The sequence below is a fragment of the Oratosquilla oratoria genome, chromosome 30 (assembly GCF_046742065.1).
Source record: "Oratosquilla oratoria isolate Oo_2021 chromosome 30, ASM4674206v1, whole genome shotgun sequence".
Lineage (NCBI taxonomy): Eukaryota > Metazoa > Arthropoda > Malacostraca > Stomatopoda > Squillidae > Oratosquilla > Oratosquilla oratoria.
The window spans coordinates 50268430-50340518 of NC_134806.1; the positions used below are offsets into that span (position 1 = coordinate 50268430).

General features: G+C 40.4%; 1 protein-coding gene and 1 pseudogene across 2 annotated transcripts; both read left to right on the top strand.

Annotated features, from left to right (window-relative positions):
• Window positions 1-5573: 5573 nt before the first annotated feature.
• On the top strand, window positions 5574-53663 carry scny (ubiquitin specific peptidase 36). 2 transcript variants are annotated; one of them, XM_076213013.1, is made up of 11 exons: window positions 5574-5590; window positions 13388-13560; window positions 13865-14188; window positions 17664-17853; window positions 26174-26350; window positions 26696-26927; window positions 30693-30924; window positions 32391-32689; window positions 38893-40697; window positions 45043-45158; window positions 49238-53663. In XM_076213013.1, exons 2-11 carry the CDS (start codon window positions 13417-13419, stop codon window positions 49478-49480), a joined length of 3762 nt encoding a protein of 1253 aa, XP_076069128.1. In that variant the 5' UTR covers window positions 5574-5590; window positions 13388-13416; the 3' UTR covers window positions 49481-53663. The 2 variants fall into 2 exon arrangements, with proteins under 2 accessions (XP_076069128.1, XP_076069127.1); XM_076213012.1 differs by lacking the exon at window positions 5574-5590 and adding an exon at window positions 5993-6252.
• A 365-nt stretch (window positions 53664-54028) lies between these two features.
• On the top strand, window positions 54029-54153 carry LOC143041370 (U4 spliceosomal RNA; annotated as a pseudogene).
• The last annotated feature ends 17936 nt before the right edge of the window (window positions 54154-72089 follow it).

The window sequence follows — 72089 nt, forward strand, 5'->3', positions numbered from 1 at the left end:
AGCTATTCGGCCTGTTCCGCACTCTGAAGAAGTACCTGTTCCAGTTTTCAAAGGCTTGCCTTCATTGGACGATAAAGACATTGGACATGATACAAGCCAGCAAGACAGTTGTGACAGTGAATTGTCAGAAAAGTGTTCACAATCGGAGGACTGTTCTTCAGACACTGAACCTTTCCCCGTCCCTAAGCCTCTTCCCCAGGCTGAACTGAATGATTTAGTGCGGGATTTAGGTCTTTCAAAGAAAGCAGCAGAGCTTTTGGCATCAAGATTACAAGGCAGAAATCTTGTTGATCACTCTGTTAAAGTATCATATTTCAGAAAGCGTGACCAGCTTTTTGTGACCAATCTTTTCAAAAGACAGACAGTTTGTTTACTGCCATGACATCCCAGGGCTTCTCAAAGAACTGGGTGTACCTTACTATAGTCCTGCTGAATGGAGACTCTTTTTAGACAGTTCAAAACGCAGTCTAAAGTGTGTTCTTTTACATAATGGCAATGTTTATGGAGCAGTACCTGTCGGTCACTCAGTGCATTTGCGGGAAGACTATGATGATATGAGAATGGTCATGGACTTATTAAAGTATCATGAGCACAATTGGATAATTTGTGTAGACTTAAAGATGGTCAACTTTCTTCTTGGACAACAGAAAGGTTTCACCAAGTTTCCATGTTTCCTCTGTATGTGGGACAGCCGAGCACGAGACAGACATTGGGTCCAGAAGGACTGGCCTATTCGTGACACCCTTGAAGCAGGCATGCCAAATATCATACAAGACCCAATTGTAAACAGAGATAAGATCATCTTTCCTCCTCTTCACATCAAATTAGGTTTGATGAAACAATTTGTCAAGGCACTGGAAACCGAAGGTGAATGTTTCCAACACATCATCACAGCTTTACCAGGGTTATCATTTGAGAAGATCAAAGCAGGCGTGTTTGATGGCCCACAGATTCGAACCCTAATTCGTGATGATCAGTTTGTTGCTAAGATGACCGCTTTAGAAAGGGCAGCATGGTTATCCTTTGTGGCAGTCGTTCAGAACTTCCTTGGAAACAATAAGGCGGAGAACTACAGTGAACTTGTGAACAGAATGCTCCTCGCTTTTCGTGATCTCGGGTGCAACATGAGCATCAAGCTTCATTTTTTGAACAGCCACCTTGATCAGTTCCCTGACAACCTGGGGGCTGTGAGTGACGAACAAGGAGAACGATTCCACCAAGACCTAAAGATCATGGAAGAACGCTACCAAGGGCGCTGGGACATAAGTATGATGGCTGACTACTGCTGGAGCATTAAACGAAATTGCCCAGATGAAATGTACAAACGCAAAAGTTACAAACGCAAATTCCTGCCTGAAAAAAATACACAAAGAAATTGATAAGCTTCCATCAGCTGTGGTGATGTTCTGAAGGATGCTAATCTAACTTTGGGATAGATGTTCTGTTAATGTTCTGTTTCTTTTGCCTTAATAAATGTACAGAAATGGCTTTCATACTGTTTTAAGATTCAAGTGAACAAAAGAATTGTGGCTGATATTGCAATTTCCTATAATAACGAAAATTTAAAAAATGAATAAAAATGTCAAATTGCATAAAATCTGTAGCTTGCAGACAAAACCCGACTTCAGATTTGAAATCAGCACACTCAAGTTGACTATAGAAAAGTCTTTTTTTAAATGCAACAAAATGAGTGTTCCCCAGTGTTATTATTGCTGTTATTTTACTATTGAAATTGTTGTTGTTCCTGTTATCATTATTGTTATATTAATTTAAATATTATTATTATTGTGACCATTATTGTTATTATCATTATTGTTATTATTATTATTATTATTATTATTATTATTATTATTATTGTCATTATTATTATTATTATTATTATTATTATTATTATTATTATTATTATTATTATTATTATTATTATTATTATTATTATTATTATTATTATTATTATTATTATTATTATTATCATTATTATTATTATTACTATTATTATTATTATTATTATTATTATTATTATTATTATTATTATTATTATTATTATTATTATTACTATTATTATTGTTATTATCATTAATATTATTATTATTATTATTATTATTATTATTATTATTATTATTATTATTATTATTATTATTATTATTATTATTATTATTATTATTATTATTATTATTATTATTATTATTATTATTATTATTATTATTATTATTATTATTATTAGTATTATTATTATTATTATCATTATTATTATTATTATTATTACTATTACTATTATTATTATTATCATCATTATTATTATTATCACCAAATGCTCTCTTTAATTTTTTATTTCAATTACGAAATATAAATTTATTCTCACCATAACCTACCTGTTGTTTATATCACTGATCACTTATGAACACCGCAAGGTGCGTATTCAATAAGATTCTTTTTAGTTAAAGTGTAAGGCGTCAGGATAAACAAAAAATGTCTAAATATTTTATAAAACAATGACATAAACGCTTGAATATTTTCGTAATCAATCCGTTATTTTCTACACGAAATAAGGTTATAGTATTTCTTATGAAATACAACACTGGTGCACACTTAAACGCACTATGACCGCATTAATTGTATAGAATCGAATAGTATGTTCATAGCATTTGTATTCATGTTCCTCGGTCAAGAGATGCTATTTTGTTTTAGTTGCTCTGAAACCAGAAAATTATAAAGTTTATAGTTCTTGTGACTTTTTCTTGGTTACCTTTTTGTTATATTTTATTTTTTATGTTTCCTAAATTATGTGATTATCTGTAAGTCAGTTATATAGATATCACATCATTGTTACAAGAATTTATAATGAACTGAATAAAAAAAAGAATAGCAATCATAATAAAAACCGTTAAAGTAGCTTTAAGGTTGACATGAATTCTTTTTTGTATGAAATTCCGCCCTGAACTGAATATCATTGATCAACATCAGCCGAAATATATTAAAGTAGTATAGCGTTGTTGAAAGCAAAATATTTTAAAATTTGTAACCGTAGCAAAGATTTTTCGCTACTTAGAAGCCTGAGAAGAATGAAATTGCATTTCGTTCTCAATTTATTAAATATGTTTAAGAAGTTAGAAGATGAAATAAGGAGTACACAAAATATAAAAGAAATAATCTAACGTTTTAGAGTTATTCCGTCCATTACTGACGCAGCTGTGATTGTGAATAAAGTACTGAAATGAATTTAATCAGCTCGACCACACTTATGAGGTGCTGTAGATATATTGGAAAACTATGAACATACTTTTGCATATATTGGGGATCGAAACCGGGAATTCCGCGTTTCGAGGCAGGAACGTTAGCCACTGCTACACGTAGACAATTTTTCTACAATTAGACGTAAGCCAAAGAAAAGGACTGGATATTTAAACAAGAGATGAAAAAGAAAAACGAAGTGGACAAGTTATGAAAGACAAGTCGAAGAGAAAGAGAAATATTGATCATACAGAGGAAACTGTTCGGAAAGGTAGTTAACAATTGATTTATTTGTTAATTTTTATTTTTGTTATTATTATTATTATTATTATTATTATTATTATTATTATTATTATTATTATTATTATTATTATTATTATTATTATTATCATTATTATTATTATTATTATTATTATTATCATCATCATCATCATTATTATTATCATCATTATTATTATCATCATTATCACCATCATCATTATTATTATTATTATCATTATTATCATTATTATTATTAATCATTATTATTATTATTATTATTATTATTATTATCATTATCATCATCATTATTATTATTATTATTATTATTATTATTATTATTATTATTATTATTATCATTATTATTATTATTATTATTATTATTATTATTATTATTATTATTGTTATTATATAGACATTATTAAACGTAAAGAAAGGTTGACGACGTTAGTAATGTAAATGTACCAGAAATGACAAAATAAGAAATATAATTCGTTTTCAAAATTGTGAAGTAGGTAAAATCACCTAGATGACATATCGCTAGTCTAGGTAACTTAATTTGCACTCTCTAGAAAGACGCAGAGTGCGTAGGTGATCTAATAGAGGTATTCAAATAGATCAAAGGCTTTAACAAGGGGGATGCAGGCAAGGTCATCATATTAAGACACCAGGTCAGGACTTGTAGTACTGGGTTTAAAATGGATAAATTTAGGTTTAAGAAGGAAATAGGCAAGAACTGGTTTACTAATTGGGTGGTTAACGAATGGAATAGACTTAGTAACAATCTAGTTAGCGCTGAAACTATCGGTTGTTTTAGAAACGGTTAGACAACTTTATGGATGGGGATGATAGGTTGTAGGGGACGTGGAACTGTATAGTGTAGGCCGTATGGTCTCTTGCAGCCTCATTCATTCTCATCATTTATGCTGGAGGAAAATAGTTTTCCTCCAGCATAAATAATTTTCCTCCAGCATATCAGATTCCTTCCCGAAAGCATCGGGCTGCAAATTTGCTCCAACTGTCGGAGGAAAAATAGCCCAGTGTGTTGTGTGTGTGTGTGTGTGTGTGTGTGTGTGTGTGTGTGTGTGTGTGTGTGTGTGTGTGTGTGTGTGTGTGTGTGTGTGTGTGTGTGTGTGTGTGTGTGTGAATATGTGTGTTATAACATTTTTCATTTTGTCATACCTTTGATCATTTTTGTAAATCAATAACGTTATGTGTGCCAATACTGAACCCTGAGGGACTCCACTAGTCACTGTTCTCCATCCATACTATTCCCAATGTGTTACGTCCTCTAACATGCTCTAATTCCCTAGTGTTGGCCGTAGTTCAATATTATCTTTGTTTATTTATCTATATATATATTCCATAGATAAAAATAGCGATTTGCCGCAACTGCTGTTTTCACTTACCACTGCGTGGTAGTGGGATTTTGAGTTTATTGATTTATTCATTAATTTATTCATTTGCGAAATGGTGTCGTGATAGCTTAAGTCCAGTCCTGCAGCACTCTACCTTCTTCTAATAAAACAATTTGTGAATATTGTCCATCGATTGTTTCACACACTATATGAATTTCCAGTTTTGCATTCCATCAGTGTTTGGAATGTTCCTTGTCTAAGGTTTCAAATGGGTTATTGATGGTTTGTATTTACCCGGTGGTAATTTGCATTTAATTTTATATATTTATTATGTTATCTACTTATTAATTTATTTCTTATTGCATGCTCTTACAGTTTGGAGCAGATAAGATTTTTTTCATAAATTTCGGATAACAAACGATAAAAAAAATCAATAGTCCTAGGTATTTTTGTTCTCAATTTGGCGATCAATTTCCCATTTCAGTGAGTCTTTTACTTTTGCCCCTTTCCAACGTCTGTATTTACCTAATTGATCCTAATTTGTTTACTTGTTACACTGCACAATGAAAGTGATCATTCCGTGTGTATTGTTATTAAATGTTATGCATTCAACTCTATGTGCATACCAAATGCCCTCTTACAATGGAACTGACTTGTTTGTGATTTACAGTCAATGAGCCATATTACTCGATCATATTTCAATATATGTTGACTGGACAATTCTTCATGCTATTTCACAAGTCGATGTATGTATTATGTAAATATGTATGTATTCATATATTTAATTTATCTAACTTTACCTCCAGTTGTCCTGATTGGCTTTGAATTAATTTCTGTTCTCCACCTAGATTGTTTCTTCTAATTTATTCTATAGATTAATCCATTGATACGGAAAAAATATTGTTGTGTGCCCATTAAATATTCTGTCTTCTCTAGTTTCTTGTCATGTCCTTTTTGTATTCTTCCGTCGCCTACTTATATATTTTTTTGTAATTTTTGTCCATATTTCCCATAGTTCTGACGACATCAGTCGTACTGTATATTTGTTCTATATTCCAGTATGAGCAATCCTATCTTGTCTTTCTTCAAACGAGTTAGCTAGGCTGTACATATATTTATACATGTGTGTATCAATGTCTATATAAGAACCGAATATAATTTATTTTACAATTTACTCAATAATTTTAAAATGCTGACATTTGTAAATACCGGCAGATGAGTTTTGTATAGACGCTTGAACCACAGTGTAATCAACACAAGATTTTAAGTTCAGGAATCTATTCCTATAACGTGTGTTTACAACCTCAGTTGTAGTTGTTTTTTTGTAAATACGGACAACACTCTGGATTATTTTTGCAAAGTGGATTACATTGTATACTTACAAACACCCCAAGCTTCTGTATAAATGGTAAGTATACCTTAGTTAACCGTATTTCAAGAGATATGTGTTGTTTTTGTGATAGCGCTTTGAAACTGGGCCGATAGAAGTAAGGTAAAATATAACCCATTTTATCATTTCTTCACAATATGTACAACTTCCATGCATAGTAGGGATTCGACAACAGTTTGATACGTATAGTCTACAAAGTACTATAAGTTTCCAGTTCGTATTTTGGAGTAAATTGTTGGACGTACGATACATGCTGGTATCATATGCTGGTTGTCATGCCGTTCACGTGAATTTAAATGCAAAGTTATTTGTACTCATAAACTCACAGGCGATATTCTAGAAGAGGTTCTTTCAAGCCTGACTTTAACTCCATTGTCTCCATCATGACAACTTTTTGTGTTGGGCTTTTCTGGCCTCGTTGCTGTCTGAAGTAGTACCTAGTTGTAGTACTAAGTATACAGAATACTAGCCATGCTTGTAGAGTCCAGTCTTTAATTCTCCAATGATATTTATGCACACAAGCACAGGAATACTAGAAGTCCCTTTCACAAACATGAGTTTCTGGTTCAGCTCTATTCCAGTATCACAGAAACATATTTTTCACTTATTTTTGCCTTTGAAAGACCTATTTTTCCTTGGAATACTTAGGTCAAGTTCGGACGTATTGGACAATGCAAATTTCGTGTTAATAGTCTGTACATGCATTATTCTGGAATTTTATCCCTTGTTTTTATTCTCATGTCATGCTAACACATACTTTATAGTTTATTTAATTCTTTGGTATTTGTTCAGTTTTGCACCTGGACACAATATAGCTATAGAAAATTAAGTATTAATTTTGTAAATTATAATACATAAACATAATATGCGATTTTCTTGGCAGAAATAAAAATAAGAAATACCTTGCTTCAAGCAAATATACTAACGAACGAAGTCGCTAGCATAGGATTGGTATGCCATCTTCTCTGTCAAGTGTTTGTTGTCTGCCCGGTCTAGTTGAAATGTCAGTTACAAGGTGTACGGCCTCGGTACTTCTGGCAGTACCTCGCGAGGTACATATTCTTGAAGGCATGCTATGTAACTGAAATCCATGCATTCCTTCAAGCTGCAAGAACCCTATATACCCCGCAATCTGAGAGAGTGATTGAACAGCCCGTCAACGTCTCTCACAACAACAATGATGATGAGGATAATCCGGATGACCTATAGATTGCAGGTACCGATTTATTAAGCAGAGGTTAGACGAATTTATTATCCTTTCAGTTCTTCAACGTCGGCATCTATCATAACAAATATGGCATACCATTCATCCGGCACGACTTCGTTACTTATGAAATCTGTTTTAGCAACTTGTTTGTTTTTTATTTCCATCAAGAAAATTACATATTACGTTGATACATTATAATTTACAAAATTAATGATTAATTTTCTATTGCTATATTGTGTCTATGTGCAAAACTAAACATTTATCAACTCTTTATTTTTATTATTTATTTATTTTATTTATTTATTTATTTATTTATTTATTTATTATTATTTTTTTTTTTCTATTTATTGGTTAGGTTATATACGGTTAGGAGTTGTTAGACAACAAGTTTCATGTTAAATATCTCATCGCATGATTCTGGAATTTTATCAGAAATTGTTGTGGAGAAAATCCTAGAGAAAACTTGTTTAAATTGGAAAACGACAATCGAGTTTTTTGTTTCCCAAATCAGTGTTCCTAGTTTTAAATTAATTTGTGTCAAACTTGGGCTTTATAACTTTCTACATTGTTATGGGTATTCATCTGTATGTAAAACTATAATTGTTCATATATATATATATATTTTTTAATATTTTGAAGTGCACACCTATGCAATATAGCAATAGAAAATTAAATATTGATTTGTAAATTATAATACATCAAAGTAATTTACATTTTTCTTTGTGTTAAAAGCTATACATAAATATGGCTGCTGCAACTGCTTGAGACGCTTTGGTTTGGTAGATGCGGAGGTCAAAGAAATTAAAGTATGATAAATTCGTCTATTCTAACCTAACCTAACCTGCATTTAGTCGTTCAGTACCTGTAATTCTAGAGGTCATGAGGGTCATCACCATCATCCTCAAGCTCTGAATTTATCAAAGCAAAGATGGCATCTCAAGGAATCAACACGACTTTGACTGTTTTGTGTGTCGCTTTCAGCAATGTTTTCTGTTATTGATTTCCACCAAGAAATACATTAATGTGTTATAATTTACAAAATTAGTATTTAATTTTCTAATGCTATATTGCATAGGTGTGCACTTGTGAAAAAAAATACCATCTTTTTTATTATAATTTTTATTTTATTTTATTTATTTATTTATTTATTTATTTAGTATTATTATTATTATTATTTTTTTTTTTTTTTTTTTTTTTAATTAGGTCCACTTGAATGAATTATAGTTTGGTATGTGTGTGTGGAAGCTCACTGTCTGAGCGAATTAGGGCATTGTCACTTGCAACGAAGGTGGTTGGGATGGTGGTTCGAATCCTGCCACCGGTAAAGTTGAACCAAGGGCATGGTCCATTAAATTCCATGCTACAAGGTCCTCCTAGCTTTCCAAGAAGGGGGGGGTTGTGACGTTAAACCATATCAATCAATGTGTTTACGTTTCATGTTGATAAGTTGATCACAATGGGAGTGTGGTCTGGTGATAAGCCTGTGTCATGTTAGTTGTTGTTGTCATTCCCTAGACCAGCGTTTCTCAACCTTTTTTCTTGCAAATCCTTTAAAATAAATTGCATGTCTCAAGGAACCCCTGCGCAAAAACAAACAAACACATATACCATATCTTTCTCATTTTTTTCATCGTAATAATAGGTTAGATAGGATGATGTCAATATTACATTATTACAGTAACCAAGAATATGTCGTGCGTCTTTAATTATATTACGTAAATGAAATTAAATAAAAAATCAAAAGTGCATTATGATTAGTTATCTCACTAGTTCTCGTGGAACCCTTAGGGTCCCAGGGAACCCTGGTTGAGAAACGCTGCCCTAGATCAATGATTCTCAACCCATTTTCTTACGTATTCCCTACTTACGGATTGCTGTTCCTTGCCTAACCAGAGACCACTTCATCGCTAAATTTAAACGTAGTGCATCCACTAACTACCGTTTGTTTCTGGTTTGTGGTCCCATTTAAGAAGCTGTACGGTTCCCCAAGGGATCATGGACCCTTTGTTGAGAACCACTGCCCTAGACTGTCTGTCCGAGCAGTTGCGTCTCCCTGAGGAACATCACGGCTGAAATATGGTTTTCCCACAAATCCCTCTTAGAGTGTATATATACAGGTAAACGTCGACTTACGATGGCATTAGGTTTCGATAGAGCCATCGTAAGACGATTTCATCGTAAGTCGATCCCCAATTTGTGTATCACTGTTCCGTGGTCACTGTACCTAGCCTACCTGTATATTAACCACCAGAGATACTGAATATAGCCTATTAAACATGTACAGTAGTTTATTTAATTATTTTTATCCTTTTTACCATATTCAAACACTATAATATGTATTTTCAGTACGGAACTTAAATCTCGCGGGCAGCAGCCAATGCCAGCCGTACGACGTGACGTAATAATACTCGCATCATAAAATATAGTCACCGCTTATATCGATCGTTCTCTCTTTCACCCGCGAATTTTTAAAACCACAGAGAATGGGATTCAAGGCACATTTGAGAGAATGTAAAAACACAGGGGCGACTACAATAAATATAATCAAGACGCCGATATGGCACCGTCGCGAATCCACTTGCTCCTCATGACGCCTACGTGTGCAGCACCGTATGGAAGGGGTTAAATTATCATGTCGTCGTCATCGTAAAGTCGAACAATCGTAAGTCGCGGCCATCGTAAGTCGACGTTTACCTGTATTGTGTTGTTACTGTGTGTGATTGTGTACAATGCAGTCTTCTATAATGCATTATATTGTATGAGGGAGAAGATTTGCATCGTGGACGTTATCTGTGATGCGGTCATCCGACCTCTTCCGATAGTTTACGAGGGCTGGATGGTGGCTGCACCAAGAAGATGGATATCATGGGGTCTGGCATGTTGTGTTGGTTGTAGGGTTGTGTACAGTGTTATATTTGGAAAAGAAAAGAAATTTACGTTGGTGTATGTGTATGATCTGGGTGTTGTTAGGACTATATCATATAAACTAGGAAATGTCTCTGACTTTTCTTTTGTGTTATTTATATATTCTGCTCCTCATGTTTATTATTGCCTTTACTCGTTTAGGAATAACCCCTTTGGGGCTACAGGTAGTCGGATTCCTAGTCATCCCCATCCTGTTTTTTTGTTTTGTTTTTTTTCCACCTCGTACAACTTGAGTGGGAACTTGGTGGCAGCATTCTTTTCCCCCCATCACAAGGTTAAATGAAAGAAGTAAATGAATGTTCAGAGAAATGATACAGGACAGTAACAAGGAGTGAGGGGAACAGCATAACGGAAGGACAGTCACAGTACAATAAAACCGCTGTGTCTTGCAGCACTGCTTCTGACCCAGGGCAGTGGACAAGATGCAAGGATGACCCATCATCCTTGAGGTGCCAAGATAAGAAGGAGGGTGGAGGGGAGTGGAGTGTGATAGGGATGGAATGGGTAGGAGTGGTTTCTATGCCTTTGTTTTCCGGCTACTTCCCTTGTTTTTTGGCTACCTCCCATGTAAGGGGGAAAGAGCCTTTGGTATATGTATGTATATTGTTATTATTTATTGTCCCTCCATATTTAAATGAATTAATTGCCCAGTTCATCAGTGAAAGATTAGTCACCCGCAATCACATTACCTTTGGCTTGTTTATCACTATCTATTGTACAGTATCAGCTTTGTAATCTATATTTGCCTTCTTCATTTAATCAATCAGTCTGTTGCAATAGGTCTGTCAGTCAGTCCATTGTTCTTGGTCTTCCTTGCATGAGACCCATGGCCTCCAGGGAACCGGCAAGAGCCTCCAAGTGGATCTATAAGTTGCTCGTGGAAGAAATGTCTTGTTGTTATCTAAAGATTGTCAGTTTGGAAGTTGCACATAGGAGAGTTTGATTCTGTGGCAATTTGAATACGTGTTGACACTTTTAATACTGGATGCTGTTCTGAACGCAAGCATGCCAGTGTGGTTCCTAATTCTCTTGCGACTGATTTTACCATGGAACTGATATCTGATGGTTGGAGAGATATCGAGTTTGCTTTCCTCGTCGTTACTTGGAATTGGTGAATTCCTCATAAAGAAAATCTCTTTTTGGAAGATGTATTTATTCAAGAATGGAACCCTACGATGATCATTTGATCTGATATGACATTGGCAATCCTTGTCTAAAGTAGATGTAATTACAGACGCTTCCTATGCATGAAGCCAGACTCGACGACCACAGCGTCCCTCTTCACCCCTTGACCCCTTTGACCGTACCAGCACATGGGTCAGATCAACGATTCTTGCATTCATAGAGTCTCCTGTAATTTCTCTAGCTGATGTACTTACGTCGATTAATACATAAGAACATAAGAATGGAGGAGACTGCAAGAGACCATAAGGCCTACACCAGGCAGTTCCATGTCCCTTACCTTCTGTCATCTCTGCACATAAAGTTATGTAATATCTTAAAACAACCATTAGTGTCTGCACTCGCTACACGATTACTAAGTCTATTCCATTCGTTAATCACTCTGTTGGTAAACCAGTTCTTGTCTATTTCCTTCTTAAACCTAAATTCGTCCAATTTAAACCCATTACTACAAATCCTGTCCTGCTGTCTTAATGTGATGATCTTGCTTGCATCACCTGTGTTAAAGCCCTTGGCCCATTTGAATACCTCTGTTAGATCACCCAGCACTCTACATCTTTCCAGGAAGAGTAAGTTAAGGTGTCTATTTTATTTTAATGTAATTGTTTGTAAAACCCAGTGGTCAGCCAAGAGAAGAGAAGATGAGAGGGAGGGAGGGAGGGAGGGGTGGATTGGGTGGGAATGGACTTATGCCTTTTGACTTTGGCTACCTCTCTCATAAAGGGGAAAGAGCCCTTGGTATATGTATGTAATTGTTTCTAGTGTACTATTGTGTATTCAAGTATATTTTTACCACTCTGAGAATGACTCGTTGTCTACCAGTACCTTCCGTATAAGGGGAAGAAGCCTATTGGTGTATAGGTACACAAATGTTTTGTTCTTTCAACATTCTTCTTCCTTCTTTTTCCTTTTTTCTCCTTCTTCCTCTTACTTCTTCCTCCATCCTTATTTCTTCTTTTTCTTCTTTGTCACCTTTGTCTTGTCTTTTGTCTTCTTCTTCCTCAATTTATCACTCTTTACCCGCTGTAAGTTGGCATCGCATACCTTTGTCATATAGTATAAATGCATTATAAATTGAGTTCTATCTATCTATATGCCAAGGGCAGTTTCCCCCTTACAAGGGAGATAGCCAAGTCAAAAATACGTACCCACTCTCATCCACTATCATCCACGCTTGTGATTGTACTGTGTCTTGCTGCATTCCCTATGACCCAGGGCAGTGAACAGGCAGGATACAGGATTGACCCAATATCCACAAGGAGCTAATGGATCAAGTTTGGATATTGTATGATAGAGTTTGATCGGTGGGAGAGAAATAAAGACTGTGCACAAATCGGTTTATGCTAAGATTGCGACCAACATGGTCTTCTTCAGAGAGTTGTCTACAAAAAGAACACCGTGTTAGTCGTAACTTTAGAGTACAGTAAACCCTTGATATACCAAATATAACAGACAAAAAAGTGTGACAGGACAAACCCTCGCTACAATAGTTTTTCGTCTGTTATAGTGAGGGATCCTAGGTTATAATGGATCTTCAGATTTAACGACAGACCCGTACCCATATTGTCCGTTATATCAAGGGTTTACTGTAATTTCTAATACCAGACAAATTTTGGGATATAACAGATCTGTCCACTATTTCCATCAGATATAACGGATCCTTGGTTATAACGGATCTTCGGATATAACAACAGACCCCAGTCCCCATATCATCTATTATATCGAGGGTTTACTTTTACTGTAAATCAATTCCTAGATTGTCATAGTTTTCCACCCACCATCCAAACTCTCGATTGTCTTTTCTTCAGTAAATATTGCATAACGTATTCATATACGCAGATTGGACTGAGGCCGTGCCTGCATGTGTGATGCCAGCATCATCTGAAGATGTGATTGGGGCAGTGCTGCAAGCCGCCTTCAAACACAAACCACCCAACTATTCCGCAGCCACTGCCCTCAAAGCAAAGTCGCAAGAAAGCCTTGAAGACCTTTTGGTTTCGTCTAGCAAGCAGGTTGGTGGGAGGCATAACAGTCATATCCATAAGTTGAGAAAATGTGTTATAATAATGATAATTATTAGTTTATTGAGTTTATAGCAGTGCAGTGACATATGGACAATATAAGGTTTGTGTTCATTTTGGGAATAGATGAACTTGATTAAATAATTTGCACTATGGATGCAATGGCGCTGTTTTTGTATCAGTTGGTCCTCAGCTTTCTGATGGTTACAAGTTCGTTGTTGTGCGTTGCGGCATTATATTTTTTGTTGTAATTATATTTGTAACAGTCTTGGTAATTATTTACGATTGGTTTCAGGTACTCCTCAATCATGTGGATTATGACAGTGTGGGTAATCAGCAATCCCATATGCTGAACTCCCTCAAAACAAAATATGTCCATCTGAGCGCCACAAGCCCAAGCACCAGTGGTGAGCTGGACGGGCGGAACAGCATGGCACACGGCCCGGCACTTCACAAATCGGCGAACTACCAGCAAGGGGGGCGCGAGGACCACTTGGAGGGACCGCGAGTGGTATTGTGGCCGCGGGAACGTGTGGTTCTGGGATGGAGAAAGACCTTCCCGCCAGGGGCCGGCATGAGCAACATGGGCAACACCTGTTACATGAACTCCTCCCTTCAGGTCACTAGGCTCCTCTTTTTAGTGTTTTTATTACCAATTGTTTTTTTTGCTACCTTCCTTATAAGGGGGAAAAAGCCTTTGGTATATGTACGTATGTATATATTACCGATTTGCTAAATGAGAGGTTAAGTAAATATGCATATGCACATTATTATTATTTTATGAATATATATATACAGGGATTTCTCGATTTATGCAAGGGATATGTTCCTGAAGGGATTGTGTAATGTAAAAATCACAAAGTGAATAGTTAAGTTTTACTATTGCTTACTTGATTTTTCACATCATGTTATTTGAAATAATCCATGTCATTTGAAAAAATTACTTTTTGTTATTCCAAAATCACAAATTGCAAACAAGCATAAATCAAGAGATCCCTGTGTATATATATATATATATATATATATATATATATATATATATATATATATATATATATATATACATATATATATATACATATATACATATACACATACATATGTACAACACTGAATGGGTCCCAGTGATTAGAGATACATTTTAACAACCACAGTGCACTTTGATTCTAAGCCATCAACATCGGAAGACCTGATGGAGGCTAAAATGTAGAAATTGAAATGTGTTAGCCGGGTTTGAGTGCTTGGCAGTACCACATTTCAATTTCTGCATGCTAGCCTCCATTGGGTCTCTCGATGTTGATGGCTTAGAATTAAAGTGCATTGTGGTTGTTAAAATGTATATATATATGTTTAGATATATGTGTGTGTGTGTGTTTGGCTACCTCCCTTGTAAGGGGGAAAAGGCCTTTGGTATATGTATGTATAGACAGGTATGGGAAGACGAGAGAAGGGAAACATATGACTTTGAAAGTGCCATTATTGGGATCATAACACTTCTCTCAACTGGTTTTGACTTGTCTCTCCCAAGAGTTGAGAAAGACAAAAATTGAAATGGGTCGAGTGTAAAAGCACTTTCAAAGTCTCGTGTTTTCCGTTTCTTGTCTTCCTACACTCGCTTCCATTAAAAAGTGCAAATCAAAAGCACTAGAACTCGGTCTCTAAACTGGGCCCATGATTTCTTTGCACTAGATTTGACTTCTTCTTCTTCACCATTTAATGTAAGACTCGGTCTAGGTCAGTCACCAGCTAATTTGTGAACGTCAAATGTGGCCACATAGGCACGTGACACATTTCCTTGAAGGAGACGTCCAGAGAATTCGCGGCTGGGCCAAGGTAGTAGAACCTGTTCAGAGTTGTGTTGGGATGGGAAGGGTGACTGTATGGGAACTTGCCCATAGAGACCATGAGGACAGGTGTCAGTGTAATTCACCATGGTCTTGGATCACATGTTGGACTCATGATTGAGAGTTATTTCCCTCCCAGAAGAGATATCAGAGCTTGTATATGACCAATCTATGGGTAATGCTGTAACCTTACATGCATGCACACACCCAAGTCCCCGCCCATGAGAGTTGGAGTAACGACCCGCAGTGCAGTGATACTGAAATTATTTCAGCCCTGGGTAGGATTTGAACCCAGACTGCCATAGTGGCGGCCTTGAACACTACCACCATGCCACCAGTTGTGTCTGAGTGAAGCAGCGCACTCTCCGATATATGTCCTCAATTGATGATTTCATGTAAGAAGAGTTGATATGTGGTAACTGCCCCCTTCCCTTCCCCTAATTAATCGGTGATTTAAAAACGGATATGGGCCCCTTGGGGTGTTTTATGTATTGTTAGTTTTGAAAAAGGAAATGATTTGGCATTTCTCATACGATCATCACTAGCAGGTACCCATCGGTCCCTCTTACAGTGAAATGTATCTATGCTCATTCCTCGTTTAATGCAGGTTCTCTTGACAAAATTTCAGTTACACAAAAAAAAATCTACCAAACCTTGATTAACGAATGAAAAATTCGAAGTCACACACTGTAAATTTACAAAAATTAGAATATTTACAACCAACAAATAAAATGAATTTGTGAATACAGTCGATAAAAGAACCAACTAAAAAGTTGTTCTGGTGTATGCACGGCAGCCATATGGTAGTTTGTTTATGTTTTACACAGCAACATAACATTGGAAATCGGTGGGAAAATAAAATTCATTTAATGCATTTTCGCTTGAACAATTTTCCAGGAATGTACCTCATTCATTAAACAAGGGATGAGTGTATCTATCTGCAGGATGCCCCAGAAAATTTTACTCTATGACATCACAAGTAAATAAATGTAATATTGGATGTACACAGTGAGAGCTAGACTGGATTAGGGGGAAAAGTCTAAACTTTTCTTTAATTTCAGTACATATTGTTTAAAATAGGGAAAAGAGGTGTGGAAGTCAGGTGGGAGGAGTAAACATGAGGGGCGACCAAGGATGAGATGGATGGTTGGGGTGAAAGGGGCATTGGGAAAGAGGGGAATGTTTGTTGAGGAAGGAAGGGAGAAGACAGAAGATGGTGAGTGGAGAATGGTTGTGTATGGATGATGCTGTCATGCATGAGAGGGAGTGGGTAGGGGATAGAGTGGTGAGGGAGTGGGTAGGGGATAGAGTGGTGAGGGAGTGTGTATGAATGATATTTTGACAGAACCCAAAGGGATTTCTCCCCATCTTCTCTTTTTCTGCATAAGGGGACAGAGAGAGGGGGGTGTTGCCAATTAAATGAAGCAGCCTTGCTGTGGACGTGCTGTGTCTTGCTACATTGCTTCTGACCCAGGGCAATGGGTGAGATGCAGGAATGACCTGTCATCCAGAAGGAACCAAGAAAAGGGGGAGGGAGGGAGAGGAGTATGTGGGGATGAAATGGGTGGGAGTGGATATATGCCTTTGACTTTGGCTACCTCCCTTCTAAGGGGAAAAAGCTGTTGGTATATGTATGTATGTATTCTTTAACTTAAAGTATTAATCCTGTACATACATATACCAAAGGCTTTTTCCCCCTTACAAGGGAGGCAGCCAAAAAACAATGGCATAAAATCCAGTTGTATCTGTAAAAAAAAAATGCATTTACTGTCTTTTAAAGTGTGCCTACATTTTATTGGGACACCTTGTATACCTAGGGGGTACTTCCCCCATATCCTCTTCACTCCGGGGCACATCGCACATCTGGCAGCATTAGCTGCCCGATGTGCAATGTTGCGTCATAATAATTGCATTATAAAAAATAAAGTCAGTGCTCAATCGTTCGTTCTCTTTCACCCGTGAATTTTGATAACCATAGACAATATGATGAAGCCAGTTTAGAGAGAATGGAGGTTACGTAGGTACGACTACAATAAATATAATCAAGATGCTGACGTCGACATCATCGCATACCCACTTGCTCTTCATGCCGCCTACGTAGGCGTCACCGTATGGAAGTGGATATAAAGGAGGTAGCCAAATCAAAGGCTCAGACCCGCTCCCATCTATTCCACCTCCCACCAAACACCCTTGTTTCCTTCTCATCCCTATTTTGAAATTAACTAAATATATATATATTTTTTTTTCCAGGCCCTTTTCCACATTCCCTCGTTACTAAATTGGATGCTTGAAGACTCGACGGCCCATATTTCCCGTTGCGAAAGTAACAACACCAACATGTCCTTCTGTACCATCTGTGCTCTCATGAAGACTCTACGATCATCTCTAGACCGCTCCAATACTGTCATACGTCCAGTGCTTATTCATAATAAGCTGAAAAGTAAGTTGTGTGATTTTCTTTTCTTTCATTTTATATATATATATATATATATATATATATATATATATCTCTTTTTTAATTAATTAATCTCTGATTAATTAAGTGAAGCATTCTTGCTGTAGATGTGCTGTGTCTTGCTGCATTGCTTCTGACCCCGGGCAGTGGGCAGGATACAGGGATGACCCATCATCCATAAGAAGCTAAGAGGAGAAGGGGGGAAAGGGTGGTGAATGGGAGTGGGTATGCCTTTTTATTTTGGCTGAGCAGGTTAGGGCGTCGTTACTTGTGGCCAAGGTTGAGGGGATGGTGGTTCAAACCCTGACACCGTTGACTTGGACCAAGGGCATTGTTCATTAAATTCCACACTACAAATTCCTCTGTGAGGGGCACCATCCTAGCCTTCTGATAGGGGGCAGTTTGTGACGTTAACTTCTTCACTCCGGGGCACATCACACATCTGGCAGCATTAGCTGCCCGACGTGCGATGTTGCGTCATAATAATTGCATTATAAAAAATAAAGTCAGTGCTCAATCGTTCGTTCACTTTCACCCGTGTATTTTGATAACCATAGAAAATTGATGAAGCCAGTTTAGAGAGAATGGAAATTATGTAGGTACGACTACAATAAATATAATCAAGATGGCGACGTCGGCATCATCGAGTACCCACTTGCTCCTCATGCCGCCTACGTAGGCATCACCATATGGAAGTGGTTAAACCATATCACCTTGTAAGAAGGAAAAAACTCTTAGTATATAGATAATGTGGGTGAAAGAGCAGACTGGAGTGAATGATATAGCGGAGACAGTAAAAGAGAGAAAATGGAACTGGGCAGGAACGACTGATGAGCAACAGAGCAAATGTGTTACCGAGTGTGGATGCCACAAGATGGGAAGTGTGCACAAGGGACCAGACAGAAGGTGGAGAGAAGTTTGCAGGAATGACATGGCAGAGGTTGGTGTAGGAGTGTGAGTCATGAAATGGTATGAAAGAGGCCTTTGTTCATCAATGGATTTAGGATGGCTGATTGATTGATTGATGTGGGTGTGTGGCTGACCTGGCTTGAGTTGAAACGACCCAGATGCAACTACCACGCAGCCTCCGGAAACATATTCATAATCGCATCACTCACTGCTCCATTAACACACTAAAAGACAACACAGTGCTACATGCCAGATCCCCTGATATCCATCCCTCTGAATCCTCTCACCCCAGAAAGGACAGAATCCACAGTCCTGGCCAGACTGTGGCACATCCACACCATCGAGCTCTTCTAAGCTACCGGAAGAGACTGGATGACCGCATTGTGGACAAATACCCAGGATGTAACACTTCACCCCATACTGTTCACCACATCATGGAAGACTGCATTATACAGAATCACGCACGCAAACAACACAACGTATACTCCATAAAGGACTTGTGGGAAAACCCCATTTCAGCCATGGCATTCCTTGGGGAGACGGGACTGCTCGGACAGACAGTCTAGAGAACAACAACAACAACAACAGCAACCAGCCCTGGCCACCGGCTCTACGCAGGTGGCACCGATCCCCAAGAGGAGCTACGTCTGCCTTGGGGAGTACCACAATCCTTTTTCTCAACATGTAATATTACATTTTTTCTGCACCGAGGGGTGATTTTCCGGCTATCACCCCTCTTCTACTTTTAGCTGGAGATGTAGAGAGCAATCCTGGGCCCACCACAAAATACACATGCCCAACATGCTCTAAACCCATTACTTCGAGCAGACAGACAAAGGGCTCAGTTCAGTGCAATATGTGCAAAAACTGGGCCCACCTCACTTGTACAACACTTACTGACACAAACCAATACACAAACACTTGGACATGTTCTACCTGCCCTCCAGTAACCCCACTCCCACCTCCCCAACCACAGCCAGCACCCTTACCCACTCCCAATTTCCCTTTGCCCTTATCCCCAATCAGTACTCCCTTTCCTTTATACCCAATCTCTCCTTTCCCCCCCTCTAACCCAGATCCTATACCTTCCCCATTAACACCCCAACCTCAACCCCAAACGGCAACATACAACACATACAGAACACACAACATCAACATATTACAACACAACGTTGACGGTATTAACACGAAAAAACATGAACTCGAACACTTTCTTAAACAACACAACATACACATTGCAATTACACAAGAAACAAAACTTAGACACTCACACAAAACACCATCATTTCATAATTACACCACCATCAGACAAGACAGGACTGACGGCAATGGCGGTGGACTCATCACCCTGATCCACCACTTCATCTGTTTTGTGGACACAAGTGCCACAACCAAAATTCTCCCTACCACAGATAACAATATAGAAATCCAATCCATTCGAATCTGCACAGGCAACAAATCAACACTGACAATAGTTAACATGTACATTCCCCCCCAATCATCCCCCACAGTTCCAAACACCTTCAGACCTCAATTTAGCCAACTAGCCTCAATCCCCAACCTGATCATGGGTGGTGACTTCAACGCCAAGTCGTCTGCCTGGTATGTCGACAACCCTGACACAGACAGAGGGCTTGATATACAGACTCAGTTTGACTCATTGACTATCATGAACAACACACATAATCATACACATATCCCACACCAAGCCCTCTACACTCCCTCCTCTCCTGATATCACCTTCTGCTCCCCCTGCCTAACCCCAACAACATCATGGAGAGTGGTCGGAACCCTTGGTTCTGACCACCTTCCAATCATCATCACCACCAAAACAAGATGCACCCCAGTTGGCCACAGACACACATACACCAATTACAAGAGAGCTAACTGGGAAGCTTTTACTGAAGAGACAGAACAACATTTTGAAACACTTAACAGTACACCAATCACAAACATAAACAATGCTGTGCACACTTTTAATACAATCATACAAAATGCAGACAAGAGATACATCCCTAGAGGCAACAGGAAATCACACAACCCCAACTTCACACCAGAAATCCAAGGCCTTATCAGACAAAGAGACGCACTTAAACACAATACCCCCACACCTATCCCTCAAAACATAGCAGACCAAATACAAACACTAAACACTGTGATTGCCAATAAAATACACGAACAAAAAACACAAAATTGGCAAAACTTTATCGATACACTTGATCACAAAACAAACACCAGCAAATTGTACAAAACACTATTATACTATCCAACAGTAACACAACACGCTCTCACGTAGCAATAATCACAACAACAGACAATCTACCCTCAAACAGACAACAAGCAAACACACTCATAAATCATTTTGCACAGACAAGCCATCTCACTTCTCACCCTGACGACCAACGCACTATTCAACGTAAGAAAGACTTTCCCACAGACTCAGACTATACACCCTTCATAGACAGTCAGACAAAACACGTAATACATAATCTCAAGCACTCATCCGCCTGTGGCCCTGATAACATAAGTAACATCCACCTAAAACACATTGGACCACAAGGTATACACGCACTCACAAACATTGCAAACTACAGCTATTCACACAACTCTATACCCGACATCTGGAAGCATGGTAAAATAATCACCATTCCAAAACCGAACAAAGACCCAACAATCCCAACATCGCATCACCCAATCACACTTCTCTGCACCCCCTCTAATGTCATTTAACCCCTAATACTTAAACTTGTCACACCACATATTCCCCTTGCTGACTCACAACACGGTTTTAGACCACTACACTCCACAAACACTCTTCTGATAAACCTCACACAAAGAATTTTAGATGGCATCAATTCAGATAGGCCCCACCACAGAACACTTCTTATAACATTAGACATTAGTAAAGCTTTTGATGCTATCCCCCGCCACAACCTAATAAATAAAATAAATAACACAGACATGCACAATAACACCAAAAGATGGCTGGCCAATTATCTGGCAGGTAGGAATGCTTACGTGTCATATAATGGCCAATCATTACATATCAGAAACGTTAAGAATGGAGTACCACAGGGCTCTGTTCTATCCCCCACGCTCTTTAATCTATACATGCATGACTTACCCACACCAGACACCTCAGAAATAGAAATCTCTTCCTACGCAGACAACATAACAAACACATGCACACATCGTAACACAGACAAAGCTGCAGAAATAATCCAGCCATACCTTGATACACTCAACACATGGTTCATCACACAGACTCAAAATAGCTCTAACCAAATCTACAGCAACACTTCTCACCAACTGGACAAAAGAACACAAATACATACCTCATCTCTACATCAACAACACTCTAATACCACACACAAACACACCGAAAATTCTTGGTGTAACATACGATACATCCATGTCTTTCAAACAACACATCACAAACATAAAAAACAAATGCACACCTAGACTTAACGCACTTAAGTCAATCACTGGAACAACATTTGGACAAAACAAAGAAACTAATACAACAATATACAAACAATGCATACGCTCAGTGATGAATTATGCGAGTCCTGCATGGGCTTCTAATCTCAGTGAGACACACCACAACACCCTTCAAATCATACAAAACAAAGCCCTAAAAGCAATTACAGACTGCACAAATACAACACCTACAGACCATTTACACCATGAAACAAAAGTCCTCAAAGTCAAGGACCACCTCGACATGAGAGGCACACAAACACTTGCTGCAGCCACCACAAACACATCACACCTGCTACACTACATAGCAGAACACCCACACACACCAAGAAACATTGAAACAACACCCAAAGACCTGTATCACACACAGATACTCTCTTCTCTTCCACAACCACCAAATACCAGCCTCCGGAAACATATTCATAATCATGTCACTCACCGCTCCATTAACACACTGCTGCTTGCCAGACCCCCTGATATCCACCCTTCTGAATCCTCTCTCCCATGAAAGGACAGAGTCCACCTGGCCAGACTGCTGTGCGGCCACCACCCAGCACTTCTTAGCTACCAGAAGAGGCTGGATGACCGCATTGTGAACAGCTGCCCAGGATGTAACACTTCACCCTATACCATACAACACATAATGGAAGACTGCATTATACACAATCATGCACACAAACAACACAACATACACTCTATAAAGGATTTGTGGGAAAACCCAGTTTTGGCTGTGGCAATCCTTGGGGAGACGGGACTGCTTGGACAGACAGTCTAGGGAACGACAACAACAACAACAACCACACAGGAGATACAGAACACCGTATGAGGAAAAACTAAAACTAAGTTGGAACTACGTGAATTTGAGGCTACGTATGATAAACTGGAGAGTAGGAGATGAGACTCAACAATCATTGCTCCTTCCCTGAGAGCAACTACGAAGATGGCCCCAACACTATCAAAACTCATATGAAGGAAGATTGTTAAAATTGGAGTTGCCAACTCTGGAACAAAGAAGTGAAAGAGGTGACTTGTTGACCATCTACAGAATTATGAGAGGCATGGAAGTCCTTGATAGAGATGACTTACTAAATTGGGATAAGAGAAACACAAGAGGACATGGAAGGAAGCTCAAAAAGGATACTTATAGAAGGGACCTGAAAATGAACAGCTTTCCCCACATTGTGGTGGATGTATGGGACATTAGACAAAACAACAGTGTGTGCAAAAACAGTACAAGAATTTAAGAGCAAATTAGATATGGAGAGATACAAAGACAGGATACCACAAGCATAGCTCCCCTTCCCGTAAGATACAACTAGGTAAACACACACACACACACACTACTAAAATAGAAGACAAAATTGAATAGAAGACACCAATTGCGAAGATTGACCACATACTGCTCGAATTAGAATTAAAGGAGGAAATATATTTAAAGAGGAATGAGAAACACAGAAAGGGAAGACTGATGTATAGTAAAACGGACTTTGAGAAACTAAGGAAATTTTTTCTTAAAGTGAACTGGGAAAAATTCTACAAGGAAGAAATGCAAGTGGAAGAAAAATGGATGATTCTTATGAAAATCTACAAAGGAGTGGATAAATATGTCCCAAAGCAAAAACAGGAAAAGATATATACTAAATGCTGGTTTAATAGAAGGTGCAGCAAAGCAAAAGACAAAGATAAAGCTTGGAAAAGATAGAAAAAAAAGACAAAAATCCTAGAAAGTGGCAAATATTAATCAAAGGAACAAATATGTAAAAATATGGAGGGAAGAAAAAAGAAACTCTGAAAAAGACATAATAGAAGAATGTAAGGATCAGTCAAAACTGTTCTAAGGATATGTAAATGGTAAACTAAAAAATAAACAGGAAATAGTGAAACTATGCCAAGGAAATACAGAATACACAGAAGATACAGAGATGAAGGGAGAGAAGAAAAAAAAAACACCATAAGGGAAGTAACACAGAAAGAAATAATAAAATAATGAACCTGGATGTCAGGAAATTGCACAGCCTAGATGGAATAGCAAACTGAGTATCAAAAGAATGTAAAGAAGAACTAATAGACAAAATATATAACATAAGCTGATCACGCGAAGGAAAAATACCAGAGGACTGGGAAAATGCTGATATCATATCAATTTATAAAGGAGGAAATAAGGAAGACCCAACAAGTTATGGACTTGTTTCCCTTACAAGCATGGTAGCTAAAATTAGTGAAAAAGTTATAAAAAGTAGATGGATAAAACATCTGGAGGAGAACAAGATCCTAAATCCGAGACAATTTGGATTTAGACAGGGAAGATCATGTACCACAAATTTGATCTGTTTTTACTCAAGACTACTAGACATAATACAAGAAAGGGATGGATGGGCTGATTGTGCATTCCTAGATCTACAAAAAGCTTTTGATAAAGTCCCTCACAAAAAACTATTAAGAAAACTGGAAACCATAGAGATACAAGGTAAACTACTGAAATGGATGGAGGACTCTTTGCATGAAAGAAAAATGAGACTGGTGCTCAGGGATAAGAGTTTTACATGAGAAGAGGTAATTAGTGGAGTTCCACAATGATCAGTATTGGATCCAATAATGTTTGCTATCGATGTGAATGACATGGACAAAGGTGTGGAATGTTACATGAACTTCTTTGCAGATGATGCAAAATTGTTAAAGAAAGTGAGTACTGAAATGGACTGTGACTCACTACAGAGAGATCTGAACATGGAATGGGAATGGAGTAATAAGTGGGAAGTGGACTTCAACATCAAGAAATGAAGCATAATGGAATTTGGAAAAAAACAAAAGAAAAAAAAAACAGGATATCAGGACAATATAAAATTGGTGAAAAGGAAGTAGTGAAAGTGGGATCTGAAAAAGACCTGGGGGTGATCATCACAAAAGATATGTCCCCTGGCAAACATATAAACAAATTTGTAGGCAAAACCTATAAGTTGCGAAGATCAATAAAAGTGGCTTTTATTTACTTGGATGAAGGAATGGTAAGGAAAATTCTAGTCACTCTGATAAGGCCTAATTGGAGTAGGCAGCAGCACTATGGTCACCCAGTACTAAAAAGAATACAAGGAAATTTGAGAGAATCCGGAGAGCAACTACAAAGATGGCCCCAACACTTTGAAAAAATGAAGAGAAAGTGGTGACATGATTACAGTATTCAGGTCATTAAAGGGGATAGATTATTCTGATAGAGGAGATCTCCTGACTAAGAGATCATAGGAGTAAATTAAGAAAGATCACATGTCGAAAGGATGTGAAGAAATGTGGTTTTCCATAATAGATGCATAAATATGTGGAATAGCCTATAAGGTGATACAGCCCAAGCTCAAACGATGCATGAGTTCAAATTTAAATATGACAATTGGAAATAAAAAATTTAGATTAAGTTGGCACTGTACATAAATTTGAGTCTAGGTATGTTAGAAAATTAGAGAATAGGAGATGGGACCCAGCAAGCGTTGCTCTTTTACTATAATTAGGTAAAGACACAGACAACAACACAGTATCTCTTCTTTGAGTGGTTTATGGCCATGACCGGAGGCTGTGGGTCATCCGCAAGAGAGACCTGGGGCAACAGATTGATTGATTATGCACTTTGACTTAACCTTCATATAAGGGGAAAGATGTTGTAGTGATGGTATGTAGTAATTCGGTTTAACATCGCAAACTAACCCCCCCCCCCCTTATCAGGAGTCAAGGACAGTGCCCCTTACAGAGGACTTTGTATTATGGAAATTAATAATCCATGTCCTTGGTTCAACTTGCCCGTGGCAGGGTTGAACTGCTGTCGCCTAGGGCATCCATTGCAAGTAGCAACATTCTAGCCCATTCGGCAATGTAGTAATAGTGAAAGTTCTTCTTACGAATCGCTCATCACCAAATGTTTATCTTTCAGTGATTGGAAAAACTTTGATGTACGGAAGACAAGAAGACGCCCACGAGTTTATAAAACTTCTTCTGGATCACATGGAGAAGTCGTACCTCAATTTCAAACGTGCCACGAAGCTGGATCATAGGTCGAAGGAAACCACGCCCCTGAACCAGATATTTGGTGGATATCTACGGCAACAGGGTGGGTTTTATTTTAACCGCTTGTGACTTTCTGTGATGATGTATAGCTACAGTAAGTGTTCAATACATATGTATGTGTATATATGATATGACATATAATAATGTAGTGTTAATCATCATGTATGTATATACATATAATTTTTTTCTTCCTTTCTCTCTCTCTCTCTCTCTCTCTCTCTTTCTCCTCTTTTCTGTCCTCTTTCTTCCTTTTTTGTCATAATTATTATCTTGACTGATCACCTTTCCTTTTATTTGATATTACGTTTTCCACTATCCAACCAATTGCATACACATTTGATGCCTGTGTATATATGTACGTATTTCATCACATTCTTTTTATGCACAGTGATTTGCCCGAGCTGCCGCCACGTGTCAACAACTTTTTCACATTTCCAAGACTTGGTTCTGGACATTCGCACAACCAACAGTGTTGATGAAGCCTTAAACCTGTACTTCCGCAAGGAAACTCTGGACGCAGACAATGCGTACAAGTGTGAAAAGTGTCACAAGCGGGTGTCAGCAACCAAACGCCATCTCATTGAACGGGCTCCTCACGTGTTGCTGATTCAGCTCAAAAGGTAATGCTTAAAGTATTCATAGTTTAACCAATTCAGTACGACTCAAATTCTCGCTCACAGCATTGGCTGCCATATGTACAATGCATCACACTACTTGCATTATAAAATATAAAGTCACTGCTGTATTACTCGTTCTCTTTTACTCTGAGAAATGATAAACAGAAAACATGATCAAACCAGTTCACAGAATTGGGGGGAGGGTAACCCATGTACAACAAAAATATATATACAGTGAGTCCTCCTTATATGGTAATTCTTTATCCGGTAAATTCACAGTTACGGTATTTGGTAATTACTACCCTCGATTCTATTTACGGTAAGAAAAATTCACAGATACAGTATCCGCTCGTGTTTTGAAGAGGAAAGAGCAGGGAGAAGGTACGTCTGCCATATCCTATTATTACATGTTATAATGGGTTCAGTATGCAGTAATTTCAATTTGTGGTAAAGTTTTCAGGAACGCACATGTACCGTATAACGAGGACTTATTGTATATAAAATCAAGATGCCAACACTGGTGTTCTTGTGTACCCACTCACGCCACATAATGCCTATGTGGGCGTCATCATACCAAAGTGGTTAAGGGAATTACATACAAGTTTCGTGTTCAGTAAAAGTTTAGTTTAGTGGTGAGTGGAGAATGGTTGTGTATGGATGACATTTTGATGTAGCTGCCATTACATACATACATATACCAAGGCTTTTACCCCCTTCCAAGGGAGGTAGCCAAAAAGGGAAAGGCATAAAAACACTCCCACCCATTTCATCCCTAAATACACTCCACACCCCTCCCACCCTTCCTCTCATCTGAGCACCTCCTGGATGACGGGTCATCCCTGCACCCTGCCCACCGCCCTGGGTCAGAAGCAGTGTCGCAAGACACAGTACATCCACAGCAAGGCCGCTTCATTTAATTGGCGACCCCCCCTCTCCGTCCCCCCCTGCATATAAGGCGAGGACGGGGAGAAATCCCTTCGGGCTGCGTCAAAATTTACTCACACATACTACTCCACCCCCCCGCCCATTCCACCTCATGCAGTCACAACATCATCCATATACAACCACTCTCCACTCACCTCTGTCTTCCGTCCTCTCCCTTCCTTCCTCAACAGACATTCCCCTTTTCCCCAAAGCCCCCTTCACCCCATCCATCCACCTCATCCTAGGATGTCCCCTCATGTTCACTCCCTCCACATCTGCTTTCCATACCTCTTTTACTAGTCTTTCTTCACTCATTCTTTCCATGTGTCCAAACCATCCTAATATTCTTTCATCAACCCTACCTCCCAAATCCTTTTTCACCCCTGTTCTCCTCCTCACCTCCTCATTTCTCACTCTATCCAGCCTAGTAACCCCCACCATACTTCTCAGACACCTCATCTCAAACACATTCAAACTCCTTCTCTCTTCTTCTCTTATGTTCCATGTTTCTGCCCCATACAGTGCTGTTGGCACAATCACTCCTTCATACAGTCTCCTCTTCGCATCCATTCCCAAATGTCTATTCCTCATTACACTCTTTAAACCACCAAGGCATTTACTCGCTTCTCTCAATCTACATTCTACCTCCACCTTCACTCCACCTTTTCCTGCTACACTTGCACCCAAGTATCTAAAACTATCCACTTCCTCCAGTTGCTCTCCCTTAATGTTCACTTCCAGTCTACTGCCACTTTCACCCCTTGTACATCTCATCACCTTACTTTTACCCACATTTATCTTTAGCTTTCTTCTATCACATACTCTCCCAAACTCTGCCACCAGCTTCCTCAATCCCTCCTCTGACCCTGCCACAAGCGCAGTGTCGTCCGCAAACAACAGCTGGCTCACCTCCCACTTTTCTCCATTTTCTTTAACCATCTCCAATCCCTGACTCACTACCCTAGCATTCACCTCTCGCACCACCCCATCCATGTATAAGTTGAACATTACTGTTGTTATATTTGTTCTCTTTCACCCTGAATAGATATAACGTCCAAGAAAACATGACCAAGCCTGTGCTCAGAATGCGGAGGTCACTCGTTACATCTGATGATGATGATATGGTTTAACGTCACACACTCCCCCCCCCCTATCAGGAGGCTAGGACAGTGCCCCTCACAGAGGGCTTTGTAGCATGGAATTTAATGAACCATGCCCTTGGTTCAACTTCGCTGGTGGCAGGATTCGAACTGCCCTCACCTCGAACTTCACCGCAAGTAGCGACGCCCTAACCCGCTCAGCCAGCGAGCTTCCTTATTACATCTACAAAATACATATAATCAGGAAACCGATGCTAGCATACCTATTTATCCTGCTCGCAGCTCATGACGCATAGTACGTAGTCATCATTGTATTCAAGAGGTTAAGTGTACAAAGAGGAAGTGCTTTTGAGTTGGCTACCTCCCTTATAAGGGGGGAAAAAGCTCTTGGTGTGTAGATAGACAAAGAGGAAGTTGCAAAATGATTTTTAGATGTGTTTTCGAGAAATGTGATTGGTACTTTGCCTTGCTACATTGCTTCTGACCCAAGCGATGGGCAGGAGACAGGGATGACCCTCCATCCACGAGGAGCTAAGATGAGAAGGTAACGAGAGTTGTGGATGGGAATGGGAGCATGCCTTGATGGGCTACCTCCCACACAAGAACGATTTGTGACAAGTGGAGAGAGCTCTCAGGGTAGAACTGAGCACTGAGGTGATTGCTTGACGTATTCTGTAAACCCCCCACCCCCATCAGGAGGCTTTGACAGTGTCTCCTACAGACAGAGGACTTTATAGCATGAAATTTAATTATCCATGCCTTTGGTCCAACTCGCTGGTGACAGGGTTCAAAGCTACATCACCTCGACTTCTGCCGCAAGTAGTTTCGGCACGCATGAAGAATGACGCAGCCAAAGATTCTCCCCGTCTTCTCCATTTCTGCATGAGGGGATGAAAAGGGGGGTCACCGATACAATGAAGTGTCTTGTGACACTGCCTCTGACCCAGGACAGTGGGCGAGATGCAGGGATGACCTGTCATCCAGTAGGATGGAGGGAGTGGGGTGGATGGGCGTGGAGTATGTGGGGATGGAATGGGTGGGAGTGGATTTTATGCCTTTATTTTATGGCTACCTCCCTTGTAAGGGAGAAAAAGCCTTTGGTATATGTATGTATAAAGAATGAATGAGGAACTACTGGAAAAGAGAATTTTGAAAGCAGAATTGGATAGTATGAGCTTAAAAAGAAGACTGAGAATGAGATAGATTGATGGAATGACTGAAGGAGACTATGGACACACATGGAATGTTTAACAATCTGTGATATGTATTTTGTTGGCATAAACCCCTTGAATGTGATGATGCCTTCGTAGGTATCACGAGGCGTGAGTGAGTGTACAAGAATGCCAGTGTCGGCCTCCCAATTATATTTTTAGTTATAGCCGAGTGACCCGTATTCTGTGAACAGATTTTATCACATTTTCTGTGGTTATAAATATTCTGGGTGAAAGAGAATGAGTAGAACATCTGTAACATTATATTTTATAATGCGCGTATTGTGATGCATCATCATTATACGCCAGGCAGTGAATGTCCATGTGAATATTTGACTCGTATTGAAGAGGTTACTATCTGGAGTGGACGACGGGAGACAGGGATGATCCGTCATCCACACGAGGAACTAGGACAAAAGGGAAGTAAATCTGCGATGGATGGGAGAAGGAGCAAGTGCATGGCTACCTCCCGTATAAGGAGCCATTTGTATATAGATAAATAGACAATTACTTGACGGCTATTTTTCTTTCAGATTTACATTCTCGGGTGGTAAAATAGGGAAGCATATAAATATTCAGCGGACAATTGACATCACGCGGTTCGTTAATGGAGCGAACAAAGAGCCCCAGGGACCAGAAGGTGGACCGTACCAGTATAAACTGGTCTCGATGGTAATTCATCTTGGGGGCTCACAGCACGGAGGACATTACACGGCTGTGGCGGAAGCATCCAACGGAACCATGTTTGAATTTGACGACTCATCAGTAAGTAGTTTATTTTATTATTTATTAGTTTATTATTATTATTTATTAGTTTATGTATGTATTTATTAGTATGTATGTATATATATTTCTTTTTTTCTTTCATTAGTCTAAAGTTACTGTATAGTCAGCACCATCAGAATTGGTTTGCATAATTTTATATGATTGTTACGTCATATGTGTGCACAAAACAAGAATAGATATCATGTTGGGTACTCTCTAACTTTTAGCATTTGGTGTGGCCTCCTTGAATATTCTTCAAGCCAGACCTGAGGGGACAGGCAACATAGAGGGTAAGGTTTTGGAGGGCAGTAACAAGTTTCGGCACACTTGATGTGTCATGCTCCCTCAACTGGGCTTCCATCAAAAACTTTTTTTAAGATCAAGGCTCTTCTCTTGCCAATCGTTCAATTCCCACAAAATCCAGCCGACCAATGAAGAATTTTGCTCTGTGAGCAAATGCCCCGTTCTGCTGGTATACTTCACTTTGACAGATGTGGAAGCCGTCCTCAAGGTGGTCAGCCAAGAGCTTCAGGTGCCTCTCCATGTTGACCATAACATTCCTTGGCAAGACCACCAGCTTTCCAACACTGTGGTACCCAAAAGCGTCCCTGACCATGACCGAGTCAGTGTTTGGCAGTCCCGTTGCCGTACATGCAGGAAGGGGGATCTTGAACACTGTGTATCCTTATCATCCCTTTTCGATTGCTTCTGACGGTAAAACTGGCCTCGTCAGACCAAAACGCTTTCTTCAGCTTGTCCTGATCCCAGGGAAGGTATTTCAGGCAAATGTGAAATCGATTCTTTTTTTTTGCCGAGCTGTAATAATCGGTTTACTTCGAGGAATGGGGTAATTACACCCAAGGTTGTTGTGGAGGCAAAGCTGCACAGTCCTCGGAGACATATTGGCCAGTAGTTGAGGGTTCATGTGTTTTAATTCTTTGCCGAAAATATGAAGTTTCCTCTCAACTAGGTGCTGTAGCTGGGTGTAGTCTTACGGTGGAATGCCGGTGGTGCTTAAGATTTCTTTGTTCGACTTGCTTCCCTTTACCAGGGCAGCAATACTTGCCTGTCGGTCCTTCTTCAAGCCCTTTCCAAAGCCCATTCCTCAATGATGAACACAATAGTGTATACAGATAAGGGAGAAAAAGATGTGTGATTGGCGGAGAAGAGCAAAAGACATTCACCGCCACAAAGGCCAGCGGTAACTGATCTACTCAAGGCTGCGTGACGTCATCAGTCGCTAGCTTGTACCCGCCTCTGGTTTACCAATTTTCCGCTCATATTCCAACCACTGATTTAAGGCGTGGTCTCTTCCTCGCCATCGGAATTGGCGCATTATGCCTCGTGACAATTCTGACGGCTCTGACTGTGCAGGTGAATAAAGATTGTGTATAGGATAGTTTCCTGTGATACCTAGTTTGATTACTTGTATGAGGTATTGATTAACAGTTTTCTTTTTTCTACAGGTCCGCCCCATCTCGCTAAATAGTGCTTTGATGCGTAATCCCTACATCCTCTTTTACGAAATGATACGCAAGCCCAAAGGTGCCCAGTCTGTCAAACAGGTCATAAGACAAAGTTCGGAGAAAACTCTGATCCGACAGAATTCCGACGGAGCAACAAAGCCGTTCCCCACAAGCTATAGTGCTTCTTCAATGGCTAACGGCTACGGCAAGGTGTCGAGCGAAAACACAACCGAAGCTACGAACAGAATGGCATTCCAGAATAATCCTACACGATCACCACTACCTTCACAGAAAGAAAGGTAGGCTCGGTATAAACTCGGTAGAACTGAGTCTTCAGGAGGTCATTGATAGAATTAATTGATTGATCTTTGATAGAAATATAATGGTTGGGAACAATAATTCTTAAACTTTTTTGTTTAGCAGATCACTTTTATTCAAACTAATCATGCGGTGGATGTTTAGTTTCGAGTCGGTTTACCTCCTGTCTCTTGAGTCTGAAAGAGTTTATTGGCTATGATATACTAAGATTGTTAATAAATGAGAGAACAAGGAGGGAGGGTTGCTACGTACAGTAAATCCTCGATATAAAGGATCATATGGGGACGGGTCTGTTGTTATGTCTGAAGATCCATTATATCTGACAGAAATAATGGACAGATCCGTCATATCCCGATGTTTGTCCGATATTAGAAATTATTAGGATAAGAAATTACAGTAAACTCTTGATATAACAGACAATATGGGGATGGGTCTGTCGTTATATCCGAAGATCAGTTATAACCGAGGACCCTTCGCTATAACGGATGAAAATCTGTTATAGTGAGGGTTTTTTTCGGGTCAGATTTTGTGTCCATTATACCCGATATCCAGTATATGGAGATCCGTTATATTGAGGGTTTACTGTAAATAAAACCGTCCTGTTGTGGATGTATTGTGACTCTTCATCCACAAGGCATTAAGATGAGAGGGAAAGGATCACATGAAGAATTGTCACCCCAGACTTCAATAGGGTGACAATTCTTCATGTGGGCTATCCTAGGGTGACAATTCTTCATGTGGGCCATCCTGGGTTTACAATTCTTCCGTTGTAGAAGTTGATGACAATAAGCATAACCCTCATTCAACCTAACTTAACCTAATCTTTATTCCACTTAATATTCGGGGAAGGATGTTTTTTGGGCTTTTATGGATCTGGAAAAGGCTTATGTCAGGGGGTTCAAATTTATATGTATGTACTCGGTATTATTGAGAATTGGGCGTGAGAGAAAAGAAACGCCAAGGTAACACAACACGTGTTTTTATTGAATAACACAAAGCACAACTATCCTATCAAACACATACAATGAAATATCACCTGTGTGATATCTAATACGGCCTATTCACTATATACAAAAAATATAAAACAAAATGAGTACTACACCACTCCTCGGCTCTGCAGGCGCGAGGATGAATTCTCCTCGAGCGTCGATTCCTCCAGACGAGTCCCGTGTGTCCTTGGAGGGGCGCACGTCTCCTCCTTGGTCTCCTGCTCCGACGATCTCCTTCTCGTGATCTCCTTCAGGCGGTGCCCTCCCTCTGTAGAACTGGGAGGGGAGGGGGGGGGTGTCCGCCCTTAACGGCGAGCGGCCGTAAAGTGTGTTCTCTTCATCTCCATGTCCTTCCCTCTTATACATCCGGGAGGGTGAGGGAGAGTGGATGTTGGCGATCTGCGCATGCGCGTAGTGGCAGTAGTGACCCTGTATAGTTGGGTCAGTTGGCAGGCCTGGAGGCTAAGCATGACCTCACGACACATTCCGGCCTGGGTCAGGTGCGCTCGCTGACCAGCTCCAATCTTCGTCTCGGGCCGAATCACGTGGTCAGCGGGGGACGAAACGTCCGCGCCGACAGCCCTCCAAGTTTCATCACGTGACCCACGTGACAGCTTACGACAGGGTAGACAGAAAGGCACTGTGGGAGGTTATGCAGATATATGGGATAGGAGGAAAGCTTCTAGGAGCTGTCAAGAGTTTTTATGAGAGTAGTAGGGCTTGTGTCAGGATTAGAAATGGAGAGAGTGAGTGGTTCGAGGTAAAGGTGGGACTTCGTCAAGGATGCGTTATGTCGCCCTGGCTGTTCAACTTATACATGGATGGGGTAGTGCGAGAGGTAAATGCAAGGGTAGTGGGTTAGGGATTGGAGATGGTTAAAGAAAATGGAGAAAAGTGGGAGGTGAGCCAGCTGTTGTTTGATGACGACACTGTACTTGTGGCAGGATCGGAGGAGGGACTGAGGAAGTTGGTGACATAGTTTGGGAGAGTATGTGATAGAAGAAAGCTAAAGATAAATGTGGGTAAAGGTAAGGTGATGAGATGTACAAGGGATGAAAGTGGCAGTAGACTGGAAGTGAGCATTAAGGGAGAGCGACTGGAGGAAGTGGATAGTTTTAGATACTTGGGTGCAAATGTGGCAGGAAAAGGTGGAGGTAGAATGTAGATTGAGAGAAGCGAGTAAATGCCTTGGTGGATTAAAGAGTGTAATGAGGAATAGACATATGGGAATGGATGCTAAGAGGAGACTGTATGAAGGACTGATTGTGCCATCAGCACTGTATGGGGCAGAAACATGGAACATAAGAGAGGAAGAGAGATGGAGTTTGAATGTGTTTGAGATGAAGTGTCTGAGAAGTATGATGGGGGTTACTAGGCTAGATAGAGTGAGAAATGAGGAGGTGAGGAGGAGAACGGGGGTGGAAAGGGCGTTGGAAGATAGGGTTGATGAAAGAATATTAGGATGGTTTGGACACATGGAAAAAATGAGTGAAGGAAGACTAGTAAAAGAGGTATGGAAGGCAGATGTGGAGGGAGTGAAGATGAGGGGACGTCCTAGGATGAGGTGGATGGATGGGGTGAAGGAGGCTTTGGGGAAGAGGGGAATGTCTGTTGAGGAAGGACGGGAGAGGACAGAAGACAGAGGTGAATGAAGAATGGTTGTATATGGATGATGTTGTGATGCATGAGGTGGAATGGGAGGGGGGAGGTAGTATGTGTGAGCAAAATTTGACGCAGCCCGAAGGGATCTCTCCCCGTCTTCTCCTTTTATGCATGGGGGGACGGAGAGGGGGGGGTCGCCGATTTAATGAAGCGGCCTTGCTGTAGATGTGCTGTGTCTTGTGACACTGCTTCTGACCCAGGGCAGTGGACAAGGTGCAGGGATGACCTGTCATCCAGGAGGTGCTAAGATAAGAGGGAGGGTGGAGAGGTGTGGAGTATTTCAGGGATGGAATGGGTAGGAATGATTTTATTGCCTTTTCCTTTTTGGCTACCTCCCTTGTAAGGGGGAAAAAGCCTTGGTATATGTATGTATGTAATATTCGGTGTACTGGGGTGACAATTCTTCAGGTGGGATCATCTCATGGGGTGATGATTCTTCATGTGGGGGTTCTGGGCTGACAATTCTTCATGTGACCCGAGGGGAAACGATGCAAATGGTCTGGATAGGAGTGGGTGTTTGCCTTGACTGACTATGTCCCTTATAAGGGAATAGATGCCCTTAGTGTATAGATAGATGATGGTTTCGAGCAACGGTTCTTAGGGTCATACTTTCGAAACTTTTCGCCACCCCTGGCGAATGCTGTCTACCACAAAAAAGTAGAGCTTCATCTGGTTTTCTAGGTAACCTTAGGTGTCTTAATAGGTGATCTATAAAATCTAGTTTCCATAAGTATAGCTACCGAAGTTATTTTCTAATAGAAGTTATTTCATAATAGTAGAGAGCCCTCGCCAAGACTGGCAAAAGGTTTTAAAAGTACATACATACATATACCAAGGCTTTTTCCCCCTTACAAGGGAGGTAGCCAAAAAGGAAAAGGCATAAAATTATTCCCACCTATTTCATCCCTGAATACACTCCACACCCCTCCACCCTCCCTCTTATCTTAGCACCTCCTAGATGACGGGTCATCCCTGCACCTTGTCCACTGCCCTGGGTCAGAAGCAGTGTCAAGACACAGCACATCCACAGCAAGGCCGCTTCATTAAATCGGCGACCCCCCCTCTCCGTCCCCCCATGCATAAAAGGAGAAGATGGGGAGAAATCCCTTCGGGCTGCGTCAAATTTTGCTGTCACATACTACCTCACCCCCCATCCCCCCTCCCATTCTACCTCATGCGTCACAACATGATCCATATACAACCATTCTCCATTCACCCGTCTTCTGTCCTCTCCCGTCCTTCCTTAACAGACATTCCCCTCTTCCCCAAAGCCTCCTTCACCCCATCCATCCACCTCATCCTAGGACATCCCCTCATGTTCACTCCCTCCACATCTGCCTTCCATACCTCTTTTACTAGTCTTTCTTCACTCATTCTTTCCATGTGTCCAAACCATCCTAATATTCTTTCATCAACCCTATCTCCCAACTCCCTTTCCACCCCCGTTCTCCTCCTCACCTCCTCATTTCTCACTCTATCTAGCCTAGTAACCCCCATCATACTTCTCAGACACCTCATCTCAAACACATTCAAACACCTCTCTTCCTCTCTTATGTTCCATGTTTCTGCCCCATACAGTGCTGTTGGCACAATCACTCCTTCATACAGTCTCCTCTTAGCATCCATTCCCAAATGTCTATTCCTCATTACACTCTTTAATCCACCAAGGCATTTACTCGCTTCTCTCAATCTACATTCTACCTCCACCTTCACTCCACCTTTTCCTGCCACATTTGCACCCAAGTATCTAAAACTATCCACTTCCTCCAGTCGCTCTCCCTTAATGCTCACTTCCAGTCCACTGCCACTTTCACCCCTTGTACATCTCATCACCTTACTTTTCCCCACATTTACCTTTAGCTTTCTTCTATCACATACTCTCCCAAACTCTGTCACCAACTTCCTCAGTCCCTCCTCCAATCCTGCCACAAGCGCAGTGTCGTCAGCAAACAACAGCTGGCTCACCTCCCACTCTTCTCCATTTTCTTTAACCATCTCCAATCCCTGACCCACTACCCTTGCATTTACCTCTCGCACTACCCCATCCATGTATAATTTGGACAGCAAGAGCGACATAACACATCCTTGAAGAAGTCCCACCTTTACCTCGAACCACTCACTCTCTCCATTTCTAATCCTGACACAAGCCCTACTACTCTCATAAAAACTCTTGACAGCTCCTAGAAGCTTTCCTCCTATTCCATATATCTGCATAACCTCCCACAATGCCTTTCTGTCTACCCTGTCGTAAGCCTTTTCCAGATCCATAAAAACCCAAAAAACATCCTTCCCCTTTCCAATAGCTTTCTCACATATTTGTCTTACCACAAAGATCTGATCTACACAACCTCTACCCATCCTAAATCCACACTGTTCCTCACCAGTTACTCCCTCTGTTCCTCTCCTAATCTTCTCAATCAAGATCCTCCCATAAGCCTTCCCAACTACACTTAACAAGCTAATCCCTCTGAAACTACTACACTCACACTTGTCCCCTTTTACCTTGTAAAGTGGAACTATACAGGCACTCCTCCAGTCCTCCAGCACTCTACCCTCTCTCCAGCAAACATTAAATAACCTCACCAGCCAGTCCACCATCACTGTACCTCCTTTTTTTAGACATTCTGCATGGCATCCATCCAGACCAGGTGCCTTACCTGCTTTCATCATCTTAACAACGGTACGGTCCTTAAACTTTCTCGTGCAGCGAACCCATTCCGTTAAAAATATTCTTGTAATGGACCCTTAATTATGAGTTGATTTCCCTCCCATCTCTCAAGTTTGAAAGGTGTTTGTAGGCTGTACATACATATACCGAGGGCTTTTTGCCCCTTACAAAGGAGGTAGCCAAAGTCAAAAGGCATAATTCCATTCCCATACATTTCATCCCCACCTATTCCACTCCCATTCACCACCCCTCCCTCCCTCCTTCCCTGTCTCCCACTTTTCTTGGCTCCTGTAGGCTATGATATACTAAAATTGTGAACGAATAAGAGAACAAGGAGGGAGGCTTGATGTGTAAATGAAACAGCCGTGCTGTAGATGTGCTGTGTCTTGCTGCATTGTCTCTGACCCAGGCAATGGGCAGGAGACAGGGATGGTCCTTCATCCACAAGGAGCTAAAAAGTTGAAGGGTGGGTGCACAAGTCATGGCCAGCTACCTCCCATAAAAAGGGGATAGAGGCACGTATTTACCTAGTCGTATCTTACAGGAAGGGGAGCTATGCTCATGGTGTTCCATCTCTGTCTCTCACCATGTCTAATTTACTTTTAAATTCTTGTATTGTTTTTGCACACACTATTGTTTCATCTAGTATGTTCCATACATCCACTACTCTTTGGGGAAAGCTGTTCTTTTTCAGGTCTCTTCTCTAACTGTCCTTTTTTGAGCTTCCTTCCATGTCCTCTTGTGTTTCTCTATCAATGACTTCCATACCTCTCATGATTCTGTAGACATCAACAAGTCACCTCTTTCTCTTTTTTGTTCCAGAGTCAGTAATTCTAGGTTTGACTACGTATCTTTATTCTTTCAGGGACAGAATAGCGTTTGGCTTGAAGACTAACTCAGGAAACAAGATTGGCGAACCCTCAAAACCAAACAAAATAATCCTTCACAACCCGGGTACGTCATTGCTGGCGACCAAATCATCGTCTTCTCAAACCACAGTGAACAACTCACGGCCCACATCCTCGGCATCCAGCCGAACTCCAAGTTTGGTGCCGTACCTAGATGACTCCGACAACTCCGACGACGAGAAACCGGGGCAGATGGTCAACGGAACTAAAGAGAACGACGACTCAAAGATTAAAAGAGACAGTGGTGCATATGAAAGTGTGAAAAGTAGAGAATGTGAAAATGTCAAGTATAAATGTGATAGCGGACATGTTAAAGATGGGGTCGGGAAAATGAACGGGGAAGTGGTTAGAGAAGACAGTTTAGCTTCTAGTGAAAACAGGGCCATCGGTAGTTTGAACGGTACCAGATGTAAAATCAGTAGTGGTTCAAATACTTGGAACGGTTATAGAAAAGATGTACATATTGTGTCGTCGGGAATGAGTTGTAGTAGCCATAGCGGTAGCGTCAAATTCAATGAAACTGCCGGCGGGAAGAGCAGCGGTGTTGTACATAATATTAAGAGCTCAGGAATTGGTGCCAACTCGTCTCAGCATTCGAGCCAACAGCAGCATAGTAAACAGCACGGGAACTGGGTTGTCACAGAGGCCGCTGGCCATTCAGCCAGTGAAACGAGCAGTCAAGGGTCGTTATCTAATAGCACTTTTGTCATCACTGAGCGGACAGGCGGAACGCCTCCAAAGCCCAAAGACAAGCCCGAAGTGCACGGTTGGGCCGTTACCCCGTCTCTTAAAAAGCGTCCCGAACTAGAAAAGTCTATGTCACACGACTCGGTATTGCCAAAGTTTGGTCAGGGGTTGGATGACGACGATACTGCGAGTGTCAAGAGTAAAGCGAGTGTGGACAGCACCAAATCGGACAAGTCCACAAAATCCGTCAAAAAGTCCATATTTTCCCTCTTTACGTGTGTCGGTAGCTCGCGAAATCCAGATAGTCCAGAGGAGGAGAAAAGTATATTTTATTCGTGTGATAAAAGTAAGCAAAAGAACGACGGGGGAAGTAGTACAGATATTAGTGATTTGTGTAAGAAAATCTCAGATAACGGTGAAAGTGAGAAAAAGAGAAGTGATAAGAATGAGAGTAAACACAAGAATGGTCAGCACCCTGACTCAGACCAAGCAAAGAGTAAGCGTTTTCGCGAGCAAGAGGAGAGCGAACCGAGTAGCCCCTCAAAGAAGTGCCGACCCGAGGATCGGGCAAAAAATGGACACAACTCTGACGCCGACAAGTCAAAAAATGGACACGACATGGAGAAGTCAAAAAACGGGTATGCTGAAAGAGGTGAAAAGAAGAGGAAGGAGGAGAATATTAACAAAGAGAAGGAAAAGAAAACGGCAGAGACAAATCACGAAACCAGTTCCTCTCATAACGATAACGCGACCTCCTCGGCTTCCGCTACTTCTTCCTCTTCTACCTCTTCTGACTCTGAGTCTAGTGACTCTGACTCGGAAGAAGGAGAGACTGTGTGCTGGGTCGAGAGGACCAAGGAAGGGATTGGGAAAGCAAAAATTGATCCGAAAGTTAGTGTGGTGCCCTGGAATGCATCAGTGCGAGACTTGTCCGATAGATTTAATTGGGGTGAGCACAAGTATTCAAAGTTTGATGTCAATAGAAAGAAAGAACGAGGAATGTGGGATGGATCGAGGAACACGCAGACTGTCGATGATCTACGAAGAGCTGGCAACTTTGCTTATGGAACAAAAGGTAAGTGCTTACATGATTTTTGCCGCTCTATAGTAATACGTTACAGTGAGACGTCATTATTTTTGTGGATATTCTTTTTATATTTAAACAGAATTACATTGGAAGTGAACCATAAGTTACCATTCTCATTTAATTTTTGCTCTACTATAAGTTCTAGTGAGACATCAGTATGGTTGTGAATACAGGTAAACGTCGACTTACGATGGCATTAGGTTTCGATAAATCCATCGTAAGACGATTTCATCGTAAGTCGATCCCCAATTTGTGTATCACTCTGTTCCGTGGTCACTGTACCTAGCCTACCTGTATATTAACCACCAGAGATACTGAATATAGCCTATTAAACATGTACAGTAGTTTATTTAATTATTTTTATCCTTTTTACCATATTCAAACACTATAATATGTATTTTCAGTACGGAACTTAAATCTCGCGGGCAGCAGCCAATGCCAGCCGTACGACGTGTCGTAATAATACTCGCATCATAAAATATAGTCACCGCTTATATCGATCGTTCTCTCTTTCACCCACGAATTTTGAAAACCACAGAGAATGGGATTCAGGGCACATTTGAGAGAATGTAAAAACACAGGGGCGACTACAATAAATATAATCATGACGCCGATATGGCAGCGTCGCGAATCCACTTGCTCCTCATGACGCCTACGTGTGCGGCACCGTATGGAAGGGGTTAAATATATCATATCGTCGTCGTCGTCATCGTAAAGTCGAACAATCGTAAGTCGCGGCCATCGTAAGTCGACGTTTACCTGTATATATTTTATATTTAAACAAAGTTATACTGCTTGAGGATCATAAGATCCTCTGTAATAACTTGTCTTACTCTCACTTTCTGCTCCGTAATAAGTCAAGACATCATTATGCTTGTGAATGTTTATTTTGTATTTTAACAAAGTTACACCACCAGAGGATCATAACTCCTCTATACAGTAATTGCATACCCTGCTCTCATATAATTGCCATTTTGTCATATGTTACAGTGAGACATCAACATGCTTGTGAATATTTTTATATTTTGATAAAATTACACTGCTAGAGAATCGTAACTTCCTCTATAATTGCATGCCCTGGTCTAGCTTATTTGCCATTTTGTCATATGTTACAGTGAGTTGTCAAAATGCTTGTGAATGTTTATTTTATATTTTGATAAAGTTACACTCCTAGAGAATCATAAGATCCTCTTGCTCTCCCTTATTGTGTGTTATTACATAATGTTCAGACATGTCATGCAATATATATATATATATATATATATATATATATATATATATATATATATATATTTTTTTTTCATTCTCATTCCCTAGACTGTCTGACTAAGCAGTCCCATTCATTTATGTTCAGAGTCTTGGCTCTACTCTTACAGGAACTACTTATTAATCTCTTCAGTACAAGTCAAATTCTCGCGCACAGCATTGGATGCCTGATGTACAACGATTCGATGATGCATCACAATACTCGCATTATGAAATATAAAGTCACTGCTGATTTACTTGTTCTTTTTCACTCAGAGTAATAATAAACAAAGAAAACATGATCAAGCCAGTTCGCAGAATACTGGGATCGCTGAGCTACGACTACAAAATAAATGTAATCAAAACGTCGATGTCGGCATCCTTGGATACCCACTCGCGCCTCATGCCGCCTACCTTAGTCATCACTGTATGAAAGAGGTTTAACATATACTATTGTTCGTTTCTCTTGGGACCAATGACGAGCACACAGACATCAGAGAGAATCGTCTCGCTGGTGCCCATCCTCAAATCCAGTTACCACCTTTACCTCAATTTGGAGGTGCAGCCCTGAGGGGCTGGTACTTGATCATTTTGCATGATGACAAGTGTTTTATGCAGCAGAAGGAGACACTCTTTATGATTACAGGAAATCCCCAATATACGAATGGGATATGTACCTTTAACTTCTTCAGTATGAGTCAAATATTTGTGCTCACGTTAGGTTGCATGATGTATGACAATACATCACAATACAGACGCTCCTCTACTTACGTTCATTCATTTTACGTTTGAACTGACTGTAAAAAAAAAATTGTAAAAAAAAAAGAAAAAAAATTGAGTGAATTTTTTAGTTTAGCGCGCTCTCCGTAGTACGAGACGTTCAAACAATACTTACGCATGATGCTCGTCCATTGTTTACATGGCACAAACGACAGACTGAATGTGCCTTACCTCCTCCTCCTCCTTCTCCTCCACCATCTCACTTTATGTTGCTTGAATTTAATTTATTTGAAATTAATGTTATTGTTTTACAATGTTATGTTTATAATTAATGAATTAGGGGTGTTTTATAAGATACAGTAATAGAATTTATGGATGTATAGTACAGTATGAACGGTCATACATTACTGGAACGTACAGTAAGAACTTACGTTCATTTTCACGTTACGTTCGGCCGTTCGGAACGTAACTAAAACGTAAGTTGAGGAGCACCTGTACACGTATTATAAAATTTAGAGTTACGGCTGTTATACTTGTTCTCTTTCACCCTGAATAAATATAACCGTAGAAAATGCGATCAAGCCTGTTCACAAAACATGGGTGTCACTCAGCTATGACTATAAAATAAATATAATCAGAACACCGATGCCAGCATCCTCATCTTGTTGTTGTTCTCTAGACTGTCTATCCGAGCAGTCCCAGCATCCTCATGTACTTATCCACAGCCCATGATGCCTACATAGGCATCACTGTATTCGAGGAATTCTTTCGTATATCAAAGCGAGACTGGTACTGCAGTCACTCGTGCACTTGACTTGGCGCTTTGCAGTGTTTTCATAATTTTATATACGTCTTTTCATACTGTTGAAGTACAGGGATTTCTCAATTTATGCAGGGATGTCCTGTCATCCAGGAGGTGGCAAGATAAGAGGGAGGATGGAGGGGAGTGGAGTGTATTTAGGGATGAAATGGGTGGGAATGGTTTTTATGACTTTTTCTTTTTGGCTACCTCCCTTGTAAGGGGGGAAAAGCCTTGGTATATGTATGTATGCAAGGGATACGTTCCTGAAGGGATCACATAAACTGAACACGATTACTGAACTAAATTGTACAGTACACACCAACTCTGGAATATTGCATTCAGCGGATATTAATTTGAAGGATACGATTTGTGGGATATCAAACTTATAAAGTCAAGTTTTACTATTGCTTACCATTGCCTTGCAACTTGATTTTTTTGACATCGTGTTATTCTAAATAATCTGTGTAATATGGAAAAAATGACTAGTTTTTTTTACCTCATGTTATTCCAAAATGGCATATTCTAAATGCGCATAAATCGAGAAATCCCTGCATATGCCTTTTATAAAGAATAAAGTGTTGTCACTTTTTTCCTTTTTGTACATTCAGATCTTCATATATCAGCATTTCACATATAGGGGATTCCTTGTGTTAGTAGCTCATTCGCATCATGCTCATCACTGCATGTACCTCGTGATTTCTTACGATGAAATTCTAAAAAAAAAAAAAAAAAAAAAAAAATTATTCAGGTTAGGGCATTGTTACTTGCGGCGAAGGTCGAGGTGAGGGCGGTTCGAATCCTGCCACCAGCGAAGTTGAACCAAGGGCATGGTTCATTAAATTCAACGCTACAAAGCCCTCTGTGAGGGGCACCATCCTAGCCTCCCAATAGGGTGGGAGTGTGACATTAAACCATATCATCATCAGTTAGATACTTCACAAATAGAAGACCAGAGGTCTCCAGAGTGAATGTATAAATGGGTTCTGGTAGTAGGGCTTTGTACATACACAAGAACCTCTGTTCTTGAACAAGCCAAACAAATTGGTTCTTGACCAAAAACTTTGAGAATTTTTTGCTCCAGTAGCTGATCAAAATATTTGTTCTTGACCAACCCTAACAGAGAAAAATAGAAAACAGGACAAAATTCAAAGTTTTGTGGACAATAGTCATGCAGACAAAAATGTATCCAGCAGATCAGTAAACTTGTTTTGGTCCTCGACCAAATCGGTTCTGGTCGAGAACCGGGTTCTTCTTTATGTTTGGATCTTATGTGGCTTGCATAATGCCTCGTTCAGACAACACACACTCAAGCACTTCCCAACTGCATGCACACATTATGTTTATACCACTGTTTATGATATAGTGTCGCAGGCTGCAAGAAATTTACCAAAATAAAGAAATATATACTCATTCTCGTTCTTCTTTGTTGTCTCTTTTTTCTTCTAATTATTTTTCTTTACCTTCTTCCTCTTCTTCACCTTCATCTTCACCTTCATCTTCATGTTCTTAAGAGGAGTGACATGGCGCATCTTGGAATTGTATGTAAAATTTGTATTTTATTTTCAGTGCACACCTGGGGAGGAAACAGAAGTTTAATGGACAAAGAATTTGACAGAGATCGCAAGGAGGCAAAGAAAAGGAACATTGATGACCTCTACAATGAGTCTATTGATGCTGGACGGGTAAGATTTGGTTCAACTAACAACCCAGACCTCAGGGGTCATTCCTCCCAGACCCTCTTATACCTTGACCTCTCGTAGGATGAACACACGGAGCAGAATCCCTAATACAGATGTGCTGTGTCTTCTTGCATTGCTTCTGACCTAGGCAGTGGGCAAAAGATACGGGAAACCCTTCATCTATGACAGTGGTTTTTAACCTTTTTCAGTATCCATACCCCTTGATATCTCAGAAATTTTTCCTATACCCACATCCAATACAAATACAATGCAAACATAGGAAAAGGATTAGTGATGTAAACCTTGCTTTGCTTTCTCATTGTAAATATACAGTACCATTGCACTGGGTATCATATCTCATACTACCCCCAGGGTCAAGGTATTGTACCCCTTTGGAGTACAGGTACCCTAGGTTAAGAACCACTGATCTACGAGTAGCTAAGAGGAGAGGGAAACAAACGGGAGTGGGATGGGTGGGGGTGGGTGCATTCCTTGGGTGGCTACCTCCCTTATAAGAAGGAAGAGGCCTTAGTGTGTGTGTGTATGTGTGTGTGTGTATATATGTATATATATATATATATGTATATGTATGTATATATATATATATATATATGTATATATATATATATATATATATATATATATATATATATATCAAATAATTCCAACAGTTGTCCCCAGACTTGAACCAAGACTTGTGTGAAGGCAAAGCCGACACTCTATCGACTGAGCTACTGAGACTATAAGATTCTCTAACCTCGTGGTTAATCTTGGAGAATCTTATAGTTTCAGTAGCTCAGTCAGTAGAGCATCGACTTTGCCTTCATGCAAGTCTCGGTTTGAGTCCAGGGAAAACTGTCAGAATTATTATATTGACATCACCATCATTGGCGATTGTATTCATATATATATATATATATATATTACAATCTGTATGAAGGGGTGATTGTGACAACAGCACTGTATGGGGCAGAAACATGGAACATAAGAGAAGAAGAGAGAAGGAGTTTGAATGTGTTTGAGATGAGGTGTCTGAGAAGTATGATGGGGGTTACTAGGCTAGATAGAGTGAGAAATGAGGAGAACAGGGGTGGAAAAGGAGCTGGGAGATAGGATTGATGAAAGAATATTAGGATGGTTTGGACACATGGAAAGAATGAGTGAAGAAAGACTAGTAAAAGAGGTATGGAAGGCAGATGTGGAGGGAGTGAACATGAGGGGACGTCCTAGGATGAGGTGGATGGATGGGGTGAAGGGGGCTTTGGGGAAGAAGGGAATGTCTGTTGAGGAAGGACGGGAGAGGACAGAAGACAGGGGTGAATGGAGAATGGTTGTATATGGATGATGATGTGATTGCATGAGGTGGAATGGGCAGGGGGATGGGGGGTGAGGTAGTATGTGTGAGCAAAATTTGACGCAGCCCGAAGGGATTTCTCCCCGTCCTCTCCTTTATGCAATGGGGGGACGGAGAGGGGGGGTCGCCGATTTAATGAAGCGGCCTTGCTGTGGATGTGCTGTGTCTTGCGACACTGCTTCTGACCCAGGGCAGTGGACAAGGTGCAGGGATGACCCGTCATCCAGGAGGTGGTCAGATAAGAGGGAGGGTGGAGGGGTGTGGAGTGTATTCAGGGATGGAATGGGTGGAAATGATTTTATGCCTTTCCCTTTTTGGCTACCTCCCTTGTAAGGGGGAAAAAGCCTTGGTATATGTATGTATATATATATATATATACCCATCTGGAGTATTGGCTGCATATTATTGTGGCAAAGTAGCATGCAGCTGATACTTTAGGGTCTATATGGGGCCCCTTTATGGACCAGAGCCACACATAATTTTGTCTGTGGTAGAGGAAGTCTCTGTTCGTAGAGAAATGATGACACTTTTATCATACTGTGACTGTCCCTCCATTATGCTGTCCCCCACCCCCACCCCACCCCTTGTTACTATCCTGTACCAATTCTCTGAATATTCATACCCTATGGTGGGCAAAAAGAATGCTGCCACCAAGTCTCCCCACTTGAGTCGTACAAGGTGACAAAAAACAGGACAGGGATAGGACTAGGAATCCTGCTGCCTGTTGCCCCAAAGGGGACATTCCCAAGAAAAGTAAAGGCATAAGAGGGTCTAGGAGTTTTCCAACCAGTACCCTAAGGTTAGGGTCTTTTAATGTGCGTGGATGTGGTACAGATGAAAGTAAAATGGAAGAGATAGGCAGTATGTTTGTGAGAAGAGAGATGGATGTGTTGGCATTGAGTGAAACTAAGGTGAAAGGGAGGGGTGAGTGTGAGTTTGGGAGGTTCTCAGGAGTGAAGAGAGGATGAGGTTTCTTCAAGGTTAATGTGGATGAAGATTAAGCTGGTAAGGGAGATGTGGGTTTTTGTAAGTGCATATGGGCCTAGTAGTGAGAAGAGTGTAGAAGAAAGGGAAGCTTTTTGGATGGATTTAAATGAGTACATAGAGGGATTATGGAGAAATGTCATTGTAGTTGTATTGGGAGACCTTAATGCTAGGATAGGAAATGAATCAATAGACGGAGTGATTGGGAAGTATGCAGTTCCAGGAAAAAATTGTAGTGATGTGTCTAGAGAGTTGATGATAGTAAATACAGTGTTTAGGAAAAAAGTCAAGCATAAGTACACATAGGAGAGGGTGGTGGATGGAAGGATGGTAGATAGAGCATTAATGGACTATATAGTGGTAACCAGGAGTATAGTAGGAAGAGTTAAGGATGTACATGTTCTAAGGGGAGAGAGTGGGAGAATATCAGATCATTTTTTGGTGGAAGTTAAGTTGAGAGTGGAGGATAGATGGAGAAAGAGGAAAAGGACAAAAGGTAGGGAGGTGCTTAGGGTGAACTGCATAAATGAGAAAGCAAAGGAGAAGGAATATAGGAAGAAGCTGAGAGAAGAGTGGGAGAGAGTAGAACTAGGAGTGGAGGAGGAATGGGGATGGTTCAAGGAGGGAGTCATAAGGTGTGCAGAACAAGGAGGGCAGGAGGAAATAGAAGGAAGGTTAGTGAGTGGTGGGATGAGGAAGCAAAGAAGGTTGTAGAAGAGAAGTGAGCTTTCACAGATTGGTTACAAAATAGGATGAGGGAATCATATGAGAGGTAGAAAAGAGAAGGGAAGTAAAGCATAAGATAAAGGAGGCAAAGAGGAGAGCAGATATGAAATGGGGTAAAAGTATGACAAAATTTTGAGAGTAATAAAAAGATGTTTTGGAAAGAAATTAAGAGAGGAAGAGAAGGCGAATCAAGTAGAGAAGAAAAGGTAAAAGGTGCAGATGGAGAGATGATAATGGAAGAGAAGGCAGTGAGAAGAAGGTGGGGAGAGTATTTTAGGGAGTTGCTAAATGTGAGGGGTTGACCTAGGTTGACCTAGGATGAGATGGATGGATGGGGTAAAAAGGGCATTGGAAAAGAGGGGAATGTCTGTTGAAGGACAGGAGAGGACAGAAGATAGGGGTGAATGGAAAAGGGTTGGGGATGGATGATGCATGAGGGGGGTGAGGGAGTATGTGTGAGAAATAAATTGATGCAGCCCGAATGGATTTCTCCCTGTCTTCTCCTTTTCTGCATGAGAGGACGGAGAGAGGGGGTCGCCAAATTAATGAAGCAGCCTTTTTGTGGATGTGCTGTGTCTTGCTGCATTGTTCCTGACCCAGGGCAGTGGGCAAGATGCAGGGATGACCCGTCATCCAGGAGGACCCAAGATGAGATGGACGGAAGTGGAGTGAGTGGGAGTGGAACTATGCCTTTTGACTTTGACTACCTCCCTTGTAAGGGGGGAAAGATCTTGGTATATGTATGTATTTGCCTAGTTTTTACCTAGTCACATCTTACAGGAAGGGGAGCTATGCTCGTGGTGTCCCTTCTCTGTATCTCGCCATATCTAATTTGCTCTTAAATCCTTGTATTGTTTTTGCACACACTGTTGTTTTGTCTAGTATATTCCATACATACACCACCCTACAGGGAAAGTTTTTTGTAAGGAGGAAGAAGCTTTGTGATAGATACGATTAGCAATTAGAAATTACATCATTTTGCCATTGTGTAGATGTTAAGTTGTTTTGTTCATTCCAGAAAAAGAAAAAACCCAAGAAATACCGAATTGACGAACGTGACCGGAAGGACAGAGAGACGTCACGATTCTTCCAGAAAGTGCAAGATATGCGAAACTCCAACTCGGATCACAATCGATCCTGGGACGGAAAACAGCAGCAACAACCGTACCATTACGACCGATCTAGACATCACAAAATGAAAAAACACAAACGTAAGCATCACAAAAAACACAAGAACAAAAACAAGCATCACAAAAACTAGAGTATGGTTGTTCTGATAGATGTGACGATAATGAAGATATTTAATACAAAGGAGAAAGAATGTAGAATCTTGCATAGATGTGGGTCATACTGTGTTGATAAATTGTTATCTTTTGCGAATCGTACAGACCTCTAGAGAACAAGTCGTGTTGTGTCAAAAAATGCCTTGGGTGCTTGATGTAGGATTTCATAACAATGTACAAAGCTACATGATATGTGATGGTCGTTCCCTATCGACAGCTGTGAGACATTGGTATCAATGGTCGTGCAAGAATTTGCGCGGTCGTTGGGTGTGAAAGTGCCGAGGACCTCAGGAGGTTCTCCGGTAAACCAATGTTGTGTTGTTATTGTTGGACGTACTGAACTGTGAAAGGATACGTTGATTTTGAATGTTTTTCGTGCTGACCAGTGCCGTTGACACTCCCGATCCCACGGACACGATTCCAATAGAAATTGCTCCGGATATCAGTTGAATGATATCGAATTATATATGTTCTGTGAACATGACGGAATTTGCTGAATAGATATCTACACTGCCGACGCCATAGACAGCTGCCTTTCCTGTGTACATATGTCCTTACGGCACTGCCACTCTGCAGCTGCCGAGCGAGCCTCCTCCTGTTTCGGGACTCCAATGCCAGCCGCCAGCACGAACCTGGCACTGTTATGTCTTTCCCTCATACCAACCGTATTGGTCAACAATAGCTTTTGCATCTCTGGTGTTGGATCATATTAGTATAAAAAGGAAAAAAAATTGAGTGACGAATGAAGTATCGATGCTGTTTTATTGTTACTCTCATGCGTGAATGTATTTTTCTCTTTTCTTCTCCTTTTTTTAAAGATATTTTGTTAGTATTAAACTTGCTTAACTCGGGATATATACGTTTCACTGTAAGATATCTCTCACCTTTATACTTTTTTTTATCTCTCTTCTCACTCTCTCTCTCTCTCTCTCCCACTTTTGATTTCATTCGACACATTTACCCAGTCATCCCGAAAACCACAGATCATCTGCAAAAGAGACCAGGGGCAACAGATTGATTAATATATTCCTAATGCAATATATCTCCAATTCATTGGTGTGCAGATATATGGTGATGCTCAGGGCCAGCTTGTTGATTACATGCCCCAAAAATTAAAATAAAAGATCCAATACTGAGAAATATCATTAGAAAGGATATTTTGAATATGTAAATACAGATAAAACATAGAATGAACACTATTCATTTTAAAAAGAAATTAACCAAATTTGTTAAGTTCTTTTCCCCCCAAGTGAAGGTACTTTTGAATGCGTAAGCACATTATTTATGAATGCTTTATTTTATTTAAATATCAACCAAATATATTAGGTTGTTTTCCCCAAATGATCTGATTGGATGCCCCCACACACACACACATGCACACACATAGTGGCACAGTTGATAGAGTACTGGACTGCCAGTACGGTGGTGCCAGCAGTATCTGGTTCGAATCCTGCCCAGGGCCGAAATTATTTCGGTATCACTGCACTTCGGGTCGTTACTCCGACTCTCGTGGGCGGGGAGTTGGGTGTGTATGTGTGTGTGTAAGGTCATAGCATTACCCATAGATCGGTCATACGAGCTCTCTTCTGGGAGGGAAAGAGCTGTCGATCACAAGTCCAACACGTGATCCAAGGACCAAGATGAATACACACACACACACACGCACCTCTGCACGCCACAGCTCCTGTTGCCAGACGTAAGGGTAAAGCTCGCCTGCGGGGATCAAAAAGTCTAGTTGTGGTAGTTGTCCGTATGGGGTGCGAATGGATTCAGGCACAGTGCCAAGTGGTGCCAGAGCTCCGGAGAGCCTGACGGAAAGCAAAAACTGCCATCCCCGTCATGTTTCCATACACGTTGGGCCAACTGTACATCACACGATGACCAAGTATTTCATGTATATGTTCACAAACTGTCGTAAAATGAAAATAATTTTCAAGCCGATAAAAAAAAAAATCCAATTTGCAAAAATCTTGGAGCACTGATCTAGCAAACTCCGCCTGCACTGCACCCCAGAACGGAACGACAATTCAGACGGGACTTGTAACCTTCGTTTGTATTGCAGCTCTTTTTCCGTCCTTCCCTCCACCCTCCAACTATCCTCTACCCAGTTCCTGGTTTCAGAAGATTTGTTGAAAATGTGTTGCTCTTCTTTTTGCGATGACTTTTTGTTTCTCGTCTCTTTTATATCTTTTTGCAATGTTTTTCATGTAGTTTTGTTGTCCACTCAGGGTAAGGTAATATGTCTTTCTCTTCTCCCTTCTCTCTCTCTCTCTCTCTTTTTCTTCTTTCTTTTCTCTCTTTCTCTTCTCTCTTCTCTTTTTCTTCTCTCTTTTCTTTCTTCTCTCTCTTCTCTTTTTCTTATCTAGCTTCTCTTTCTCTTTTCTCTCTTCTTTTTCTCTTCTTTCTCTTCTCTCCTCTCTTCTCTCCCCTCATCACTCCTCTCTCTCTTTCTCTCTCTCACTCTCTCTCTCTCTCTATATATATATATATATATATATATAATTTTCTTTCCTATATTGTTTGCAGTTGTAGTACAACTTCACCTCCTTGTAATAATTGCAATCAATAATTGTTACCTCAAGTTTCTTTGACCATAAGCCCAGAGCCCCCTAATTGCCGGGACGTCCTCAGGCCTTCCCGCAAATCTCTCCAGGAAGAAATGTTGGACCATTGTCAGTCTTGCGGACCTGTTCCTGTGTCATATACTGGTCGGGAGGGTAAGAAAGGGAGCGGACGTGGGTTGTCTGTTTTTACGTGAAAATGTGGAGGAAAGATTATGTAATCTTCGAGAGAGAGAGAGTGAGCGAGCAAGAACTCGGGACCAGTGCGGAGACTGAGGGTGATGCTGTGGTCCGAAGACGGACAATTGGGAGACGAGGGCCACCAAGTACAGGTTCCCGCTATGGGTACGTTTTCTTGGGTATATCATGGTATACCCATAGTATATACTGTGGGTATGCTTTCTTGTATTTTTCAAACGTTGAATGGTCCTTGTCAGTGACATTTATTTAATAGTTGTTGGTATCCCTTATTTTTTGTTTATTTTATTTTATTTCATTTTATTTTTTTTAGATTTGCCATTTGGAATGTACAAAAGTGTATGTCTGTATGTGAGGGATGATCAGATGTTAATAATGCATGTAAGACCATAACAATTAGACACCAAACACACACACACAGTGGCTGCGGTTTGATATGAATTGGAGGTCATTGTTTCAGTTACAAACGCAGCGTAGTATGTGTCAGGTGAATGGTAAATTTTTGGACTATCAGAATGTGACTAATAAATAAAGTATATATTTTTTCTTTCCTTCCTTTATTTTCTATTGTTCTATCTTAATTACCCACAAGTAATCTTGTATTTATAATTACTGTTGCAACAGTCGTTAATGGCCTGCTAAGGGCAATTATTCTTAATTACAAGCATTTCATTATTACCACTAAGAATAATTACCACCTATAGATAAATAATTGACTTTTTTGTACCTGTTTTGTCTTGGAAATGTAAATTAATTGGATCAGGGTTCAACAATTTTAATCCACCACTTTTGAAGCTCTTGGTGCTTTCACCATGCCTCTTCAAGAACCCGCCTGGCCTGACGCAAAGTCACGCACGATGCCAAACAAGTCGTGAAGGTGACGGGAATTTTTATGCACCTTTTTTCGTGTCAAACTTGAATTGTCTTCATAAGGATTTTTATGCACAGTTTTTCGTCAAACATGAATTGTCTTCATATAGTTGATTATTACCACAGGATGATTTAGAGACCTTTTGATATTTTGTAAGAGAAATCCCCCCCACCCCTGCCAGATATTTAATGAAAATGCGAAATACTCAACGAGGAAAGTGTAGATTATAATGTTAACAAAAAACACAGGACGAAGGCTTACTGGATGGATTAGGAGGAGTGAACATTAAAGAGGTCAGGTCGGGTCAGGTAAGTTTATGTGGTTAACACTTCCACACACACATTGGTTTCGATTGCTCAGTATGTATACCTAACATTTTTACTACAGTAATCTGTAGACAGCAGATTTGAATGGTTATTGATCAATTGTGTAATTGTAACAATTATTGTAACTATCATAAAAAGATTCATTGTGGACTACGGGCAGAAATGTAAGAGGATACGATGGTTGAAATAAAGAATATCTGAAATGGTTCAATATTTCATTCGTTTATTTATGTAACCAGGTGCCAGCCCCTTGGGGCTGCACCTCCATGTGGAGGTGAGAGTTTGTGAACAACTCTGGCTGGATATTTGTTTTTACTTGAGCCTTTTGGAGGTTCGTTCCCCTTCCCATGTCTCCGTGTTTTCTCTTAAAAGTGTGGATCTTCAGTGCGGAGGAATTTATCGGCTGATCTGTTTATGGTCTGTGGGTCTATTGTAAGAGAGAACTAGAGCAATAGACTGATTAATTGTTTACATGAAGTTGAAATTTAGTTTTAATTTTATCCCCAAAATACCCATTGACATTAGGGAATATGACAGAAGAGGCATCTTCACACACACATGCACATACACAGCTTTCCGCAGTGGCAGTATCGTAACCAATGAGGTCTAACTGAGGTGCGATTATTGCTAGTTAAAACATACATATACCAAGGCTTTTTCCCCCTTATAAAGGAGGTAGCAAAAAAAAACAAAGGCATAAAAACCACTCCCATTCCATCCCTAACATACTCCACTCCCCTCCACCCTCTTCTCTCCCTCTTATCTTGGCACTTCCTGGATGACAGGTCATCCCTGCATCTCGCTCACTGCCCTGGGTCATAAGCAGTGTTGCAAGACATGGCACATCCACAGCAAGGCCTCTTCATTAAATCAGTGACCCCCCTCTCCATCCCCTCATGCAGAAAAGAAGATAGGAGAAATCCCTTTGGGCTGCATCAATTTATTTGTCACATACTCCCTCACCCTCCGTCCCCCCACCCACTCCACCTCATGCATCACAGCATCATCCATACACAACACATACACACAAAAACATTACCATGTTGGGTTTGGTGCATGCCCAGTATGCTACATGTTACTGTTGCATGATGTCCCATTTTTGTCTTATTACTTTACCTCTTTTGATGCTTGCTGAGCAAGCAGGTTAGGGCATCGTTACTTGCGGTGAAGGTTGAGATGATGACGATTCGAACCCTGCTCAGGCCAAGTTGATCCCAGGCCCTAAATTCCACACTACAAAGTCCACTGTAAGGGGCACCAAGCTAGTCTCCCGATAGGAAGTTTGTGACATTAAGCCAAATCACTACCTTTTTGTAGAACAGAGATATTTATTACATGAGGATAAAATTCCTGTACCCAAGAGAAAACACATGCATGGAGACAAATACTCAAAATGGGAAGAAATGATAAGTGGTGTCCCGCAAAGGTCGGTGCTGGCTCCAATCATGTTTGCTGTATATATAAACGACATGGATGAAGGAGTGGTGTTATATGAATTTCTTTGCAGATGACACAAAAATACTAAAACTAAGAACAGAGGAGGATTGTGAATCATTACAATCAGACTTGGACAAAATCTGGAAATGGACTCAAAAATGGGAAGTGAACCTCAATATCAAGAAATGTAGTATAATGGAGTTTGGAAAAAGTAAAAACAGAATATCAAAGAATTATAAAATTGGTGAAAAAGAAATTAAAAAAGTGAACTCGGAAAGAGACCTTGGAGTAATGACCACCAAAGACATGACACCTGACACACATATCAACAAAATAGTCGGAGAAATCTTCAACCTATGAAGGTCAATGAGGGGCATTTGACTATATGGATGAAGAAATTATAAGAAAAAATATTAGTCACATTAATAAAACCAAAACTGGAATATGCAGCGACACTATGGATACCCAGTACTAAAAAGAATATAAAGAAATAAGAAAGAAGGGATTTCTCCCCGTCTTCTCCTTTTCTGCAAGAGGGGGGTCGCTGAATTTATGAAGTGGCATTGCTGTGTTTTGCGACACTGCCTCTGACCCAGGGCAGTGGACAGGATGCAGGGATGACCCATCATCCAGTAAGTGCCAAGATAAGAGGGTGGAGGGGAGTGGAATATATAGGAAATGGAATGGGTGGGAGGGGTTTCTATGCCTTTTTCTTTTTGTCTACCCCCCATGTAACGGGGAAAAAGCCTTTGGTATATGTATGCAGAAAGAATACAGAGATCAACAAAGTTGCACCAGCTCTTTCCAAATTATCATACGAACAAAGATTTTCCAAATTGGAGCTACCAACACTTCATGAGGGGATGGAGAAAGGAGGTTGCTCACAAGGTGAAGTGGCCTTATGTGGATGTGCTGTGCCTTTCTTCCTTGTTTCTGACCCAGGGCAGTGGCCGGGAGACAGGAATGACCCGTCATCCATGAGGAGCTAAGATGAGAGGGAGGGAAAGGGTGGTGAATGGGAATGGGTGTGTGCCTTTTGACTTGGCTGCCTCCCAAATGAGGGAGCATTTGATATATAGGTAGAAGTAAATACACACACACAAGTATATATTTTTACCTAATTTTATTTGCAGATGGGTAAAAATACACACACACATGAATTTGAAATTTTGCATGATAAATTAGAGAACAAGATGCAGCTCCCAGTACCCCATAAGTATTTACCTAGTTGTATCTTATGGGAAGGGGAGCTACACTCATGGTGTCCCGTCCCGTCTTTGTGTCTTGCCATACTTAATTTGCTCTTAAATTCTTGTATTGTCTTTACACACACTATTGTTTCGTGTAGTTTGTTCCATACCACTGTGTGGGGAAAGCTGTTTTTTTCATGTCTCTTCTATAACTGTCCTTTTTGAGTTTCTTTCCATGTCCCCTTGTGTTTCTCTTATCCCAATTTAGTAAATCGTCTCTATCAAGGATTTCTACACCTTTCATAATTCTGTTGCTCCTTTGCTGCATATTGCAATAAAGCAAATACAATTAAGTAAATACACACAAACACAATTGGTGGTTACATAGAACATATGCACTACCCAGTAAACATAGCATTGGAGGAGAACACAGGATCTTGGTCTATGCTAATTAGTAAAATAAATTAATGTATTCATTGATCAAAGTATATATAAAAATAATCAGTTGAAGGGGTTAGGGAGTGGTTATATGTGAATGATGTTTTGATGTACCCTGAAGGGGTTTCTTCCCATCTTCAATGTTTCTGAATGAGGGGGGGGGGGGTTGCTGAGTAAATGAAGTGGTCTTGCTGTGTATGTGCTGCATCTTGCTGCATTGCTTCTGACCCAGGACGATGGACGAGATGCAGGGATGACCCGTCATCCATGAAGAGCTGAGATTAGAGGGAGGGAGGGGTGGTGGATAGGAATGAAATGGGTGGGAGTGGAATTATGCCTTTTGACTTTGGCTACCTCCCTGGTAAGGGGGAAAAAGACCTTAGTATATGTAGGTGATATAGACCAACAAGAATGCCAATTATTGATTGAATATTAGATATGAAAAGAAAGCACTCGAAATAGGTAATTGACCAAACAGTTAAAATAAATTATTTGAGGAGTGAAGTGATGAGACCATATGAATGGAGAAAAAATGGTAAAGAAAATTATTTAGGAATTTTAATCCATGAAATGTTACTGGAAAGTTGTGCTAAGAAAATAATAAAAGCTGATGATCAACACTAGTGTGGCATTTCACAATATGTATGAGGAAATTATGAAAAAACAACTGGGTTTGGTTTGTCCCAGAATGAAATGTGCAGCTTTTTTTCTTTCTTTGCTTGTTTATGATTCTATTTAATATTGCAAAACTCCACCCTGTCAGGAGGCTAGGATGGTGCCCCTTACAGAGGACTTAGCACATTTTAGGAGTGAAGACAGATGAGATGTTAATGATATATCAGAAAATATAGAGAGCATCTCTTGACATAGAATGAAAAATCAACAAGAGGTCTTAGTAAATACATTGGAGAAGCAAGATTATTTGAAAAAAAAAATTAGGAAGTACAGCTTTCCACATACAGGCATGGATTTTTGGAATACAATGAATGAAAGCGTAATCCAGGCCAACAAAGTAGATGAATCTAAGGCCAATTTTGATAGTAGAGACAAAGATGGGACCCCATGAGCACAGCTCCAACCCTAGGTGAATGCATCACACACACATATCTAGGGCTTTTTCCCCCTTACAAGGGGGGTAGCCAAGTCAAAGGGCACTCACCCACTCCACTCCCCTCCACCACCCTTTTTTCCCTCTAATCTTAACTCCTCTTGGATGAAGGGTCATCCCTGTCTCCTGCCCACTGCCTGGGTGAGAAGCAGTGCAGGAAGGCACAGCACATCCACAGTGGGACCACTTCACTTGCAAGTGTGTGTAAAGTCCAGGTAGTACACACATACACAAATTGGATACAAAAACCATACAAGAATTTAAGAACAAACTAGATGCTGATAGATACAAAGACGGGTCACTATGAGCATAGCTCCCCTTCCCATATGATACAACTAGGTAAATACACATGCACACAAAAGGAAAAACTATGCTAATAGTTGGTGGTGAAGTGTTTCACCTAAGGCAGAAATAACAAATGAAAACCTTCAATCTGTCTTTTGCAAGGTGATCAGTTTTGTAAAGTGAGCAATAATTTGGGTTAAGTAGATATAAACAAGTGAGGGAAATGTCCTTTAAGATCAGTCAACTGATCTGTCGTATCTTGCAGGAGATCCAAGGCTACCAGGTAACTGGTAACGGCCGCCAGACGAGCCCGTTAATTACTCAAAGAAATATTGTCTCATTGTCTGCTCAATAGATGGAAAAGGCAGAAGATAGGGGTGAGTGGAGAGTGGTTGTATATGAATGAATTTTTGACACAGCCTGAAAGGATTTCTCCCTGTCTTCTTTATTTTCTGTATAAGGGGACAAGGAGGGAGGGTTGCCGAGTAGGTGGAGCGGATACTGTGGACCTACTGTTTTGTGCTGTAATGCCTCTGATCTGGGCAGTGGGCAGGATACAGGGATGACCCGTCATCCACAAGGAGCTCAGATTAGAGGGAAAAGAAGCGTTGTGGACGGGAGTGAGTTCATGGCTCGATGGGCTACTTCCCGTATAAGAGAGAAGAAGCTGTCGGTATATTTTACGTAGATAGTCTGTGTATAGCTAAGGTGGGGCAATTTAACATTTTTGGTGTCCTCTGTGTGATGGTTGCATCTAGGCCAGGTCAATTCAGTGCTTGTACTGTCATGTATTGTGACCTGAATACAATAATGTTAGTGTAGTTCTTCCTTCTCTTGGGAGTGATTTTTCTGTGGTACTGATATCTGGGGGAGGGTTTGCATGGGGTAGGTTGTCTGGTGGTAATTTTTGAAGGGCTTGTTTTGTGATCTGAAAGTAAATGTGTTTTTGTTTGTTTATATTGTATTGTATTGTTGTAGATGAATAAATAGCATGAATTTGGTTTGGATATTTTGTTGTATTCAAATAGTAGTGTTTGTGGTATATAACAAGTTGGGTGAGGGACCTTGCATGGAATTGTGTACCTATCATTTTTGTATAGAATATTTGAATAGAATTTTGTATAGAATATTGTAACCAAAGGCTATCTCCCTTGTAAGAGGGAAAAAGCTCTTAGTAAATAGATGATTTTTGTGGTGTTATATGAACATAGTTCTCATTTCTCTGTGCAGATGTTCTATTGGGGTGATTTTGATGCATCTTATTATTCTGATAGCTTTGTTTTGTACAGTTGTTGTTACCGTTCACTAGACTGTCTGTCCGAGCAGTCACATCTCCGTGAGGAACACCATGGCTGGAATGGGGTTTTCCAACAAATCCCTTGTAGGGTATATGCTGCATTTACCTAGTCGTATCTTATGGGAAGGGGAGCTATGCTCATGGTGTTCCATCTTTGTATCTCGCCATGTCTAGTTTGCTCTTAAATTTGTGTATTGTTTTGGCACACACTATTGTTTTATCTGGTATGTTCCATACATCCATCACTCTGTGTTGCTGGTATGCATGATAGTGTACAATGCAGTCAACCATAATGTGTTGTATTGTATGGGGTGAAGTGTTATATCCTGGACAGTGGTCTGTGATATAGTCTTCCAGCCTCTTTGAGTTATTATTCTCATTGCATTATAGGTTGTAAGCCGTGTGTGTGTGTGTGTATATATATATACATGTATATATATATATATTTTTTTTTTAGGGGGGAGGGGAGACCATGCTGTGGAAATGTAGTCAAGTGTAGTTCTCAAGAACTGTTTGTAAATTGTTATTAGAATATCCTTTTTTCCAAACAAAAACTCATACTTGCAATTGATTTTATTACATGTGCAGTGGGCAGGAGACAAGGATGGACCTTCATCCACAAAGAGCTGAGACAAGAAAGAGGAAAGAGTGGTGAATGTTTTTTTTACTGCTTCCTCATCCCAAACTTCTGTCAGTGTTATCTATCTGTTTTGACAACCTCGCTACCATTACCAAGACACCTCGTTTGTCTCATCTTTTTAATTTTTTACCTACAAGGCACTTTGTTATTGTGACAAAGTACTGTAGCATGCAGTTGATACTTTTGGGTCTATATGGGGCACCCCTTTGGACCAGTGCCACACATCACTTTGTGATAGAGGAGGACTCTGTTCACAGAGAAATAACGACACTTTTATTATACTACGACTGTCTCTCCGCTATGCTGTCCCCAAACCCCATGTTACTGTCCTGTACCATTTCTTTGAATATTCATTTCCTTTTTCGCTTACCTTGTGGTGGGGGATAAAATACTGCCACCAAGTATTCCCACTTGAATCATAAAGAGGCGAGAAAAACGGGATGGGGATTGGGACTAGGCATCCTTCTCCCTGTAGCCCCACAGGGGACATTCCTAAAAAAAGTAAAGGCATAAGAGGGTCTAGGAGTTTTCCATCCAGTACACTAAGGTTTGGGTCTTTTAATGTGTGTTGATATGGTACAGATGAAAGTTAAAGAGAAGAGATAGGCAGTATGTATGTGAGAAGAAAGATTGATGTATTCGCACTGAGTGAAACTAAGTTGAGAGGGAGGGGTGAATGTGAGTTTGGGAGGTTCTCAGGAGTGAAGAGAGGACAAGGGAGAGGAGGGGTGGCTATACTAGTAAGTGAAGAGATAGGTAAGCATGTAGTGGAGTGGAAGGAGGTTTCTTCAAGGTTAATGTGGATGAAGGTGAAACTGGGAAAGGAAATGTGGGTTTTTGTAAGTGCATATGGGCCTGGTAGTGAGAAGAGTGTAGAAAAAAGGAAGGCTTTTTGGATAGATTTAAATGAGTACATAGAGGGATTATGGAGAAATGTCAGTGTAGTAGTATTGGGAGACCTTAATGCTATGGTAGGAAATGAACAAATAAATGGAGTGGTTGGGAAATGTGGAGTTCCAGGAAAGAATCATGGTGGAGATGTGTCTAGAGAGTTGATGGTAGCAAATATAGTGTTTAGGAAGAAAGTCAAGCATAAGTACACATGGGAGAGGGTGGTGGATGGAAGGGTGGTAAATAGAGTGTTAATGGACTATGTAGTAGTAGATAAGAGTATAATAGGAAGAGTTAAGGATGTACATGTTCTAAGGGGAGAGAGTGGGGGAATATCAGAAGGTAAGTTGAGAGTGGAGGATAGATGGAGAAAGAGGAAAAGGACATTAGGTAGGGAGGTGCTTAAAGTGAACTGCTTAAATGAGAAAGAAAAGGAGTACAAGAAGCTGAGAGAGGAGTGGGAAAAAGTGAAGGATAGAGTAGAACTAGGAGTGGAGGAGGAATGGGGATGGTTTAAGGGGGGAGTCACAAGGTGTGCAAAGATGGTGTGTGGAACAAGGAGGATGGGAGGAAATGGAAGGAAGGGTAGTGAGTGATGGGATGAGGAAGCAAAGAAGGTTGTAGAAGAGAAGTGAGCTTTCACAGATTGGTTAAAAACAGGACAAGGGAAACATGAGAGGTACAAAGAAAAGAGAAGTGAAGCATAAGAAAAAGGAGAGCAGATGTGAAGTGGGGTAAGAGTTTGACAGAAAATTTTTAAGAGTAATAAAGAGATGTTTTGGAAAGAAATTAAGAGAGGAAGAAGAGGCGAATCAAGTAGAGAAGAAAAGGTAAAAAGTGCAGATGGAGAGATGATAATGGAAGACAAGGCAGTAAGAGGAAGATGGGCAGAGTATTTTAGGGAGTTGCTAAATGTGAAGGAGGATAGGAAGTTAAAGGTAGTTGCAGTGGGAATTGCTAAGAAAATGACAATGATAGTGAGGAAAATACATACACATACATACATATACCAAGGATTTTTCCCCCTTCCAAGGGAGGTAGCCAAAAAGGGAAAGGCATAAAAACACTCCCACCCATTTCATCCCTAAATACACTCCACACCCCTCCCACCCTTCCTCTCATCTGAGCACCTCCTGGATGACGGGTCATCCCTGCACCCTGCCCACCGCCCTGGGTCAGAAGCAGTGTCGCAAGACACAGTACATCCACAGCGAGGCCGCTTCATTTAATCGGCGACCCCCCCTCTCCGTCCCCCTTTGCATATAAGGCGAGGACGGGGAGAAATCCCTTCGGGCTGCGTCAAAATTTACTCACACATACTACCCCACCCCCCACTTCCCCGCCCATTCCTCCTCATGCAGTCACAACATCATCCATATACAACCATTCTCCACTCACCTCTGTCTTCCGTCCTCTCCCTTCCTTCCTCAACAGACATTCCCCTCTTCCCCAAAGCCCCCTTCACCCCATCCATCCACCTCATCCTAGGACGTCCCCTCATGTTCACTCCCTCCACATCTGCCTTCCATACCTCTTTTACTAGTCTTTCTTCACTCATTCTTTCCATGTGTCCAAACCATCCTAATATTCTTTCATCAACCCTATCTCCCAAATCCTTTTTCACCCCTGTTCTCCTCCTCACCTCCTCATTTCTCACTCTATCTAGCCTAGTAACCCCCACCATACTTCTCAGACACCTCATCTCAAACACATTCAAACTCCTTCTCTCTTATTCTCTTATGTTCCACGTTTCTGCCCCATACAGTGCTGTTGGCACAATCACTCCTTCATACAGTCTCCTCTTCGCATCCATTCCCAAATGTCTATTCCTCATTACACTCTTTAAACCACCAAGGCATTTACTCGCTTCTCTCAATCTACATTCTACCTCCACCTTCACTCCACCTTTTCCTGCTACACTTGCACCCAAGTATCTAAAACTATCCACTTCCTCCAGTCGCTCTCCCTTAATGTTCACTTCCAGTGAAGGCAGTTGTTAAGATGATGAGAGCAGGTAAGGCACCTGGTCTGGATGGATGTCATGCAGAATGTCTGAAAAAAGCAGGTACAGTGATGGTGGAGTGGCTGGTGAGGTTATTTAATGATTGTTTAAGAGAGGGTAGAGTGTCAGAGGACTGAGAGAAGTGCCTGTATAGTTTAACATTACAAGGGAAAAGGGGACAAGTGTGAGTGTAGTAGTCTGAGAGGGATCAGCTTGTTAAGTGTAGTTGGGAAGGCTTATGGGAGGGTTTTGATTGAGAGGATTAGGAGAGAACAGAGGGAGTAATTGGTGAGGAAAAGTGTGGATTTAGGACAGGTAGAGGTTGCATAGATCAGATTTTTGTGGTAAGACAGATATGTGAGAAAACTATAGGAAAGGGGAAGGATGTTTTTTGGGCTTTTATGGATCTGGAAAAGGCTTATGACGGTAGACAGGAAGGCACTGTGGGAGGTATTGCAGATGTACAGGTAGGAGGAAAGCTTCTAGGAGCTGTCAAGAGTTTTTATAAGAGTAGTACAGCATGTGTCAGGATTAGAAATGGAGAGAGTGAGTGGTTTGAGGTAAAGGTGGAACTTCATCAGGGATGTGTTATGTCACCCTGGCTGTTCAATTTATACATGGATGGGGTAGTGTGAGAGGTAAATGCAAGGGTGGCGGGTCAGGGATTGGAGATGGTTAAAGAAAATGGAGATAAGCCAGCTGTTTGTGGACGACACTGCGTTTGTAGGAGGATCGGAGGAGGGATTGAGGAAGTTAGTGACAGAGTTTAGGAAAGAATGTGAAAGAAGGCAGTTGAAGATAAATGTGAGTGAAAGTAAGGTTATGAGATGTAAAAGGGGTGAAAGTGACAGCACTGGAAGTGAGTATTGAGGGAGAGAGGCTGGAGGAAGTGGATAGTTTTAGATACTTGTGTGTGAATGTAGCAGGAAAGGGAGGAGTGGAGATAGAATATAGATTGAGAGAAGCGAGTAAATGCCTTGGTGGATTAAAAAGTGTAATGAGAAATAGACATTTGGGAATGGGTGCTAAGAGGAGATTGTATGAAGGAGTGATTGTACCAACAGCACTGTATGGGGCAGAAATATGGAACATAGAGAGGAAGAAAGGAGTTTGAATGTGTTTGAGATGTGGTGCCCGAGAAGATTGATAGGAGTTACTAGGCTGGATAGAGTGAGAAATGAGGAGGTGAGGATAAGAACAGAGGTGGAAAGGGAGCTGGGAGATAAGGTGGATGAAAGAGTATTGGGATGGTTTGTAAACATGGAAAGAATGAGTGAAGAGAGACTAGTAAAAGAGGTGTGGTATGCAGAAGTGGAAGGAGTGAACATAAAGGGGTGAACCTAGGATGAGATGGATGGATGGGGTAAAAGGGGCATTGGGAAAGAGGGGAATGTCTGTTGAGGAAGGACGGGAGAGGACAGAAGGCAGGGGTGAATGGAGAATGGTTGTGTATGGATGATGCTGTGATGCATGAGGTGGAATGGATGGGGTGGTGAGGGTGTATGTGTGCGAAAAATTTGACACAGCCCGAAGGGATTTCTCCCCGTCTTCTTTTCTGCATGAGGGGACGGAGAGGGGGGGGGGTCGCCGATTAATGAAGTGGCCATGCTGTGGATGTGCCATGTCTTGCGACACTGCTTCTGATCCAAGGCAGTGGACAAGATGCAGGGATGACCCGTCATCCAGGAAGTGCCAAGATAAGAGGGAGTGGAGTGTGATAGGGATGGAATGGGTGGGAGTGGATTTTATGCCTTTGTTTTTTGGCTACCTCCCTTATAAGAGGGAAAAAGCCTTTGGTATATGTATGTACACTTTGTACAGAAACCATGCTATCCATCCGTCTATGTACATACTAAGGACCTCTTCCCCATTATAGGGGGGTTAGCCAACCAAGGGCAGGGGATAGGGGGGCTGCCTACGTGTGAATGATACTTTGACGCAGCCCGAAGGGATTTCTCCCCGTCTTCTCTTTTTCTGCATTGAGGGGACGGAGTTGGGGGGGGGGTCGCCGATGAAATGAAATTGCCTTGTTTGTGCTGTGTCTTGCTGCACTGCTTCTGACCCAAAGCAGTGGGCAGGATACACGTATAACCCGTCATCCATGAGGAGCTAAGATGAGAGCGTGGGGGAGTTGGTGTGTGCCTTTGGCTACCTCCCTTATTAGGGGGAAAAGGTTCTTGGTCTATAGATATATCCACCCAAGGCACATTCCCAGTCTCGTCTGAGCTCCTCGTGGATGACGTATCGTCTCTTTCTTTTCTGCGGTTGGACCTTTTCAAGGCTAGGAGTCAGTTTGGTCCTTGTGTGAGTCACCATGGTCTTGGATCACGTGTTGGACTCGTGATCGACAGCTATTACCCTCCCGGAAGAGAGCTCATATATGACCGATCTATGGGTAATGCTGTGTGACCTTACACGAGAGTTGAAGTAACGACTCGCAGCGATACTGAAATTATTTCAGCCCTAAGCGTAATGGGAAGCGTGCTGGTCTCACGTTTGCTTAGTCGTGGGTTCGATCCTGCACTCCGTTCTGTGCATGCACATAGGGCAAAGGTGATGGTTTCTGCAGCTACCACTCAGCGCCTCACGGCGTGTGCTCCTCACCTTGATACAGAGAACACAATACCGTTGCCATTGAGTGATTCCCGCCCAGAGCTGAAATAACTTCAGTATCGCTGCGCTGCGGGTCGTTACTTCAACTCTCGTGGGTCGGTTGTGTGTATAGGAAGGGTCTTCCATAGAACTGTTATATTCATCATTCTTATGTTCCGACCGGGTTAGGACATCGTTACTTATGGTCGAGAGGGATGGCGGTTCGAACCCTGCCACCGGCGAAGTTGAACCAAGGGCATGGATCATTGAATTCCACGCTGCAAAGTCCTCTGTAAGGGGAACCGTCCTAGTCTCCTGACGGGGGGAGTTTGTGACATTAAACCATGTTCTGCTTATTGTTATGTCTTGCTGCATTGCTTATGACCCGAGGCAGTGGGCGGGAGACAGGAATAACCCTTCATCCTCGTGGAGCTAAGATGAACAAAATAAACAAATAAAATGAAATTAAGATAAATAAATTAATAATAATAAAATAAAATAATAAGCAAACATGATAGAAACGATAAATCGAATAAGAATAATTAATAACGTATAATGGCACTAATAACATTACATATACCAAAAGCTTTTTCCCCCCTTACAAGGGAGGTAGCCAAAACACAAAGGTATAAAAATCCACTCCCACCCATTCCATCCCCATATACTCCACTCCCATCCCTCCATCTTATCTTGGCACTTCCTGGATGACGGGCCATCACTACATCTCGCCCGCCGCCCTGGGTCAGAAGCAGTGCAGCAAGACACAGCAAGGCCGCTTCATTTAATCGGCGACCCCCCCCACACACACACTCTCCAGGGGGCGGGGGGGGGAGAGAAAACGGGGGGAAATCCCTTCGGGCTGCGTCAAATTATTATGTATTCACACATACTCCCCCAATCCCCCACCCACTCCCTTCCATGTATCACAGTATTATCCATACATGGAATTAAGAAGAAAACGGGGATAAAATGTGTGCATTTGAAATGGCTAACCCCCCCCCCTTACAGGGGGGAATAAGATGTGCTGCTGTATAGAATGTTTTTATTTGATTTAATATATATTGTGTGTGTGTGTATACATATACAGGGTGAAGCAAAAGTCGCCATAGGAAACAACTATTTTCTAATTTTACCATTTTAACTTTTTTTTCAGAATAATGGTAACCATATAGAACCTGTTAAATTAATTTCTTAAAAGTTGTTTCTTATTAAAAACAAAAGTTTCCTATGTATGGCGACTCTTTCCTCACCCTGTAGCCTACAGAGACTACAAAAGTCTCTGAACTCGAAACGCTACTGGTTCCCGAGATTAGGAAATATCGCTGTCTGCGTCCCCATTTCCTTTTTTTTACTAGAGACACGAGCTCGCTAGTAGCAGGGGGTAAGGGCCGGGAGGAATCCCTGTCACGCTTTGCCGTTATAACCATGTGAGAAATTCGCTGGTGGACAGTGACATCAATCAGATAAACCAGGTCTCTGGTGGAAAAAGAAATGGGGTCGTCGGCAGCGATCTTTCCTAATCTCGGGAACCAGTAGCGTTTCGAGTTCAGAGACTTTTGTAGTCTCTGTAGCTGAGCGGGTTAAAGCGCTGCCCAGTAGCCTTATGGCCTCTGAGCGGTAGGTTCGAGTCCTATACGTGACGGTCATAAAAATTATCTGATGTTGTCCACTAGCGAATTTCTCTCTCTCACACGCGCGCGCGCACACACACACGCATATATATATATATATATATATATATGTTTTATCAACCACAATGCACTTTAATTCTAAGCCATATAGGCGCATGCAGAAACTGTAACGTGGGATGCGTTCGAGTCCTCGGGCGTCCCACGTTACAATTTCTGCATGCGCCTATATGGCTTAGAATTAAAGTGCATTGTGGTTGATATAACGTATCTCTAAACACTGGGACCCATTCAGTGTCGTACATATATATATATATATATATATATATATATATATATATATATAGTGTGTGATCCATAAAGGCAATTCTGAGGAGAGATTGAAGCAGCTGGTGACTGAATTTGGAAGAATGTATGTGTGAGAAGCAAGCCACAGGTAAATGTGGGTAAAAGCGCAAGGTGGCGGCACACTGAACAGTTCTCGCTAGCATGCTACTTGCTTTTGCTACTTGGTTTGAGTAGCAACGACTTCGGTGACGATCAGTTGACAAATTGCACCATGTAGTAGTAAAAAGCCGAACTAGAGAAGTTTAAACCTAGAATACGAACGTTAGACACATTGTTGAGACGTCTAGAATAGCGTAACCCAAGTCGTTTCAACTCAAACTCAGTAGCAAAAAGCAAGTAGCATGGTAGCCTAGTGTACCGTCGCCATAGTCGAGTGTGAAGATTTAGAGATGTTAATTGTAAATAAGAATCTTCTGCGTACGAAAAGGGAAAGAATGCATTTTTATCTACCAGAAATTATCAAACCTTTTTCCTGTTTTGTACACCGAGACACCAGACCATCGACCCGTACCTCCGTTAATCTTACGCAGAATATCGAATGGTTATATATCAAGATTAAATAAATATACAATGGTGTTTATCAGTTAAGCATTAATAAAAAGAATCTACAATGTTCTCTTTCTGAAAAAAAATAATATACGAAAGTTTAAAGTTGTGAATAAAGGGGTATTTCTTATAATTAACTGTTCAGTTTCAGTATGTGTCATTAGAGGCGCTCACACAACCGCGCAGTTTGTTCTTGACCATCTGATACTGCCGCTGTTTCCGCGCGGTTGAAACCGCTAGTGTGAACAGGGCCATAAAATGCCTAAAGCCACAATCCAGCGGTCGCCCTGTACTGTAAGCGTTGCTCTTCTCCTGTATAAGTTATGTAAATAATGAAATAAGATAAATGTATAAACAAAATATAAATTCAAACAAATGGAGATTTTTTTTTATCGTCCATATTGATTTTCTTATCTTCGCCCGAAAGTATTACCAGTGCCAACGTCACTGTTTTGATTCCCTGCAATAATACCTCCCTCCCCCTCACAAAAATGGACCCACCCACCCAGCCACGATAAACATCCTGAAATTGTTCTTTGTAGTTTATAGATACTCCATCTCACTCGTGTGATCTTCGCTTTCAAAATTATTCTTCCGAATAGCATGTGTTTTTTCTACTTCGGATATTTTTTGCAGTTTAGAATTGATTGCAGCCGTATTGTGGTTGTAATCGTTCGACTTTTTTTTTTGGGGGGGGTCTTTAAAATTCTCAAGCAATTTCTAAAGGTAAATAGTCAGAATTTTTTCACAAATTATATGATATTTTGGTCTATCATCCATTTCTATTCATTTTTATATATCTATATATTTGTTCATGATTACCGTTATTATTTCTATCGACAATCCACTCACCTTTTTTTTTCTCTCGAATGCTTGCTAACCCACTCGACCTCTCACCTTCCTCCACAAACGACGACTTCAATCCGTCACATTTTAGGCGAACCAAACTATGCGCCAGCCCTTTCCCCATGATTTCCAACAAGATTCTTCCTAAAATGTGATCACGTCAAAGCAGAGCATAAAATACGGAATGTACAATGGACGCTACTGTAAATGTGAGTTAATTTGTTATATTTACAAATTTAAAAGTAATCACAGCATTAATACTTCAGCAAAATGCCTTATGATCCCTGATGTATTGTGGTTATTTTGTTTTTCTTTTTTATTTGTGTATTATTTTCCTATGTGTTTATTTGTTTGTAGTATTAATACAAATATTAAAGTTATTTTTATCGCTGTTGCTCTTATCTTTATCCGTTGGCAAAAAAAAAAATGGACGACAATTTCCGGTCACAAGGGGCGCCATTTTTTTTTCAAAGCCGCTTCACACTGGGCAGACTATCGTGAACTTTTTTTAATTCCTTTAAGTATAGACGATTTCGGTTACAATTTCATGTGTTTTAAATATCCAATGATCATAATACTTTTGTGTCACATATTGAAAAATCAAATTAACTAAAACTAATTAAACCTACACAAATGTTAGACATATTGTGACTCGAAATATTATCAAAGAAGTCGTACTGTTGTCGGAGCTATACAAATTCATAGGATATTACGCTATATGCTTAGTATGTATGATCAGAATATTCTATTCATATACTATTAAATCAGTGGTTTAATTTCTAATTTGATTTAAGGTAAATTTCTTTGTTTTATTTATTAATTCGATGCGCCAATGCGGCCTGGCTATACACCATTGTCTATCTGACTTCTTAAACCCAAAATAATCCAAAGTACAACGTTGGTCATATATATTCCTCTTGGCTGAAATGTAATAAGTCGCCAGGCGACAGCCATAATTAGTATATAACTCGTTCAGTTGAACGAAAATGCTAAACATGGTAAAACAAAATATCTGCAAACTGCTCTCAATCGAGAACGGTAACGACAACGTAAATGTCGACAATACTTTTCGGTCCATAATGAAGTTGGTTGCAGAAACAAATATCGGAAATAAATTACCAAATTTACATTCTACAACCGACGGATAATATAAAGAATGAAAAGTATTAACATAGAAAATTTTCGCATTTCAAATGGAACCGTTTTGATCAACCTAAACAGAAATATGCGGAATGACCGAATGCAAAAATATAAATCAGAATTAAATAATGCAGAAAACAGTAATGGTACATCATAGCGGGAGGAGCGAATGCAAGAATGAAAATCGGAGCCCCCCCCCCCAAAAAAAAAAAAAATCTTAAATGTCGCTTGCACACGTAATATTCACCACATTATCTCATTCATCTGTTCGGCATTTCATTTTTCTCCCTTTTACCAAATTTCAGTTTACATAAGCAGCCACACCGAGGATGGGAATTTTAACGTTTAAATAATTATGAAAATTACACTTCTAAAGCCCCGTTCTTGTTTCACTGCGACGTAAAATTTAATATGTTTTGTTGTATAAGCCACCCTCTAGGTAGGAAAAATTAAAAAAAAAATTGAAATGTTAAAGAGCAGACGCACATTTTTTGTTTGTATATTTATTCATTTATTTGTTTCTGTATCTATATATCTATTAAGTATTTTATTTATTCATGTATTTATCTTTATTTTTTCATTTCATGTTTCTCTAGATATGAAAATAACGTCCATGTCTCTCTTCAAGTCAACGTAACCGACATTTTGAAACGACACCACAATTCCCGCCAATACGTCTCCTCGAACAATATCACAATACTGCTAAAATGTCAAATTTACACAATACCCAGCAATAGCCACATGTTTTGTAATTTACCACCCTTAAATAAGAATAATAATCATATACCAAATCCTTGACATAACACAAGTTTAGAAAACTGGCTCATAATGACAGTGTATCAAGACAGTCCTGGATATTTCGTTGTTTTGATTAATTTATTCACTCCAGCTACCTTCAGGCGATTTCATTCAGATGGTGAAACTCTTTAAGTTATTCATAAGACACTTAAAACGTGAAAGAGAAAAAAAAATCAGTGCGTATTTCTTCGCAATGTAGTCTTTAGAAACATTCTTGTGAATTTTATGAACTACCAGAAAAATAAGATCCCTTCATTCTAGTAATGTTTTTTATTAATTGCAGAATTCACACACACACACGTGCTTGTGGTGGAGATTGTACATTTAAGTGTTGCTGGGGGCATTCTACATTTATTGTTCGCGATATTTTTCAAACTCAGAATCATTTCCTGTGTTAAGACACCAATTGTAATTAGATATTTTAAACCGGTTGAGACCAGTTTCAACTGGTTTCGAAGTGAAGAGGATGTCGACATTCCTGATTACAGTGGCGGCACACAAGGCTAGCATGCTACTTGCTTTTGCGATTCGTATGAGTGGCGACGACTTTTGTTACAAAATTCTAGACGTCCGTAAGAATATATTAACAATGTATCTAATATTCGCATTCTAGACATTTGGTAATTTGAAAAGATAGCAACCGAAGTAGTTGCCATTCAAATTAAGTAGCAAAAGCAAGTAGCATGCTAGCGAGAAATGCCAAGTTGAGTGAAGATCCTACAATTGATTTACGGGGTTAATTCTACAATTGATACATATACCAAGGCTTTTTCCCCTTACAAGGGAAGTAGCCTAAAAGGAAAAGGCATAAAATCATTCCCACCCATTCCATCCCTGAATACACTCCACACCCCTCCACACTCCCTCTTATCTTAGCACCTCCTGGATGACGGGTCATCCCTGCACCTTGTCCACTGCCCTGGGTCAGAAGCAGTGTCGCAATTGATACATAATTTCTATTTATCAGGTTAAAGTTTTTGTTGAATATTCAGCATTATTGTTCGTTGCCAGAGCTTTTGTATATTTGTCTGATATATATATATATATATATATATATATATATATATATATATATATATATATATATATATATATATATAAATGTTCAGGTCGTTTCTTGTTTGGCGCGAAAAAAAAACAGAAGACTAAATAATTTATTGTTGTCACAGTTTAGATGACAAACTTAGAATTTCAGAATAACTTGGGATATTTTTTGGCGTTAGATCTCTCACAGGTTAGATTGTTGAGGAACGCGTGAATGAAAAATTAAATAATTTGAATGATTTGTAACACCTCTACTAAGAACAGGAAATCCCTTTTTGTTAGAAGAAATAAAAACTTGTCACAATTTATAAATATCTTTATGAGTTTCTCACCAAATACCAAGATTATATACAAGAAAATGTCGATAATTTGATCATACAGTTCTGTTACCAGATAAGAAA

What these genes read in the sequence shown, in the direction of transcription:
- scny (XM_076213013.1), top strand. Translation starts at nt 13,417, where the DNA reads ATGCCAGCATCATCTGAAGATGTGATTGGGGCAGTGCTGCAAGCCGCC. An exon ending in TGGATATCTACGGCAACAGG is followed by an intron (nt 26,351 to 26,695) that starts GTGGGTTTTATT and finishes TTTTATGCACAG; the next exon opens with TGATTTGCCCGAGCTGCCGC. An exon ending in TTGAATTTGACGACTCATCA is followed by an intron (nt 30,925 to 32,390) that starts GTAAGTAGTTTA and finishes TTTTTTCTACAG; the next exon opens with GTCCGCCCCATCTCGCTAAA.